Source organism: Vidua chalybeata, chromosome 10 (assembly GCF_026979565.1).
Source record: "Vidua chalybeata isolate OUT-0048 chromosome 10, bVidCha1 merged haplotype, whole genome shotgun sequence".
NCBI classification, from domain to species: Eukaryota; Metazoa; Chordata; class Aves; order Passeriformes; family Viduidae; genus Vidua; species Vidua chalybeata.
This window is the reverse complement of record NC_071539.1, coordinates 10,175,305-10,245,410: the sequence shown is the minus strand read 5'-3', so window position 1 is coordinate 10,245,410 and position 70,106 is coordinate 10,175,305. Positions and strand designations below refer to the sequence as shown.

At 48.7% G+C, this 70,106-nt stretch overlaps 2 protein-coding genes across 5 annotated transcripts; both read left to right on the top strand.

Annotated features, from left to right (window-relative positions):
• Nucleotides 1-27,605: 27,605 nt before the first annotated feature.
• BCL6 (BCL6 transcription repressor) lies at nucleotides 27,606-46,232 on the top strand. 4 transcript variants are annotated; one of them, XM_053951487.1, is made up of 11 exons: nucleotides 35,150-35,206; nucleotides 36,203-36,354; nucleotides 36,477-36,515; nucleotides 37,527-37,694; nucleotides 38,776-38,997; nucleotides 39,149-40,132; nucleotides 40,743-40,924; nucleotides 42,022-42,189; nucleotides 43,281-43,411; nucleotides 43,843-43,980; nucleotides 44,861-46,232. In XM_053951487.1, the coding sequence occupies exons 4-11, from the start codon at nucleotides 37,534-37,536 to the stop codon at nucleotides 45,002-45,004; spliced, it is 2,130 nt and encodes a 709-aa protein (XP_053807462.1). In that variant the 5' UTR covers nucleotides 35,150-35,206; nucleotides 36,203-36,354; nucleotides 36,477-36,515; nucleotides 37,527-37,533; the 3' UTR covers nucleotides 45,005-46,232. The 4 variants fall into 4 exon arrangements, with proteins under 4 accessions (XP_053807459.1, XP_053807460.1, XP_053807462.1 ...); XM_053951484.1 differs by lacking the exons at nucleotides 35,150-35,206; nucleotides 36,203-36,354 and adding an exon at nucleotides 27,606-27,819; XM_053951485.1 differs by lacking the exon at nucleotides 36,203-36,354 and having other exon boundaries at nucleotides 35,139-35,267.
• An 8,859-nt stretch (nucleotides 46,233-55,091) lies between these two features.
• Nucleotides 55,092-56,687, top strand: SST (somatostatin). The gene is made up of 2 exons (XM_053951801.1): nucleotides 55,092-55,326; nucleotides 56,182-56,687. Exons 1-2 carry the CDS (start codon nucleotides 55,189-55,191, stop codon nucleotides 56,392-56,394), a joined length of 351 nt encoding a protein of 116 aa, XP_053807776.1. The 5' UTR covers nucleotides 55,092-55,188; the 3' UTR covers nucleotides 56,395-56,687.
• Nucleotides 56,688-70,106: the final 13,419 nt, after the last annotated feature.

Below are 70,106 nucleotides of genomic sequence, written 5' to 3'. Positions count from 1 at the left end.
GTAACAAATAGAAGGTTCCATTCTGTACAATACGTTTACCATGAATATAATGTGACTATTGTATTAAAGTTAAGGGGCAGACAGTACAGCAAGGAGGAAGTAGCTATGAAGTGTTAAAATGTCTTTGAAGTGAGCATTTCAAGCCTTTGAACTGAGCTCTTTTCCTCCCACCTCTCAGTGCCACAAGCTGCCCGTCCCTGGTGCATGTCAGGTTGCCCAGGGAGCCTCAGTCACTCACAGCAGCACAACACAGTACAGCACAGCAGACACACCTGAAACTGGCACCTGCATATGGGCAAATAAACCCCAGTTCAGCTCTCGTCCATAGTCCAGCTCTGCAAGCTCACACCTCTGTGTTGCAGGGTTTGCAGGGGCAAACCCCTGATCCCTGTCCCCCACTGAGCACTGTCCCCAAAAGACTCACGAGATGTGCATGCCTTGACCATTGAGCAATCTCAGGCTCTGCTCTCTGGACTTTTTGCACTGTAAATCTCACACCCAAGCTCCACTTGGGTCTGGAAGATCTCTGCAGTTCTTTCAGAGCTTCAGTCTTTTTGGGGCTATAATGTTAGCCAAGCTCTTGCTCCTGGAGAGACGGACATATTGGAGAGTATTTTGGCTCTGTCTGCAGGTAGACAACCCATGACCAGCCCTCTGTAAGCTGAAGATGCCTTTCACATGGCACAGCTGCAATTTTGCAGCTCATATCAGCTTTATGCAGAGAAAGCCTGGTGCAAAGGCAGCTGTTCCTGGGCATATCTTTGCTCATAGCAAGGGAGCTCACTATTCCTTCTCTGATCTTCCTGGATAGTTTCTTTTATTGACTGGTACCAGGAGGGACCAATGTCAGAAGAGATCCGTCTTAGGGAGCACTGGACAAAGCTGCTTTGCACATGATCCAGCACATGCTTGCCCCATGCACAAGGCAACTGTTTAGCAGTGTTGCACAGGTGTGGAGTGTTTATACAAGTAATAGAGCTGGTCTCATTGCCACATGCAGATGGCTGAAGCTGCAGTGCAGTGCTGGTGCAAGTGCTGTAAATGCCAATACAACCAGTCATATGTGGCCCATCTTGCCTGGAGCACAGGTGTAGCTGTGCCACTCCAGTGATTTCTCACAGGGAGCAAAGATAAGATTGTCTTCCAGTCACTGTGTTGTCACCTGTTGGAGATTTTCTGGAGGGATATTGTAGAAACAAGCTTTAGGTCAAACAGAAGCACTGAGACCCCTTGGAGTCAGTTGTAAATCCCATGGCCATGGTCGGTGTCACATGCAAAGAGGTGGAACAGATGTTCATAACTGGTAAGACTTGTTCTCGTCTATCTTAAAACCTTGAAAACTGGATATATGGCAAGGCCTCTGCATATAATACTGACCAGAACCCACAGTTCACAGAGCTATTCTCAAAGAGGTTTGCATACAGCTCTATTTATCTCTGGACCCGTTGCAAATCCATGTGTACAGTCACACGTATTTTGCAAAATGCCTGAGAGAACCATGACAGAATCTAAAGGAGTTAGAGATGGAAGTGATCTATCAGATCCATTTGCAATCTCTCACAAGCCAGGCAGCATTTTTCCCTGGGCTACATTCATTGCTTTACCTCATCTTGTTTTTAATCACTCAAGCAAAGAGACTAGAACAGCCAGGCAAAGTTATGTCATATTGCTGCAGCAGGGGCACTGGGGAATCTTGTATCTCTGATCAGAACTGAGTTTCACAGTTGTACAATGTATACTTATCAAGCATGTTTGATGTGGTTAAAAAAATCCTATGCAAAAATGCATTTAATTTCTGCAAGGGTTCATCTTCCAAGAATTGTTAAGACCTTGCAATAAACATAGCCAAAGCCATCATTCAACACATTGAAATCACACTTGTATTAATGTGGTTGCTATTGTATATTCTATACAATTTCACCCGCACGACTTTATCTTGTAATCCAGTAAAGGCTGCAGGTCAACAGAAGTTGTTATCAGAGAGCCGAGTGAGCATTTATTTTCCATCATCTCCTTCACCACTTCCTTGACTTAAGGCACTTCACCCAGAGATCCCTCACTTAGGCAGAGCACATTTCCTAACACATCCCTCCTGGTGTCCACCGAGAACCTCCTTCATATATTAAGTGAATTCAGTGTTGTTTTCTAAGGTCTTCTTACCTTTGGTGATGGTGACTGCTTTCAGAAGAGTGATGTTCCACTCATGCAAACAAAGAGAAACAAACAACTCTGAAAAAAAATGTGATTGTAGAAGTAATTTGTTATCATCCAGGGTCCTAGTTTTCTTCCCTTGAAAGCATAAAAGAGGAAGGTCCCCTCCCAGCAGCCCAAAGAGGTTGCAGCAGAGGCAAGTTGCAATGTGCATGCCATGCTGTTGTAGCTGGGCTGACACAAAGTATAAGGAATCAGTTCTTACAGCCAGAGACACGGGTCTCTGAGAATAAATACCCAGTGTATTTGCTAGCTCAGTTGCATCTAATCAACAGACATGGTTTTTTGTTAAAGTAACCCAGGAGGTTTCTAGGGTCAACAGAGCTAAACAAAACAACCAGCAAAAACACTGTGGTCTAGGAAAGGGCAAGATTTTTTCAAAGCTCAGCTCCCCTTGGTGGTATAGCTCCTGTATGGAGGGATGAAAGTGTTTAAGTCATCAGAAAGAGCAGGCAGTGACCTGCAATAAAATACATGGCCTGGTGAGATATGTCTCATCTTGCTAATGACTTCCAGAGCTGGGTCAGCAGATGCCACTGTGGGGAACACCATCATCTGCAAGGCAGCAGACACAGCTCTGCTGTCTTGGCATGCCTCCATCCTCACTGCAGTCCTAGGCACAGCAACTCCACAGATGCCCAGTGAGGGCAATTCAAATTTTTGGAAATAGCACCTAGCAGTGGGTTATTCACAAAATTTCAAGAGAACACTCTCACTAGAAGTCCAGTCTTTCCTATGAGCTGCAGATCCCTGAAACCAACAACCTCTCTGCAGTCACTTATCCTTTTTTACCAGAACTGCATAAAGGCACCAACGAAAACAGAGTGAAATTATATGGACATCTCAAACTTGCAAAAAAAAAAAAAAACAAACAAAAAAAAAAAAAAAAAAAAAAAAAAAAAAAAAAAAAAAACCACCAACCCTTGGGATTTTGCTTAGTCAAATACTTGAACTAGAAATTTCAGGGCAATTGTAAATTTTAAGCCAGCGAGCTCATCATGTATTTTCCAGGCAAAGCTGGCATTTTTCTCCCCTCAGCACATGGCTCTGCCTAATAAGGATACAGAGCAGGGCAGCCCAGAGCCAGCCTGATGCCTGGCCCAGTAACCATCTTCTGGCATGGAGAAAAATGGGTGAGGATTGATGGGTTGGGAGCATGGTGCCAGACATATCCTGCTGCTCCAACTCATCTCAGATCTATCTGGATACCCTTCCTCCTTGCCCAGCTGGCAGATTGTGTGGACTGCAACAGAGCAAACTGGGGCACAGGGCAGAGCTTGCTCTTTTGTGCAATACAGGAGCTAATCTCATTGCTGCAGAGTGAAATTTGGTTTCATGAAGGCTTTTGAGCTTAGGCCCATATGTCCCAAACAAAAGACTGTTTCCAAGCAGCCCAGAGCCTTCTCCAGGTCTTTTAACACTGGAATATTGGAAGTCTGAGACCCACAGTGCCAGACATAGCCGGGTTCATGGTCCTCAGGTCCTCCCAGGCTGGGGCTTGGCATTGCTGCCACGTGCAGAGAAGCACTCTAGGTATTTCTCCCCCATTAGCATGTCCCTGCAGCACAAGTCTCATTTCGGCACAACACGTATTGCTAAATCTACACACCTTGTAATCCTCACCCTCTCTGGAAAGAGAGAAAACCTGATGCGCAGCAGAGATATGCCACGCACAGCTCTCCCCACCAGCAGTGGCCATCTCAGCTGGAGTGCCTGGAGTGCATCTCAGCACCTAAAGGTACCCCCTCCCCCCAAAAATAAAGAACTTTTAAACTGTGGGCCCTAGATGAGGGGGTGGGGGAGGGTTGGAAATGGCCCCATTTCTTCATGCTGCACATCAGCAACCGAGTTCACTTCACAAACACAAGGTGCGCTGTCAGAATAGCCCGGGGCAAAGTTTGTACTTTGCTTGAATTCTAACTTTTGTTTACCAAGGTAATAAACCGGTCTTCTCTTCCAGGTGTAAATGCTATTATGAAAAGCATATTTGTGTTTCATCTCACCTCAGATGTACAGTATGTGCTCACATCCTACACTGTGTGTACAGCCCACATTGCTCCAGAGCCAGCAGAAGAAAAGACAAGGGGGAAAAAAATAAATAGCCCCACTTTGTCCTCAAAAAACAGTGTGTTGTGGAGAATCTAGGAGTTTAATTGGATCTCTTTGCCTTCAGACCCTGTGTGTAGCCTTTGCTTTACTCTGTGAAGACTAGGCCAGACCTTTCCTGCATCCCTGTGGTCTTCCCCGTTAGTGCATCTGGGCAGACCTGGTGCAGGGAGCTGATGGGAATGAACTGCTCATTTCAGTGCAGACAAGCTGATCTCTAAACGGTGAAGTTTTATTTCCACCAAAATAGTTGGGTTGCCAGTTTGGCTCCCTCCCCCTAAAACTGCCTGCATCTTCATCATGCCACGTGCATTGAGATGTGTTGTGTTCAGTGTAATCTCACTGAAACTGATGGGAGAGGAGAAGAAGGTGGGAGGAAAAAATAGAAAGAAAAAAGCCTGGCATTGTTTTTTTCTTGCACTTCACCTCCTGTTCCTGGTGTCGTGCCCACTTGGCAAGATTTAGAGATAGCAGATGAGCTCTGGATAAAAATGACCTAAATGTTTCCTCATCCCTTCAAACCTGTTCGGTGGCCTTCTGTCTCCACACCACTGGTAGCCTGGCCTGGCCGCTGTGGCTGCCACCTGAATGCTACTGAAAGCCAATGCCACGAGACCTGCAGCTACTGAAACAATCACAGCCCCAGTCCAGAGCGTGGGTCAGCCAGCACAACATGGCATGGCACAGCACGGTGTGGTGGGAATGGGCAAGAGCCCTGCCTGCCAAACCAGTGCACCCACTCCTGGCATCACCTCGCTCCTCTCACACTGAGCATGTAAAATTTCATGAGATGACACCTTGAAAAACTAAGTGTGAAATGCCAGGCTTGGATGGAGCCTTCCCAGAATCTGCCCAGCTGCAGGTCAGCAGTTATTTCCTTCCTTGCCTGTTGTAGTCCTCTATGAGCAAATTTAAGAGGGCAATAACTACACAATAATTTCTTTCTTTTTTTAACACAAACTATTTATTCTATTAAAAACCTGTGCCCATAACTCCACCTGTATTACAGAAGAGCTGTTTCAGAGAGGCAAAGAAAGGCTCTGAAGAAGACCACAGAGTAAGCAGTGCGTGGTGCTGGCCCGCTGTGCCCGGCGCGGGTGCTTTCTCTGAACGCCTTTGCTCCTGAAATCAGCAGCCCCACGGAGGGAGCCGGGCTGCCAGTGCCACACAGGTCTGAGCCTGCCCCGGCCCAGACGCCTTCCCCACCCCGCTGTTTACACCAAAGTGCTTGCTCCAGCACAGGCTGAAACTGAGCCCTGTCTCCTGCACCCAGCAGGGCCCCGGCACACTCTGCTCCCCTCGGGCAGTGACAGGCCCTGGACCCCTTTGGTGCTGCCCCACCTGCCATGGACCTTGCACAGTCCTTCCAGTGCCAGTGCTGGGCTCAAACGATCACAAGGCAAAGAGCTGTGGTGCAAATGGAAGAATGGAGGTCCGCAGATGCATGTGCTCATGTTCCTCTTTGCTTCTCGAGTCACAGAAGCTGGTTTACAGTTAGGGTCTTTTTAATGTCCACAAAACTCATTGAAGGTTCTTAGCAGCTTTTGCACTTTCTCTTTTATTTTTCCACCTCCAATATTCCTTTATGCCTCCACAGCAGGGATAGAAGGAACATTGCTCACAGGAATGCAATCCTTCCCATTTATCAAACCCAAGCACGACCAGCAGCTCTGCTATCCCTTCCCACAAAATGCCATGCAACCACATGAGCTGAGGGAGAACATCCTCAGCAGCAGTGATTTTGAGCATCCTCCTTGCAGCAGTGGAATGAAGAGCCCACATCTGACCCATCATAACCCAGGGGTGGGGAGCTCCTTTCTGCGTCGTAAGGGAAACTGGTGCTACCCAGGGAACTGGTGTTTGCTCAGCTCCTCATAAGGGACTGATTGTAAGCGAGCTACTGGTGGAGGATGGGAGCATCACGGGTTTCCCCACATGATTAATTCCTGCCATGGTGCCTTCTTGGATTCACCCACCCTCCTGAGCTGGGTGGGGCAGAGGAGGACACGTCTGGGTCCACCCATGCGCTCCCAAAGAAGGAGCGACGTGTCACCCCAATTTGGGAACAGGTGTGTTCAGTGGCCAGATCAAGGCGCGTTAGGAGACCTAGAACTAGTTTGACATAGTCTATTATTTCATGGCATCTCAAGTATATTCCACATGTCCTTTAAGTGCTCCAGCAAAGCAATGGCCCAGGCCAGCCTTTCCAATCGTGTTCTTCTAACACGTCAGTTTGGTTCCTCCAGAACAGGGAGGGGGTGGCTTTTTGCCAGCGTTATGTAAGGAGCGCAGGGATTGCGTAAGTTCAGTTGATCGCAAAGGTGTAAAATAGGCTTTATTGGTAATTGCTGCACCTGGAAATTTCTCCAGAGGCATCTGTGCATATTTTACAAGGAACTTGTCCTTATCTAGATTTAGGGTCTTCTGGAATCCTTTCTTCTGGATACTTCTGTTCTCAGAAATGCTTGTGCAAAGGTGAATGTTTGCTTTCATGTGGGATTTGATAGGAGGAGGTTGTATGTCCCTTCACTGATGCTGCATAAAGTGCTTGAGTTGCTCCACTGACCTGTGACTTGTGCACTTGTGAGTGTGTCAGAGGCAGATGCTTCAGATGCTTGTTTTAAATCAGTTCCCAGGTGCAAACCTGGGACACTTGATGGGCCCATCCAGTCCTCCTAAGAGTGACAACAAGACGATATGACTGCAACTAAGAAGAATTGCTCTACTTGAGATCTTTCTAGAGAATTAAATAGCAAGTAACCCCTGTTAAAAACACAATTTATTTGACACAATTTCACAAGCAGGAAAGATCATTGCATCCCACATGTCTGTGTGGGGTAGGACCTTGTATATTTTAGGAAAGGTGAAAAGTGAAATAGCATTTAAAACTGATCAGAATGTGACCCACTATAACTCCAGCAATGCAAAGAGAAATGGCAAGCTTCACCTTGTTCCTCTGTCTTCCATACGTTTAGCATTAAGTGTATGGAAAAGGCTTTACAAAACCAAGGCCTGATCAGTAGCTAATGCATTCCCAGGTTCAATAACAAGTACACTTTGTACATCAGAGGAATGGCAGACTGCCCAGAGCTTTTGGGCAGATGCTGTTTCTAAAGAAATTAAATGCATGAATAGATAATAACCAAAGAAATCCCTGCTGGAATAGAGAAAGGACAACCTCCTTCTGATAAAATCAAGTTCTTGCTCAATCATTCCCCACTTGAACATGAAGACCAAATTGAGTCAGTCATGAAGGTCCTGGAGTCCACAAAATAAATGGTCAGGCTTCTTTTCTCTTCATCATGCTGTACATTATCCTAAGAACTGGCAAACACAGTGACTTCTCTGTCCCTCCCAACAAGAGGGACATTGCAGGAAGCCAGCTAGTTCTGCCAGGCTGAAGGAGTTTCCAAGTTCTTCCTCAACTGGTTACCCCCAGTCCTCTAAGGGCAGAAGGGAAGGAGGAATGTGTTTAACCTATGTCCTCATCATGCAAACAGAGGATTCAGGTGAGGAAGACCTGTGGGACAGCAAGCATGAGCAGGGCACCAGCAGTGAAAGGATGAACATGAGGTTGGCAAGGAGTGGGTGAGCTCTGACATGGGAAGGAATTGAGGTGAGGGTCAAGGTCAGAGGAATGGAGAGAGCTAACCTCAAACCAAGCCACCTGGGTATTTCAATCCTTGATTCCAGTCATGGTGCAACACAAATTCCTCAGCTGCCCCCCTCCCCACCCCGAATCTACTCCCTGTGCTGCTGAAAGACCCTGTCTTCATTGCCTGATCACCGTTGGCTGGTCTCACTGGAAGTCCTGTGGGAGTCAGACAAACACTTGGCTGTGCTGCATCAACTCCCTGGCAGGGAGAGTTTATACATATAGGGCTCAGAGATGGATAAAGCGCACATGGGGAAGCAAGAACCAGCACCTGAGTGTTGGGATGAAGCTGTTGATGTCGATGTTTGTGTGACCAGTGCCAGCTGCTGGTACGGGGAGCTGGTCAGAGGCACCTGTTCTGTGCCTGGGAACCAGGATGCTGGTACCACCTGAAAGGCTTGGGCAGATCAGAGATGTTTGACCAAACCTTTTCCAAGAGACAGAGTCCAAGTCTTGCTTCTCTTCCCTCTTGTTTCCCATGGTCCATGGGAATGGTATAACCTCACAAAATCTCTTCCAAGGCTACAGGCCCTGGATGCAAAGGACAGCAACTGTTCTGCCCAGGGTCTGGCTCAGGAAAGCAAGGGACAGAGCTTAAGATACAGCTCAGAAGTGGGAATCTAAAGCTGAGAGGCAGGTGGAAATGCACTGAGAAAAAGGTGGGACACCTTTGGATGTCAAATAAGCGAGACAGTTGCTCAGCAAGCCCACAGGCTCATCCTTTACTTCCTGGTGAGGATATCCAGGGGAGTAGCTATAGTGTGATTGCCAAGGCAAAACCATGGTATAGGTGACAGCACAAGGCCAGGAATGTTCTGCACACTGGCTTGGTGCTCCATCCAGTGCTGTTCTTGACCATTGGGACCACTGGGGCCACTGGGATGCTTCTGAAATGCCTCACAGGGAGAGGGAAATTCAGTGCAACCAGTCATCAAGGATAGCTGCAATATCTTGTGCTCCTGGATCTCACTCAGTCTCTGAAATACATTTATGGTGTATGTGACAGGTGGTTTATTTTCAATACCTAGAGCGTAGAAGGCATGTGAGATGATGTGCTGTCATCTAGAACACTTTATTCTTGTTTAGTGCCAACTATGTTACAATATCATTTTGATGTCACCATTTCCTCCTGCTGAAATAAAAAAATAAAAAAATAAAAAACAAACAAACAAAAAAAAAACCAAAACCCACCACATTGCTAGAAAACATTTCCTAGCAGGGAGACTTCTGGGTTTGTTTCCACTACACCTGCTTTTTATTATTTCATTGGCCTGTTCAGAAGAGAAGGAGAAAGAAACTAGAAGAAAAATGAATATATTCCTATACTTTTTAATCCCTTTAGTTATAAAATATCTGAACAATGCTTTAAAAAATACCTGATTTCGAAGTGTCAATGCATAGCTGATGTCATAAAGTATTCATAGGGACTGGGATTAATGCTGACATATTTTAAACTGATTAAATTCGAGAACCTGATGACTAGAGTTGGATTTTCATTATTCCCCTGACACGAGCAGAAAGTTTCAGAACTTGAGAGTTTCTAAGTATCCAGCACATGTCTGTGGAGACCAAATAAATGGCCCAGGGAAAGCAATAACAGGTGGTCCCCAACCATGGGGTTTTTTAGCTGCATCTCTCAAACCCAATTACTCACATGCAACACTTTCATCCTGATTTGTTCCACAAATGTGCCATGCTAGGCTCTGCAAGCAGCCATCAGCTCCTTCATTCCTAGGAGTCTCTCAGGGAGCAGCTGCAGGTGCCAAAGCCTTTGCCAGCTGTGGAGGAAGGAAATGATTCCTGGCAGGGCCAGCCAAACCACTGCTAGCCCCCAGCTCTCTGGCTGTAGGAGACACACATTTCTGAACACTCACTCTAGCTATTTGTGCTGATTTTGCTACAGCACTGCACATGGGACTGGATGCAGGCTCCTTCCTGAGAAGCATCATGACACAGATGTGGTAAACCAGAGCCTCCAACACCTTTGGAAGATGCTGCTGCACACAGAAAAGGTCTTCCTCTCAGAGGAAGTTTTTCCATGCAAAATATTGCCCTTGCTGGAGCCTGACAATCCAGCACCAACTCCAGGCCTCTCTCAGGAGATGTGTTCTCAGGAAGAGTTTTGCTCCCAGAAGAGAGAGCTCTGCAGAGGATTACTCTGCACAGTAACCTGTCATGAGGGTTTGCAAATGAGCTCTGCAAGAACCCAGCTCTCCTGGGCAACACTTCAGAGTGCATGGGCTGAAAAAGGCCTGAATTCTGCAGGGAGCCCTGGGGAGACAGGTCAGAGGTTAAGTGTTTGACTGCTGAGCAGCTCCAGCCCCAAAATTCAAGGCCAAGAAGAAGGGATGGGTTCATCTTGGATCATCTTGCTCAGGACCTTCCTCACTCAGTCAAGTTGCTTCAGCACAACCCGGCAAGACAAGACTGAACTTTCCCAAGAAAAAAGGTGTTGATCTGGGCTCCACATGGCAATGACACAAGGGAAATTCCTCCAGCCTTCCTTCTCCCTTCCTCCTCCTCCTCCTTCTTGTCTTCCTCTTCTCCAGCCCTGGCAGCACATCTCTGCAATGGCCATGTAACAACAGCACCCTGGCTCTTGCCCAGCAGGGCTCTCACAGCATCTGGCATTTCTGGGCATGGCCCTCCTGAGTACACCCATCTTAACTGACCCACATCTTTCCACAGGCTGTTCCTGGGGCAGCGTGAGTGTGTTTTGCTACTGCAGCTTGCGTCGCCCCTGCCCTGATAGGGCAGTTTTCCAGGCAGGGCAAACATTTCATCATCATCTCCTTCATGTTTCATTTTCTTTCTCATTTCCCTTTTTTCCACCCCCATGTTTTTTTCCTTCAATATTGCCTAACCTCCACCTGGGTGCAGGCAGTGGGGTGAGCTCACTGTGCGCAGCACTGCCAGCCCCAGGGCCATGCAGAGCCAGCCTCCTCCGCCCTGTGGGAGCTGTGGGGGCTCTGGTGGGAGGCATGGGGTCTGAGAAGCCCACACTGAGCCACTCCACCCAGGGACACAATCCTCAGCTGTCCTGCTGCGCATCCCAGCATGGCATTGGGTGGAGGGAGCTTGGCCGTTTCCATCAGCATCCCTGATGAGGAGACACGGCTCAGCAGAGAGCAGAGAAAAGCATCACCCCCACCGCTGTCCTCCACCTGACTGTGGGAAACCAAACCTTGCACTTTCCTGGGGGTGTGGGAGGCCCACAACTACCAGGGTGAGCTGCTGCCTTCCTGCACCTTCTCAGCCCTTACCTCCCAAGAGACACGGTGGGAGCACTGGTGGCAGAGCTCACCAGGAAACGGTGCTTTCTGCAGGAAAAGCATTTTTTTTTCATTATTTTCTGTTTCTGCTCTTATTATTTTTTGGAGGGGGGAGGGGAATTGAGCTGGGGGATTTCTCTGAAAGTACATATTGCAGGGGAAGAAATATCCATTTTCTGTCTAATCACAAGAATTTTCTTGATACAGACAAATATCACTTCCCAGAGGGCTGAATTGCTACTGCTTCCAGTTGCTAAGAACCACACTTTGTTAGATGGGAGTTTGATGAAAACCTTAAGTGGTGGCAAAAATGGAAATTTTGCAGAGATAGCTGCTGGAACCCTCTGAAAGGTCATGCTTCGGTGATGAAAAAGAATTTTAAAGCCTTTATTTGCACCAGATCTTTCAGCAGGATGGCTTTGCAAGAGGAGAAATGGGTTAGGAAAACAGGATGACACCACTTTCCTAGGAACAGAATGAGGAAAGGTGGGGAAGGAATGAAAGTTGCCCAGTGCTAGACATTGGGAAGAGAGACCTGGGACTGGTAGCTAAGAGCATGGCTGGGGTTTTGCCTGGGGACTTTTACTCTTCTAATTCTAGCTTCTGTACCAGTAAGTTGCATTTTTCCCAAAAAAAAATATTGGTAGAGTAATTCAGGGTGCTACAAAGGTGCTATGCAAATTTCTGGTGGGAAATACAGCTGTCTCAAAACATTGATAGCCTGTGGTTTCATTTATGTGGTGGATGTTAATGTGTCTAATGATTCTGAGGAGAGATGTCTGAAAAAATGAATTTGGAGTTGTTTTGTTTCATGAGCAGTTCTGAAAAGTCAGGAAGGAGGGAATTAGTTCAGATTGCAACTAGGACTATTAATTTAAATTACAGAAAATGTGAAAGGTGAGGAGAAAATGCTGTGCTTTGATTTGGAGCTATTTACAAGTAAAATGGAGGGGAATTTTAAACTGAAATAAACATTGCAAATGTACTTTCTTGGCATTTTTTTTTCTCAGGACAAACAATTTAGTTCAACCAGCACTAATGCTCAAAACTATTTGTCACCAAATTTGCATTTTTCACACAAGGGAAGTTTCAGGTGAAATAATTGCACCCATCCCCAGCTCTGAGCCTGGGAATTGAGGATATCTCCCAGCCCTTTGTCATTGTGCGAACTAACTCAACTGGACATTCATACCAAACCTCTCACTGCTGAGGATGCATCTCCAGACCAGGCTTTCCATATTGTGTTTGGGCAGCTCTGTCCTTTTAACGTTTTGGCAAGGTGTCCCCCCAGTGTGGTGTCACATAGAGAGAGCTCAAGGAGCAAGTGGAGGTCTTCCAGCTTTTGGCTGAGTTCACGTGGGTCACTCTCCTTCCCACAATGGCAGAAGGCCAGTTCCCTAGGGAAGGTCAGGGAACCCACCCCAAGTCATGATCCCACACTGAGACAACCTGTTCCAACCCCACAGCAACCAGGTCATGGGTCCAGAGACAAAAATGTCACTCCCAAACCCATCTCACGTGCATGGCTGCAGAAAACCAACCCTTCAGGCTTTGCACCCTGGTGAAATTCCTTTTCCTGATGGGGAACACAGAGGCCACTTCCCTGCACCAGCACCCAGGGCTGGAGGGGATGAGCATCCTCCCAGGGGATGAAGGCAGCTGGTCACACATCCCAGCCTGGCTGGACCTTGGCCAATTGTGTCTTTCTGAGGACCCGCTGAAAATGGCAGTGGTCAATAAAAGAAGGTAGCCAAGGTTAGGAGCGACATTTTTCTAAGAGGTAAGTTAAATAAGAGGAAATGGTTTTTCATCCAAAATGATCTGAAAATCTGTTTTGTAGCCGTGTATATTAACTCTTTAGTGGCAGCAAGGTTTGGAGACGCCTCTAATGATTTTTATGGACCTTTCAGAAGGGAATGGAACAAAGCAGCTTGGGAAATGGTTCCTATTTTCTGAAATGTCTCAAAAAACATATTAGGGTACCTTGAATTTCCTATGTTCCAGAAGCTAGGCAAAGGAATGTTAATAAATCAGACATTTTTTTAATCCAACCTGCCATTTTTTCCCATCACTTTAATCATTCCCTGTGACCAGCTGCCCAAACAATGAAGCAATGTGCAGGGACCTGAGAATCATTCATTAATGTTTACAGGACACTCAGATAATAGGGGGAGAGAGGCATAGAGATAGCACGTATGAATAAATGATAGCAATAATATGCTCAGTCTCTGAGATGACTCATGCTCTAAAATCTGAGCAAGTTTTTACAGGTTTGGGCCTTGGCTTGGTCCAAAGATACTTTCAGGTCAGCCTGCTAGCTCCATGAATGAAGCACTCCCTGAATCCACTTGGCTGCTGTGGGTAGGAAGAGGGAAGCTGTCAGATATCAGGAATTTGGCACTATCACCATGCTACTTAAGTCATGCTAGTTAACTGGAGGAAGATCATTCACTAAAACACTGTGTTGATAAATACCATGGAAGTGTGGAACTGGGGAGGTCCAGAGGAACAAACATTGTTTAGGTTTTACAGTGCAAATTGCTCTAGGAACAGAAAAATGCCTTTCCATTTTTCCCGATCCCAGACATTCCTTGGAGCATAGGCCATGGCTGCTTTATTTTTAAAATCAACAAGTTCTTCTGAAGGCAAAGCATTTCTTGATCTCGTGACTGCCACAGCAGCAAGATCCGTCCCCTCGCAGTCAGGCGATGCGCTTCCTGCCAGCTGGACTCACTGGCTGCCTAAACCCTGCCCCAGCGAGGCACGAGCTGCCTCTTATCTGCCAGCCTGGGCTGGAGCAATAGCATTGAGACATTGCAAGATCTCATCTGGGAAAGCAAGATAAATCCAGGCGAGTTGATTTGTCAGTCTCTGCAATGCACGCAGCCAGCGCATGGGCCCTGCAGCTCCGTCTGTGCCGAGCCCACCCAACCCTGTGCAGCCTCACCTGGGCACAAGGGGCTGCCCTGCAAGGTCAGGGGGAGCCTTCAGCTTCAGCAAGCTCTCATACTGCACACTCACCACCGTGCCCAGAAAGCACCAAGGCCACCCTTCCTAACAGTGTCATCATTGCATCCTATAAGCAACCCCAAGGGTCTTACACCAACTGGATTAACCATATCAAAGCTGGATTGTGCAAGAAAAGCATCTTATTTCCCCTCATCATGAAGTTGGTTACAATGTGAAGGAAACACCAGTATTACACATTTTACAAGGAAAAGTGTTTCACTCCAGAAAAATGCAAAACTGATACTCCTTCCATTCTCTGGCTGTGCTCTTGTTGTCCCTTATCTCCATAACACATCACGGCATGCTGTGTCTGAGGGCTGTGCCCCATCACCAGGCTGCACCACCACCTCATAGTTTCAACTTTCTCTGCGTTTTCAGTCTAGTTCTGTACTGGCTACTTTGTACCAGTTGAAACACCTTATCTCCTTGGCTGGATCAAGGTCTCCTCTGTCAGTGCTGCAGTTCAGCAGTCTGGCATGTAGAAATGGCAAGTTTCAGCTATCACCAGCTGTTCTGTGCCTCTGTCCAAGACACACCATGCTTCTCTCTAACAGGATTTCTTTACAGACTGGTTTAAACCTCACCTACCTGCAGCAGGGTATAAGCCCTTGCTTCCTGCTAAGGATGTGTTCAAGCTGTTCAAGCCTTTGTCTCCCTGAATAGGCAACCAAGTGGGGAAATTCAGCCTGACACACGGGGCTGGCAGAAGTGATGCTCTGAAAGCCCAAGGAGGCAGGAATAGCCAGAAGAAACTCAAACAGGGATTGTATATGAACATCTGCAAGGCTGATGCTTACACCTGAGGCAGAGATCTGGGTGGTCTGTAAAGGTACTTGCAGGGCACAGCCAGCCTGCCATGGACTGCTCCTTTAGTTGAAGGGACTCTTTGGAGCATCTCTTTTTCTGCACTCGTTACAAAAGCAGCAGAGTTATCCAGCCCCTGTGAAGATGCTCTTACTGATGTACCTGCCCAGGTTCACACTATAGCCCAGTGGCAGGTCCAGAGGAGAAGCACCCCACACCATCCACCTGCCCCCCTCTTTGCAGCCACTCGTCCCCTCACCAGCTCTCAGACAGCAGAGGTTGTCCAAGTCTCCAGACTGAAATTCTCAGTATTATCATTACTGTTACAGCATCTAAAGAGGACCCAACCAAGAACAAAGGACTTGTTTTGCTGGATCCTACACATCTCATGTGCTTGGAGGAAGTTTCTCTGTCTGTGAACACACTCATCGAGTTCCTGGTCTTGCAAACTCTTACATGCATTTCCATAAAACCTCTGAGAAATTACATGGAAAGGAAAATGACCAGGCCCTGCAGAAACTGCCTGTTCCTGTCCTCAAGTTTAATTAATCTGTCCATTGGCTTAAGCTGTTCTGAAACACCTCATGGAAGATGAAGGCAGGACAGGTAGAGTTCAGGAGGTGTTAATGACCCATGGAGAGCACTACTTAGCTGGCATAGGAGCTCTGCGTGTTGCAGTCTTGTGGAGCACATGCTGCTCTGGAGAGTGTCCTCACGTGTGGTTTGTGTTTTCTGTGTATTTGATTGTTCTCAGTCAATGAGAACAGTCAACGAGTCTGAATGTCTCATCTGAGAGACTCCCTGTGAAGGCCGGAGTTTCCTTGTTTTGCATTTCTGCTCATTTCACAAACATATTTACTATTCTTGAGCATTGTTTTCCATGGAACTCCACGCCTGTGTGCAACAGCTGCAGTGCTGACCCCTCCAAAGCCACATCTGCAGAGGGACTTGGAATTCTGTGCACTGCCTCCCTCCAAGGCAGCGCTGGGCTCTGCAGTGACCCGCTGTGAGCCACGACGTCAGTGGTGCTGTGCCAGCTCCTCCTTGCTCTGAGCATTCTCCAGCCAGTTGTCTCTGTCTCAGAGCTAGACCTGATCTGTGTAACAGACCTGCTCCCTCCCGAGGGAAAGCTCTGCACTGTTTTCTTTTTGCCTTACCCAGACAGACAGACCGATGAACCCTTGAGATACTGGGAACGCCGGCTACTAACAAGGTTGGCCAATGCCTGGGATGTCTGGGGGCTTCAGGCATCTTAGCTGAGCTCTTCCTGCTCAAGAGAAGGCTAATTAATCAGCTCTGCTGTTCTGGCATCACCCAAAAGTGAAAATACTTTCTGGCAGGGCAGCAGCCACAAAATTAGCTGCTGCATTAAACTGCCAAATCTCCTTTACTCCTTTATTAGTTGCATTTGGTGATGATGAGGAGTGAGGCATTAACCAGTCCCTGATGGATAAAGAAACTATTACTCTCCTTTCTCTTTGCAGCTGGGAAGAGGAAATAGGTTTTATTACCGAGATTTCCTTGAAGACATTCACTTGACTTTGTGGCATCAGAGACGGAAGAGAAATGAAGAACACAGGAATCTTGGCACAGCAGGAGAGATTGTGCACGGATAATAACAGAGAGAAGCACCAGGTCAATCGGGAGCTGAAAATATACTTAGGTGATTGAATCCTTGTGTCGGGTGGAAGCTTTGATGATCTGCTGGGCTCAACTAATTTCAGCATTACAGCCAGAATATCTGTGCTGGCACTGAGGGCCTAAGCCAGAGAACTTGCTGGGAAGACACATTCGGGATGGGTTAGAATGGAACAGAAGAGAAAATATAGAATAGAAATGATAGATTATTAATTCTTTGTTGTTTGGTTTTGTTTGGTATTTTTACTCAAGATTACATTTAGAACTTACCCATCCTTGTTTTAGGCCTAGATCCCGGCTAACATGACATGACCCTACTAGAGGAAGATGCAGACTGGAAGAGCCTATGCAAATCACAATCCATGCCTTGAAATCTCAGAGGGTTCATTTTGGAATGAGATACTGAATTTCCTAAGGGATAATCCCAAATTCTTGACTTTGCTACTAATTTGTTACCAAGACAAACACAGGACAGATGTCTAAGAGATCTAGAGCAGACCGGAGGAAAAGGGCAGAGCTGGTACAGAGCTGACCTAAGCAATGGTCTGTGAACCAGCATTGGGAGGAAACTGGAAGAAACACCCTAACCATGTGGGGAAAGAGGTCTTGTGACAGGCAGGCAGAGGCAAAAAGCCAACCTGGCCAAAGAGGATGTGGTAACCCAGGCCTATGGGGACAAGGCTCCAAAGCCCAGCAGGTCCCTCCTGTTCTTGGTCACTGAGGGACCCCTCTCATCCCATGGGCACGTGAAGCCTGGTCAGGAGGAGGGCTGGGAAGAGGAACTACATGAAACCATCTTGTCTCATCACTTCTGACAATGAGGAGAGATGACATGGGCAGGTGGGGCAGGTGGCCAAGGGATATCCTCCTGGACAGGGTGTATTTGAACCTCCTAAGAGGAAAAGTTCAGGCTCCTGGCTCAAGAGCTGGCCCAAATATGAGCACAGCATGGTGAGATGAGCTTGTCTCTCAGAACAGGTCAACCAAGAGGCTGGCAGAGGCCTGAGCTTTTCTTCTGGTAGCTCTTGCTGGCTGCTGCTCAGGGCACCGCCCCCCAACTCCGCTGTACCTCAAATCCTCTCACCTCCCTCCACCTCACTTTCTACATCTACAAAGTGGAGCTGAAGCTAATTACAGCCCCTAGAATGGAGCTGCATCCCTTGGCTTTACCAGTGTTTCAAAAGCACCCAGACATGAAAGGTGCTTGAGAAAGCCAGGTATTGTTATTACTAATAATTACAAAAATTAACCAAATATTTGTCTAGCAGCATCCATCCCCACTTCTGCTTCTTACATAAAACACACACATGCTCTGACTGCCAAGCCAAAGCTCCAGAATCACTACATCAGCCCTACGGTATCAAGAAGGGGGGCAAAGTGCCTTGGGTCTAAAAAGGGTTGTCTGTTCCAGCAATTAATTTAATTGTCCTAAATATAACCCAGGTATAGTGCAGATCCAGATTGCTGGCTGACAACAAACCCAAACAGGGCCCAGAGGCTGTGAGGCAGCAGGTTAAATGCTGCCTCTGAAGCTGCTGGGCTGATCCTGGCACACGAGTATATTTTCTCTTGGTATTCGCCACCGCTTGCTGCTGTGGAGTTGAATTCTCGTAAAATGTTTATCAATGCCTGGGCATCTTCCAAACCAAGAAAGGGTGCGTGAGAAGTGTCCCCTTGCAGTCAGCAGAGACTGGATTTCATCACTTGTTTTAATTCCTGTCTTCATAATTTTATTGCTTTTTTTTCTCCTGTTTTCTAATAAGCTCTTCTAACACCTAATGAAATCAGTTCTTTTTTCCTTCTACTTACCTCCCCCTGCTGCCATCGCGATTACCTAGACTAGAAAAATACAGAGCACGGGGTCCTGCAGGCTGAGGTTTTAGTGACTGATTTCAACTGACGTGAGCAGAATCGGCAATGAACTTCAATGTCATGGAATTTTGATTCCTCCCTCTTCCGTACTGCATGAAATATCTGAAGGGGACAAATGCCAAGGAGTGAGAAGAATTCTTTTGGGTTGTACAACCAAAAATGAAACTAAGAAAGGAGCCATTTCCAGAGGGGGAGATGCAGTCAGCTGTGCAATCGTTATCTGTAATAGATGGCATCTCTCACTGACGTGATCTCTGTTATCCTCCTATCTCAGCATCTCACAGGCTTTAATGGATTCTTCCCTCCAGCGTTTCTTCAAGACTCTGCCATTTTACTAACCAGGATCAGAAGTACCAAAAGGCCAAGACCCATCTTCCCTAAACTACGCTGGCACTCAATTTCCTGTTGGTCACTGTCTAAAAACCCATCTGTAATCTGGGCACCACGTTATTTAACAGGAAATTCATTTGCAAAGGTAAAAAATGTGCTCTGTGACCACAGAGAGGCAAACAAATCTCATAAAATCCAAGTTTGTTGTTTCCTGCTCTGCTTTCAAAACAAAACACAATAATTTTAGCAGACAATTAAACTCTCTGATTTCTAAGGGAGGCAGGCACACAAATACTTTTGAGGATCTGAGCCCACATGATTATGTAAGGAATTAGTAGGAGGGAATTAACCCAATCGCTGGAGCATCCTTGGGAAGAGGATGTCATCCACACTCGGGACTGCCATACGGGAACATGTCAGAGCAAAATGTAAAACTCAGAAATACTTAAAATTTAAATCAGCAAAGTGCCAAAAAATGTCACAGCATTGCTCCATGTCAGGACAATATCTAGCCTGATCCCTTTCTACCTCCTGCCTCACCACCGTGCTGTCTGTACTCCAAAAAGCCAGGAAAAAAAAAGCCCAGCATTGCACGTACTCCTTCCAAGCATGTGGGACCTCCATGCAGGGCAGTTGCCCGTGGACTGGTTGTCTGTGCATTACCCTCTGTGCATGGACACAGGCTCTGTGTCAGGGCAAACAGTCCCTGGGCACCCATGAGACATTTGGCAGGAGGGCTAGGGGTGCCCCATGCAGAGCAGACGCAGGGATGTGGGGACAAGGCAGCAGCGGGGCAGGATTTCCACCACCCGGCAAGGATCTCGCATTTCTCCCTCCACCCTGGGGCTGCTCATTAAATATACTGTGATATTAAAACAAAACTACTTTAAAAACATAAAAATAAGTAGGAGCAAGCAGGATTTGGGGAAGTAATGGGGAAGGTTGTGGGCCTGATCCTGCTCTTCCTCAGGACACGGTAATAGGAGCATTGGGTGAAGGCAGTTCTGAGCGGGGCTCCTTGATTCCAGCCTGAGTGGTACATAAAGGAGATTTGGCTCCTTTCCCATATTTTAATGCTGTCACAGTCGAATTTATCATGCTGAAACCAGTGGAGTTGTTTCAGGAGTGAGGACTGGGGCAGCAGCAGACCTGGAATGCAGAATGTGGACACTGGGAACCAAACCTCCCTGCCCGGGATGGACGCAGCTCCCAGCACGGCTCTGACAATAAAAGCAAACCTTCCCGGGCAGGCAAAGGCTGCCTCGACTGTCACTTTAATTGAAACCTTCTGCAGTCGTATACTTCACCTTACGTTTAATGATTCACCTCTTAAGCAGCCCACTTGCACCTTTGTAATCTTTCGGAAGGTTAACTTGTTGATCCTCGAAACTTGTCTGGAGGGAGAGAGGCAACTGCAGGGAGGTTCGGAAGGAAAAAAGTATCAAGTTTTCTGATGAAAAGTGTTTTTATTGAGGGAGAAGGAATGACAAATGAGCTGCAAAATTCAGAAGAGCCGATGAGACTTCGGAAAGAAAAAAGAAAACAAGAAGAGAAAAAAAAAAAAAGAAAAAGAAAAAAAGTCAATAAAAAAATAGGAGGGGTGGGGGGGAGCAGTTGGGTTTAGTTCCCAGTTCCTGGGAGATGGTATACTTCTGCTTTGTAGGAATCAAAAATATATTTGTCATTTACCAAATTAAATAAAAATAATCCTAGCATTAAATTATTTTTAGGACATTAAGAGTTACGTTCTTATGGGTAATAATCTATTCGTAACACTGTAATGGAGTAACTGGCAATTTCATACAGCTTCGGGATCGATTTTTTCCTATTTGCCATGTACCTATGCAAATAAATATCCCATTTGATTCACGTCCATATTGTAGGATCTGCCTGCTTCTTTCTTACTCCTTTAATATTTAATTATTTAAAACAAGGAGAAATCTCACAGGAATTTTTGTCTCAAAAAATAGCTGACTTTTTCTTGTCATTCGAGAATAACAGAAAAAAGACGTGAAAATCTAATTCTTTTTAAGTCCTAAAACTGAAACTCAAATAAGGACAAGGAGAAAAAAAATCCTAAACCCCAGAAACCAAACTTCCTCCCCTCCCTTTTTACATGAATATTCTGAGTTTTTACTGTAGCTATTCATAGTCATACCTAAATGTAGTCTATAAATCTACTAATATATTATTTAACACTCTAACTACTGGTATAAAAAATTGTAAAATATTCTGTTGGCAATACATTTAATTGAATTCTTTTTAGAGACAGCTTGTTACTGCCAGATATGCTTTTAGAGATAGTACGGAGAAATAAAGGAATTCCAGAAGGCAGTAAAACAAATAATCCCCATTTTAACCATTACTTCCAGATACCCTCCTGTCCAGTCACTAAATCCTTTAAGTCTAAATCAAAGAGTTTCCGTGAACAAAATTGCACAGATCATTTCAAAGAATATAAAAATTACGTCGATGTTTTATTTGAAGAGAGAAATTGAAATTCACACAGCACTCTACTGTCTGAGATGTCCGGGGAATTATTAGAGGAAAAACAGAAATAAACCAGGCTAGTTTAGCCTGAACTTTAGAGGCCTGTTTCAAAATGATGAGGGTCAGTGCAAATCCCTCTCTTAATTATAATGTGCTTGTGCCTCTAAAAGTTTGAGGCACTGACCTTCTTCTTAGTCTCTCTGCTGATTTTTAGTATCAGGTATCTGCAAAATTTTCTGAGACACGGAAGTAATAAATAATATTATAAACCATTCAAAGCAAGCACTGCCTTTTTTTCTTTTTATTACTTTTTTCCCCAACAACATTGGGTTTGAAGTACCTCAGCACAACTCCTAATCAGGGAAGTATCTGTAGGGGTTAGTGAGGTTTTGTTCATTGTAACACCTGAACGCTGACAGATCTGCTGGAAAGAAAAGAGGTCAGTAGTGCTGCTCAGCCACAGGCCAGGGATTTTCAGCTTCCACTGGTCACAACTTCAGTTTGGTGGGTGCCAGGATGACAAGATTTGGGGACAAGCAAGGGATTGGGCTGGGCATGCTGATCAGGTGAAGGCTCCCCCACCACGTCCCCTGCCAGGAGGCTTCTTGCCTGGCACAGCCTCACTGAGGCACGGACAGGCTTTGGTCCATAACTGGTTAAAAATCAACTGGGTCCAGGGTGGGGGTAGGAGGTAATTGTCTGCAGCTTGAAAACTTCTCGATGAAGTTTCTCTTTTAAATCTAAGATGGGGCAGAAACCATGTGGGGCTGTGAGTGCTCAGTGGAATGTCCTTACCCACCTTCCGAGAACTGCTGTTTACGCTCAGTCAGTTTGGGAGATCAGACAGGAGACAGGCAGATATCTTGCTCCTATGTGGCAAGAAAGTAATTTTTGACAGGCAAGTCTACACTGTCTCCTGGCATCAAGCACCAAGCAGATATGCCAGTTATTTGGACAATTTTGCCAGAATATTATCCTGGGGTTGACGTGTACACAGCATGGATGTACACCCCTCCATCATCACTGCAGCTCTTCTTGCAGAGTATTCATCCGAGTGCAATTCATTACCCCAAACAGGACGTCTGGACATGGCACGGGGGTTAAAATGTGTTCTCAGGCCGTGTGGGGAGCCATGGCATGGCATGGAGACACTGAGGGCCGGCCAGCCACACACCCCTCCACATATGGGAGCCCCTGGCTGTTCTTCCTTCCATCCATCTCCTCATCCCCCTGGTCCTGTCCTCCAGGACCCTGTGCTTCCCTTCCCAGTACCCATCCAGATGCTGGCAGATGCCAAGTGGTATCTGCAGCCACCTAAAGCCTCTGCACGACACGTGAAGGGAATAACACAGATTGGGCCAGGGGCTTGTGGCTGGTGGGCTCAGCGGGAGCCAGGCCGGGCGAGGGAGAGGTACAGTCAAATGTGCCCAGGGCGCACTGGGACAGCCAGGTTTTACCACAACATTCAAGTTTTTCCACTTCCAGCCCTTTCCCTTGCAGTAAAGACCAAGTTAGATCACAAACACTCAAATTTACAACAAGAAAAAATAAAAAGAAAGCAAGAGAAAGGAGCCCTGATGAGCATTGCAGCACCCCACTCCCTGCCATTCCCATAGGCCCAGCTGCTGCTCTCTCTTCTCCTCCCAGTCGGAGCCCATGCCTCTTCTGATACCCAGGAAAACATTTTGTTCTGCGTTAAAGGCTAAAGCTAACACATGACCAGCAAGAGGCAGCAGTTTGTTTAGCTCTTGGAGTTTATTTTAATTGTGGCCTTGTTTTGTAATGAGGACGGCTGCGGCAGGGGGAGCCTGCTGGGATCCGGGGGGCTGTTCCAGAGGAGTTTCTTTATCAATAAAAAAAAGTCTCACTATTTAAATCAACAACAACTGCATGGCATACGTGCATAGCTGCTTTGTTTTCTGGGAAGTTAAACTGTATACATTTGTTTATTAAGGATTTCAGTGGCTGGCTGGGATCACAAGTCCCCTCCAAGTGCCACCTTTCATATCCCCAACCTCCACCAGGGAGGAATGAAGATGAGAGAAACGGGCCCCATGTTCATGCTGACAGACACAAAACAGCCTCGTAAACCTTAGTAGTTTGTTATGATGATGCATGAAAAAAAAGGAGGAAAAAAGTAAAATCATGTGATTTTTATGCAAATCAGATTAATTGGACGGTTTAAAAAAACCTTAAATGTCAGGTAGATAAGATCACATACACCTAAAGCAGTGTCATGATGTTCTCTGTACATTACATTCATACTGGAAACCAAAACGTGTTACAGAAATCAGACACCCACAAAAAGCTCTGAGATTGCACTGAGAACAGGTTCCTGCAAAGCACCGGCCTGTGACCAAAAAAAAAAAAAAGAAAAAGAAAAAAAGTAGGTTAGATTAGAAAACAAGATAGCTGAATTCAGGCAGGGACTCAGCTGTCCCTGCACAGCCTGGCCTTGCTGCATTCGCATTAATATGCACAAAACTCCTTTAAAGTAACGTTCGTGCGGCGGCACCCAGCTCCAAAACGGGCAGGCTGCTCCTGAAATCCATCCTCGAGGACCATGGGGAAGGGGAGAGGTTCACAGGCTCTCTTCTGTCAGGCTAAACTTTTCTCTTACACACAGTTTTATTTTCCCTTTAAAAGTCTTTAGCAGTTATTTTTGTGTGAGGATAGGGAAGCCTTATGGCCTGAAGGAGTTAATTTCTAAAGAAAAAATTACAGTGGGGTACTGTTTATTTAAGCAGTGTTTTCTAGAAGACAAGGCATTTCTTTCCAGGGGTGCGGTTCACCTGGGAAAAATACGCACGGGCCTCGATATACCATAAAAACCTGCTCTGTGTCCCCTGGGGGGAAACGACCCAAGCCCGGGGACTCCCCACACTGCCAAGTAGCACCTCCAGCTCCCAGGCCCTTCAACATCCAACTGCAGCTCCCAGGGATGGCTGAATAATTTCACGCTGCTCTGTGCCCTGCACGGCAGCACACAGGCAGAGGGGTTGTTTTTCATCCCAGGAGCTTTGCCAGGGGAGGACATGAAGAAGCTGCAGAGGGACAGTCCGTGGGAGGGTGCGAGGCACCTGTGGCAATGCCCAGCACTGCTCCTGCCTCTGCTCCTGCTCCTTGGAGCTGCTCCTGCATGACCAGAAATACCCCTGCCAACTCCAAGGGGAACCATTTCCCAGCAGCATCACCCCTGTTCCAGCAATGCCAACACTTTCAGGGGTGGCACTTGGGGGTTCAAACCCTTGCCTGGGTGAGGAGCTCTCTGCAGCGTAAGAGGGTGTTTTTGAGAGAGGGGTGCGTGAGGCTGACCCCCTAGCAGGATTGCCACAGCCTCCCACACGCAGGGCCGAGCTGCTGCTCCTCCACGTGCCACACACGCACCTCGTGGGTGTGCAGGAGCCACACCGAGCCCGGGGCCGCCGAGAAACATCCCACAGCCGACACGGGACTGCCGGTGGCTTTGCACTCTCCCACCAGCAACCCTCCCCACCATGGGGCCGTCGTTCTCCCCCAAAGAGAAAACACTTGCTGTCAGCTTGTGGAGGCAGGGGAAGCTGTCCCACCGGGACATTGCCGCCCTGGCAGCCACCACCACTGCCAGCAGCTGCCGTGCTCGTCCCCAGAACTGGGACACACAAAGGAAGAGGGTGTCAAGGCCTCACTCAACAAGGATACCTCTGGCCAATGGTGGAAGAGGGCTCCCAGGAAAATTACTTCATCCCCAGCTCCCTGAAGTCCCCAGTGAGGCAGCACAGGGACCGCTGCTGCTTTTGGGGCAGCAGGAAGAGGTGGGGAGCAGAGGCGGGTGGCAAGAGCCTGTGGGTAGCTGCAGCCGGGCCCTGAATGACAGCAAGGGAGTAGGAGAAGGTATGACACTAGAGCAGGAAAGCAAAAAACTCAGTTCCCAGTCCGAAAGGGATACTGCTGGCTGCTCCCTATGTCCCCGCAACGAGGCGGGTTAGGATGGAAACTCTGATGCAAGCCCGGCTTGGCTGTAGCCAGGCAGAGTGAGAAATCTCCCCCGTAAGAGCGCTACTTGAACGGAAGCTGTGCTCGACCTCGGGTCCCCACTAAAAATCCCCCAAGCGGCAGCCCTCTCGCTGCTGCTCCCGAGCGTCCCGCGGGCGCGGGGCTCGCTGGGCTCCGGCTAAAGTGAAAGCGTCACACACTGCGGAGAAATGACACACAGAACAGATCCGTCGCCCCCAACAAGCCCCTTCCTTTGGGTTTCATGGCTGGGGAAAAAAGAAAAAACAAAAAAGACCCAAAATGCCGGAACAGAGTGGCTACTCTTGGGTCCGTTCCTCCTTTGGTCACCTGCAGACCCGGGAGCCCCCTTCCTGCCCGGGGCCGGGATCGGAGTGGCACAAGTCACACAGCTCCAGCTGCACTCACTCCCTGGGAATCCCGTATTGCATTTTAACTACAGGGAAGCCGTCTCTCCAGCATATCTGTACCACCTCAAGTGTCTCGGGAGTACCATCCCTGCCTTGCCACCGGGCTATTTTTAATGACGAGTCATATTAGCAGAAGGGCTTTCTTCCTAATTTATTACCCCCCACCCCCCGCCTCCCCAGTCTCCTTGCTTTAAAATGTTTCGGTTCAAGAGCTCAGCTGAGAAATCAAAATAAAGGCAGCACCCGGGCACTTTGCGTCCAAGGCGGCCGCTCCGCGGGCTCGCCAGTGCTGGAATCAGTAGCTCCGAGCAACTGCACCAGGGGACCGAGGGCACCGTGACCTGCGGTGGTTATTCTCGTAAACAAATTTCTATTAATCACCAGGCCCCGGGAATGCCTTCACAGCCCAGAGCGTGCCTTCCCCCGCTCCCCACCACCCCGACCGGCAGCTCACAGCCCAACAACCCGACCGGGAAAGCAAAATGAGCGACCTGAACCACCCCTAAACCCAAGCCTTGCTGCAGGCCCCCAAGGAATAAACACGCGAGGCTGGGGGACACTCACAGGAATCTCCACGGATTTACATCCGCGGAGCTACATCTCCACAGGGGAGAGGGGAGGTTGGGGTGACAGGTCCCCTCCTCTGCACTCCCTGCGAAACCCACCCGAAACACTGATTGCAAGGCTTTGCACTATTCCCCCCCTCCCAGCTCCCAGCAAAGGCCTTTGCCCAGCAAGACACAAAAAGTGCAGAAATAAAATCCCTCTCCAGAAAAGCCAAAGCGATTTTGCATCCCCAGCACAGTACAACAATTCCATACAAGCAGAATATTTATAGACTTACAGGTTATTTTGCAACAATAACAAAACAGCTACACAGAATTAACCCACCACTTGAGTGTCCTGGAAAGGAAAAGAGAACACAGATGGAAAAAAAAAATAAAAGAAGAAAAAATCATCAAAATGGTTTGTTTTTTTTTTTTTTTTTTTTGGTCTGGAGAATTCTGGCAAAGAAATTAAAAAAAAAAATAAAATAAAACCAAAAATGAATATGTGGAGTTCATGGGGAACTGCCTTGAAGGAAAAAGCTTCTTTCCCCAAGAGTAAATCCCACTGGAGGCCGTGAGCCGAGTGTGGCCGATTGCAAAAAATTATTAAAAAAAAAGCTGAATGAGGAAAAAATAATTAAAGAGAAAAAGTAAAAATCCAGAAAAATGCAGCTGGGTCCTGGCTTTGATCGCTGGGTTGTTTGGTTGGTTTGGGGTATTTTTTAGGGGGGGGAGGGTGTTTTAGAAACGCGAAAGTGACCCCCCGCCCCAAAATAAAGAAATAAAAAAATAAATAAAGATAAATTATAATTAAAAATACATATATATATATATAAAAATATATATATAAATAAAAGGTGCGATTTTTTTTTCCAAGATCTCTTCGCTCGTTTTTGGAGAGGTTTGGAAGGAAAAAAAAAAAAAAAAAAAAAAAAAAAAAAAAAAAAAAAGAAAAAAAAACCAAAACCAGAAGCGGAGGCTGGTGGTGGCAGGGGGGTGTGATGTGTGTTTGCACCGCCCGGAGCTGTGCCCGGGACCCCCCGTTTTCCTCTCCCGCCGCCGCCGCCGCTGCTCGGTCCGCGCCGCGCGCGCTGCTCCGCGCCCGCGCGCCCCCCACGTCACCGGCAGCACCCGCCGCCACGTGACCCGCCAGCCGGGCGCGACCACTGCTGGAAGGGGGGAACGGGGAGGGGGATGAACGGGGGGCGACGCCGTGAGACCCCCGCCGCCGCCGCGGCCCCCCCGGGATATGCGCCCCCCCCTCGCCCACCCTGTTGGCGGCCTTCTCCGGGGGGCGCGCACATCGGGAGGGGCGCGGCGTCGTGGAAGGCGCGGAGGGGGGAGGTCCGTGGCCCTCCCCATGCTGAGCGCGATGGTAGAGTCCGCAGCTCAAATTCCGAGAATTGGGCTCTGTTGATTCTTAGAACTGGGGTTCTTAGAAGTGGTGATGCAAGGAGTTTCTAGGAAAGCCCGGAGACCAGGTGATTGCTGCTTCTATTGCCGCGGCCGATTTTACCCTTTAATTCTCTCGCTCGCTTTTTTTTTTTTTTTTTTTTTTTTTTTTTTTCTCTCCATTTTTTTCCCTCCTCTTTCCCTCCCTGCCCCGCTCCGACGCTTGGCGCGGAGCCGCCTCTATATATTTCTACCCATTTTTTTTCCTCTCCCTCCTCATTCCCCCCCCCCCACTTTCCCGCTGCAGGTGCCCTTTATTTTTTTTTTATACTATTATTATTATAATCTCAATTTAATTTTCCCCTGCCTTGTTTATTTATTTATTTCACATACACATCCCCCTCTTTTCCCTTGCCCGCTGTCAGCCGAGGGAAAAAAATATGGAAATAGGGGTGCCTGCATGTCTTTAACGCTGGGAGCGTGTATAAGGGGAGGGGAGCGGGGTGGGTGGGAGTGTCTCCCCTCGCCGTCCTCTCCCGGGGATTATCGGTTATCTGGGATTATTGGCTTTCCCGCACGCGTGACGGCCGGGTGGGGACGGGGGGGACGGCGGCGGCTCCTCTCTGCACCTGCAGCCGCTCCGCGGGCGCAGGACGGCGGCGAGCGCTGGCGGCCGCCGGGCTTGTGGCGTGACTCGGGGTCCGCTCTCAATGGCTGGATCATTTGGTCGGGGTGTGTGTTATTTTTCTTTGCCCTTTTTTTTTTTTTCCTTTTTTTTTTTTTTTTTTTTTTTTTCTTTTTTTGTCTCTTTTTTTTTTTTTTTTTTTTTGGTGTGTGCGTGTTGTGTCGCTGTTGTCGTTTCGCCGCCGCACGAAGCCGCCGCGGAGCGGGGCTGGCGGCAGCGCGGGGGCTCGGCGGCACCGGGCACCGGCCTTTCCGCGCCAGCCCCCATTTCTCTCTGTTTCAGTTATTAAAGCATTATTATTGTTATTCCGTCCCCGGCGCAACCGCGAAAGGGCTGGTGCGTTTTGCAACCTGTGGCGGGGCTGCGCCGTGATCTGTCAAGCCCCGGGCTAAGAGCGGGCGGTGATGGAGAAGACTTGCGGCATTTCCCTGCCCGGGGAAGGGGGGAGCCCGCGGGGAGGCTCGGCCGCCGCCGGCTGCCGGCTCCGGAGCACCGCGGAGCGCCGGCCCGGGGCGGCGGGGGCCGCGCTCGCCTCGACGGTGCGTGCGGGGCGGCTGCCGGCCGGGAACCCAACCGCGATGCAAAACTCGGGAAGGGGCAAAAGTGTATGAAGCGACTCCGAATATCACGCTTAGGGCTGAAAATAATAATAATAATAACAACAACACCCGTGGGGAAGAGCGGGCGTCCCCCGCCGGGAGGAAGGCGGCGGGCGGGGGAAGCGGAGCGCAGCCATGCGAGGGATGCGAGGGACGGGGTCCGGGGCGCGATGCGTGCGGAGCCCCCCGCTGCCCCCAGCTCGGCCCTTCCCCTGTGTTTACTACCGCGGCGGACTTGGCGCGGGGACAGGCGCTCGTAAATCTGCCGCCGGCAGCCGCGGGGCTGGCCCCCGGCCACACGCTATTCCTGGAGCGAGCGGCCGCGGGGAGCCGCGCAACCCCCGCACCGCTGCGGCCCCGAAACCGCCCGGAGCGGACGGGAAAGAGAGAGCGCTGCTTGTTTTGGTTTCTTGTGGTTTTTTTAATTGTTTTTATTAGGTGCGTGATCTTGTGTGCGTATATATATATTTTAACTCTTTTTTTTTTTTTTTTAAGCTCCCCCTCCCCCCCTTTAAAAATAAAAGGCAAAACAAAACCGAAAAAGCCCAACTTTGTTATGAAAACTTTCGTGGTCGGACGGCAGCGACCTCTCCCGGTCGCCCCCTCCCCCCACCCTCCCCGCCGTTTCCCCCGCCTGTAGTTTGCAAAGTCACAATATGAAATGTTATGAAATCGCCTCTTGGGAAGGAGAGAAACAGAAAGCGTTTGCTTAGAAAAATCCACGGCAGCCTCTCAGATGTGCCTAAAAAGCTGCCTTTGACCCCCCTGTTGCATTTCCAGGGAAGAGGCAAATCTGGGCTTAAAATCATGAGTCAAAATCAACAAAAACAAACCCGTCCCCGGTTAGTTTTTTCCACTGACTTCAGGAGGCGCAGGATCAGTGCGAAGGGAGGCTGGGGACAGATGGATGAGGCTCAGTGAGAAGCTGCTGCATTGGTCCGACACCTCTGTCTTGGGCCAAATTGCTGCTTGTGCCAGTGGAAGTGTCAGCGGGGCCGGATTTGGGATCAGGCCCTTATTCGATCTGGGAATCTTATTGATTCCTCTCCTGAGCATTTAAATGCTTTAAAAATTATTATTTGCCATACTGTTTCAAGAATTTAGAGGATAAAAGCTTTAGGAGCAAATGCAGGCTCTTTCCTCCAGTCCTTGAGTGGGTTACAGTTCAAAAATTGCTCTAAAAATATTTTAGGGAAATCCTCTCTTTATATATGCATGGAGAAGCAGAAACAGAGATTCTGTTATTTTCTCCTGAGAGTAGGATTGTAGGTTTAAAAACTTGCATTATAGATGGCAAGCATTTTGCCCCATGAAACATATCACCAAGCCATTAAAATATTCAAAGGGTATCTAGAAATTTTCCAGAAGAATGGATTATTATATTGTTCCAGTAAGAAAAGAGTTCATCTCTTGGTGTTCAATATTGATTGGCAAAACAGATCAAAGCTCTCTTGAGATGCATTTCAATTCCAATTTCCAATCCCCCTCAGTTCTGACTGTCTGAGTCAATACTGGGAGAGGAAGTGGAGGTTAACTGGTTAGTTATTATTGTGAAGGAAGAAGTTGGAATGAGAAGTGATTCTTACAAATCCCACCCCAAAAACAAAGCAAAAAGAAATTATCTGTCAAAAGGCTTTGTGACATTTTTTAGACATCCCTGTTTGCAGTGCAGGGAGGATTCAGCCGGCTGTTGGATGGTACAAAAATAAACCTAACAGAAACATTAAGTTTTTCAAAACAAGGCTGGGAAAGCTCATAAAAATAATGTTGCTCAGATGCGTTTTAAGAGAAACAGAATTACATCGACAAAATTATATGTTTTCCAGGTTTGGTTGGGGTGTTTTATTTTCCAAGGGGAAAAATTGCTCCTGCAGCAAAGCGAACTGGTGCCATCTAGTGTCACCTCCCGCCGGTCCGCGCGGGGCCGGCAGCCTCGGGAGAGTGGGAACGTGTTTATTAACTGCTCGTTAAAAAAAGAAAAAAAATGCTTGCCAGCTTGGAGGAAGGTGGCAGAGGAAACTCTGGATGCCACTGAACTTACTTAAGGAGCCTAATTGGAAACAACCGAGTGCTTATAAAAGTCACTGACATTTCCATATGGAGTTCTCTCTGGGTCTGGTCATGAAATCACATGTGAAAATCTTTCAGAGTTGTGGTGTTAATCTGCCCTTGAATTTTTGCCTAATTTAGGATGCATTGTAAAGCTATGCTTTTTTTCTGTTTTCTTTTTTTTTTTTTTTTTTTTTTTTTTTTTTCTCCTTGGGCAGGGAAAGCTTTCAGTGTCCAACTGCAGCAGCCCAATAAGAATTTGTAGGAATAGTGTTTGGGTTCGGAGCACATTTTTTTTCCTTAGTAAATAGTAAGGTTATCCTCAAAACCCTATACAAATACAGGTGGTAAAACTTTGTGTGCCAGACCGATGTGGTAGGACTGTCCTCTCACTTTATTTCTCCATGAAAAATAAAACCTTTTTACAAAGTCTGTAGATGAATAAAATGAAGCTCTAATCAGTAGATGCATTTCTCAGTGTGCAACTTATGTACCTTCATATATTTATGGTGTTAAGATTGAAGAACTATTTCATGCCTGGTTTAGTCTGTATGCTGTAATACCTGGGCTGGGTACTTCACTCAAAGACCTTTTACTGGTTCAGCTGGAGCCTGAAATGTTGTTTTCTTTTTTCTGAGAAGTTGGTAAAATCTAAATTTGGTGGAAGGTTGCTTGTGTGCTCATAACCTCTTGCTCCATTTTATAGTAGCATGGGAGTCTATAAACAGGAGCCTTGTATGCCGAGTGCCTGTATTCTTCTCTAGATCTATTTTTAAACCATTCTTCTGTTTGGCAAAAAGTGACACTTGGTTTCCATGTTTACAGCAGGCATTGGCAAACCTCAGGAGTTCACAGTTTGCAGTTTGGTTAGATCAGTATCCAAAAGTCAGCATCTGACCAGTAAGCTCCTTCAGACTGCAAATTTAGGCTGCAAATGTAGTCCTGCTTTTTCTTTTTTTTTTTTTTTTTTTTTTTTTTTTTTCTTTTTAAAATCCAAGCTAGATCTTATGTGTTAGCATCCCTGCAGGATGCTGGCAACCAAAAGACACACACCCCTAAATTGGAGCAAGTGTGTAGTCTTCAGGACTGCTTAAAACACCAGTAATCTCAGTGGAGCTTCCCATCTAAACCAGAGACAGAACTAGGGGCATTTGGGAGAGGGATAGGAAATTTTTGATCTATATTGTTTTTATTGTTTCCCTTTCCCTCTTTCTCCTGGTCAGCTGCTGCCTTCGGGCTGTGTGCTGGGTACCCATGGGGAATGTTGGACCCCTTTTTATGGAGGAGAGAACTTGAAACAAGCACAGTGCAGGACAGGGGGTTCTGAATGCATCCTGAAGGAGGTGTCCTGTAGGACTAGATACCCTTTGAAACTCACCTCCTTAAATCTGTTTGGCTAAATATAGGGACAAGGGGGTGTCTGTCCTGGCCAAGGCACCCCAAGCTGTGCGTGTGTCTCATCCCATCCAGCCGGGATGCCAGAGCAGTTCCTTACTGCCAGAAGGAGCTGTGCCACCCTCAGCCCCAGGAGTACAGAGACAGGGAGGGTCAGGTGCCAGCTGGTAATTTTCTGTCCCACTGCAGGGTAGGGGTGATCAGACACCTCCTTGGAGCCCAGCAGGGCCAGGGATCCAGCTCAGCTGCTGGGGACACCCAGCTCCAGCTGCACCCTGCTCTGGGGTCGGCATCTCAGCACAGGGCTCCGTGTTGGCAGGACACGGAGTCCATCTTCTGTTCTCTGGAGTAGCTCCCTAGATTTCAGCCAGGACACATGGTTCCTGCCTTCCCTTGAAAAATTAATGTGCCAGATTGCTTGGGGTCGTTTGAAATGCTGAGGAAGGCTCGGCTCCTTGCTTCCCAAGGGCACACACTGCCTCTGCCTCACAGCCAGAGCTTGGCTCCATAGAGGGCAGGGGAGTCCTCTTTAGTAAGAAAACATTGGAGGCAGTTTTAGCGTGCTTACCCCCTCCCTCCTCTGCATTTTCTTCTGCAAAGACCAAAACAATGTGAGACTTGAGCTGGGCCAGCTTTCAAGGGCAATCCTTTAAACCCTCTTTTGAAGTATGAACTATAAAGTTCCCTGCGGCGCTCGAGAAAATATGCAGTTTTCCTGGTTCCAAATGCTGATAATAAACCCGTCCAGATAATGCATTGCATTTCCTAGAAACATTTGTTTGCTGGCAGGAAATTGGATCAGATTGAGACCGCTCGATAGAGCGAGTGCGATCCGCTCACGGACGGGTACAGTGGAAAATACGACAGGGCTTGCACTGGTGATGCTGCTTTTGATCTGTGCTGACGCTGTGGACTTCTCTCAGTCTCTTCTGGGTTATTATTAACCCAGCCACGTTTTGGCCTAGACACTAACCAGAAGCTACTAAACTAATAAAACTGCTGTGACAACTAAAGGACACGTAGTGCCCCTGGATTGCATGGTATCAGAAAGCTGAGCTGGGCACTCACACACCCATAGCCAAAAGCATCTTCACCATGGCCTGTAGCACCCATGGCTTTTCTGGGGGAGCCACCCACACCCCACCTCATTTTCTTGGTTGTCCCCCTGCTCCCTGTTCAGGAGAAACCAGGCATTCTTTGGCAGGGTGGAGAGGCAGCTGGCAGCACACCCTGGCAGGCAGCAGGGATGTTCCCATGGGGCTGGGACCCTGCAGGGACTGGGGAGGAGGAGGGCAGGATGGAGCTTCCCCTGGGCAGGCAGTTTCAGAACACTGTGTGGGATGAGGCTGTGGGGAAGGAAGACTTCACCCAGCCACCCCTCTAAGGTGATGTGAGTGAGTCGGCGCTGCAGGCTCTGGAGGGGTAGGAGATTGGGGCCCAGGGAAGGGGAGTGTTTGATGCCCTCCTCCCTGCCTGTGCGATTGGGGGTGGGAGAAGGGTTAAGACCACGGGGTATCACCATGCAAAGAAGGATAGGGGAGCAAGCAGCTCCCCCTGTGCACAGAGTGGGAGGAGGATTAATAAAAAGGGATTCCCTCTAATTGGGAGAGTAGATCAATGGAGAGAGATGGCAGAAAAATGGATTGGAAGTCCCTGGTTCTCCCCTCTGTCCTAGGGAAGTGAACAAAGAGGGTGTCCCCTTTGCATGGGGTTGAGCTGAAAGAGGTTCCTCCACACGAAGGTGCACCCTCCCTGTGCTCACAGAGCTGCAGGGAAGGCAGAGCCAGCTCTGGGCTCCTTTCCAGGAATGGGTTTTCTCGGGGAGGTGCTGGCAGGGAAGGGCTGTTCCCTGAACCGCTGGGGCAGACCCATTGCCTTCCTGGAAGGCAACAGCAGTGACTGCCCCATGTGGCCACCCCCAAAATGGGCGCTGTGCCTATTCCAGACCTTCCTCTATGGGCACAGCCAGCCCTGGCACACAGCCTCGAGCACTGCCAGAGAGCCTCCACCTGCAAGGTACTGGACAGGAAAACTGGAGGGGAGGAGGAGGTGGGGTGTGGGATGATGCTCTGGCCCCAGCTGAGCCTGGAGGAGCCTCATGGGATTGGAGGGAGGTTTAGATGGCAAAGACCATGCTTGGCTGCAGTGTTTTTTTCTGCTGCCATCGCTGGTCTCTGGTCCTTGTTGCCATCCCCTTCTCTCTGGTCTCTCATCTGAGTATCCTCCTGTGCTGGGGTACAGAGCCAGTGCTGTGCGGAAACTGGAAGGGGCAGGGTTAACCCAGCTCAGCACAGTGAGAGGAAGGAAAGTCCCTTTCCCTTTGCATGCCCACATCCTGCAGCCAGGAGCTGCTTGGGATGTACCTGCCCAGCTCTTGGGGCTATGGACATTGCAGCAGCACTGTGCTGGGAGGGATAATTTGGAAGGGTGGGGAAGGGGGCTGTGCTGGGGTGCAGCTCTGGAGGCAAGCTGGGTGTCCCCCTGGCAGTGCTGTGCCCTCACTCTGGATAAGGGGATTTGGCGACAGTAGCAGCTTCTCACACGATGCTCAGGGGTACAGAGTTCATCTGGTTGTTTGTTACTTTGTTGGTTTTCAAGTGGGTCACCTCCTCACCTCTGTGACGCTGAGGTGACTCTCCAGAGCCTGGCAGAGTATATCTGGCACTGTGGCTGAGGTTGAGCTGCCCCAAGCACACACATCTGCTCATGTGGGCACAGGGATGTGCACTGGGCTCCTTGCAGAACGCTGTGAGTCCCTTCGCTTGCAACTGACAGTAGTGAGTGGCTGGCAGTGAGCATGTACAGAAAGGTCAGAGTCTGCAGTATTTGGGAAATGAGTCACTTTTTGTATGTGCATAAAGTTTTAAGCTGGCCAGGCTCAGAGTGGCTCTGAGGATTTGTGTTTGATGGCTGGAATAAAGCTGTAAGACACCCTCTGGGTTTTGTGCATGATACCTTGCCTTAAATCTCATCTCTTCATCCCAGTGGCTCTGGGGATGGCAGGGGATCTTGGGCTCCAGACCTGTATATCTCCTGCAAGGGAGAGGGGAGGAAACACTTGACAATCCCTTGTCTCACAGGGATTATTTGGCTTCCTGCAGTCTTAACAGTGTAGGGGTTGGTCCTCAAAATAGCGTGATGAAGGTCTTGGGGTTTGTTGGCTCACTTATTTATTGTGCTTCTACCTGCTGAGGCAACTCTCTGAGGACCTTCTTCCTGCATTGGTGCCAAGTCAGTTGGGTTTGGTTTAAGTGAATTTTGGAGGATTAGTATGAGTTCTGGAAGGCAATTAACTCCTGGGTTTCCTTGCTGTTCTGTCCCAGCTGAACAAGGTGAAGCTCCAGATGAAGCTAGTGCCTGGAGACACAGCTTGTGGTTTAAGGGAAGGCTTTGGCATCAGCAAGGGGAAGGGATATTTGTTCTGCATCCTTATTGTCTCTACCACTGGTTTCCTATGCAGTCCTGGCCAAGTCACGTTGGTACTTGACACCTATATCCTCCCAAATCTGTTGAGCAATCCCATCCCAGGGCGTTTTCACCAATGGCTGGAGCATGTGGGTTTCTCAGTAGAGTGGCAGCAGATGTTTGTGTGTACGTCATACCTGTTAACAAGGTGCAGGGAGTATGGCATGGGTCTTGAATGTGGCACTGGACAGGAATTCAGTCTTGGCAGGGGAAGAGTTATCTCCAAAAGAAGTGGTGAGAAAATTCTCGCTTGACTTCCCTTCCCCACCTGCCTTTAAGTTCCTGAGTCATGGAAATGAAAATCTCCTTGGCATACGCCCATGGTTTGGGCTAGAGGGTGTGGAAGAAGCCCTGATTGGATTCTCAAAGCCTGTGATTGTGATAAGAACGTACCGGAAGAAACAAATGTTAACCTTACTGGAGAGTAGAAGGTTTGTTATCTCTAGCTTTTATCCAGCTGATACTCGAGCAAAATAGCAGCCTTGTGACCTGCCATGGCCAATTCATAATTACCAGCTAATGTGTTGTTTGTGTTCTTGTGATTTATTTGTAGGTTTGAAAGAAACTTTTGGACTGTGAATTGAGGCATTGGGTATGTAAATTTAAATTTTGTGTTTTCCCTCCTAATCTGTCTCCCCATTTCCTTAATGCAGCATTTCATTAGATCCAGCTGGAATTTGGTTTTGGGAGAGCAGCTGCTCTGCAGAAACTGCTGTATGTTCATGTGCCCCTGGGGAAGGAGGAGTCAGGATTATGGGAGGGTGTTGATCATCAAAGAATTTAACACCAAAGATGCACATTCCAGCCCAAAACTCAGAGAGACATGGGCCATCCTGGGTACTGCTTGGGAGGACACCTCTGAGATGTGTCAACAGGTTGTGTGTTGGGAGAAGGCTTCATATTCCTCGACTAACCCAAACCTTGCTCATGGGCCATGGTGTGGGTAGCAGTCCAGCAGGTTAGATGAGTTCTACTCCTCATCAGTTAATTGGGAAACTGTGGACAGGTCTTCTCCAGAGTGACCACCACTTAGGAGCAGGAAAGTAGTTTCCTGGGTGAGGGCTGGTATTCCACTGTGGGCTGGATTTTCCAGATGTTGAAATCATTCAACTTCAGTTGGGACCTTAAGGCTTGTTTTGATTCCTGTGGCTGGATTTACAGCCAGGCATCACACAGGTGAGGAGGATGGCTCCTGAGGGAGTTTGAAAAGCTAGAAGCTTCTAATGTTGGAAACATTATGGAGGTGAACCTGAGTGGGCGGAGTGGACTGGGGTGGGGCTGCCATGGGTGAGGCAGGGAGAAAGAGGAGGTGGTTGGCTAATCATCAGGAGGGTCTGATTGCCTTCACCCACTAGCTTGATGGGTGGGATGAGACGTGCCAGGTCTCACTATCAGGAGACCAGGGACCTCACTAGGCAGCCTGGCAAAAGCTTGGTGTGGTGCAGGACTGTTTGCCTTGGGACCAAGGAGCTGGTGCTGCCCCTACCAGGAGTAATTGGCCATCTGAGCATGTGCCAGAGCAGCAGCCATCTCTTCCCCAGGTTTAAGGTACTTGCCTGGTTGTTCTCCATTCTCATCTTCCTCTGATGCTTCTGTCTGACAGACTCAAGATGGCCTCGCCGGCAGACAGCTGCATCCAGTTCACCCGCCACGCGAGCGACGTCCTCCTCAATCTCAACCGCCTCAGAAGCCGGGATATCTTGACTGATGTTGTCATCATCGTGAACCGGGAGCAATTTAGAGCCCACAAAACAGTCCTGATGGCCTGCAGGTAAGTACAGGGTCCTTCCCTGCCTCCCTCCTTGCTCCTTCAGCCTTTGACCTCCGGAAGCACTGCTGCAGCCCTGTGGGGGCTGGTGGGATTCACAGGGAATCAGAGGCAGAGAAACAGAACTGAAAGGGGTTGCTAAGAAATTTGTACCTGTAATGGGATTAGAGCTGAGACTGCTTCCCTCCAGTGTGCTGTCCTCACCTCTGTCCTTGTGTACCCGTATCTGCCCACACACAGCCCATGGAGACCAACAGGAGCACAGCAGCTGTGAGGCACATCCCTGAAGGCAAAGCACAAATGTGCCACGGGGACAGGATAGGATAGGAGAGGGAGGGCTGAATGTTCACTAGGGCGAGTGAGTCTTCTGTGACAGAGGTGTCCCCTGCCACTACTAATTTTAGAGCTATTCCTCCCTGGCTCCCAGACTGCTGGCTGCACCCACCTTAGTTTATTAATTTTTTTTTTTTTTTTTTTTAAAGCCTGATGGGGTCTGAAATCCCTTTCCAGCTCTTAAGATTGCTGGAGTTGCTTCCCAATGAATGCTAATTAATATCCCACCACTGCCCAGTTGAATTACAGCAAATGCCTTCCAGATTCTCTTGCTGACATGGTGTAAAGGTTTCAAAAAGCCAAGCTTTGACTATTAAAATGTCTGAAAAATGTTTTGCCAACATTTCTCTTTTTTTTTTTTTTTTCTGTTTTTCTGGTTTAAAACTATGTGGATGCCCCAAGAGGCTTCTGAAAGAAATGAGTCATAGTGGGAGGGACATGGCAGTAAGAACAACAATGAAAAAAAACCAAAAAAGCTGGGAATTACTAAATGGAGACAGTGGGGATTTGTTGAGCAGGTGAGATCTAAAAGCAGGCTGTTCCAGTTGGGAAAAGTGCAGTGCAGAAGATGCTTAGTAAGCTGAGAAAACAAGCTTGATAATAAGGGGGAAGCTCAGGGAATTCTGTAATTGCCTCCTCCTCCCTTCCCATTCAAGAACCCCCTCTGTACTTGGGGATGTCATACAAATTCTCTTTTTTTTCCCTTTGAATTTTCATAACACTTGTCCTCTCTACTGTCTCCCCTCTGCAGTGGCCTCTTCTACAGCATCTTCACTGACCAGCTCAAGTGCAACTTGAATGTTATCAACCTGGATCCTGAAATTAACCCTGAGGGGTTTTGCATCCTCTTGGACTTCATGTACACCTCCCGCCTGAACTTGAGGGAGAACAATATCATGGCTGTGATGGCCACAGCACTCTACCTGCAGATGGAGCACGTGGTTGACACCTGCCGAAGGTTTGTCAAGTCTAGGTGAGTGCAGTTGGTGAGCTTTGAAGAGCCTGGGAATGTGTGTTTGGGTGGGCAGGGGAAGAACTGACAAAGTATCTGCAAATGTATCTTTAACAGCTGAAAATGACTTTGTCTCCCTCCTAAACAATTACTTTATTTTCCCCGATTCCAGTGAAGCAGAGATGGTGTCTGCTGTGAAGACCCCAAGGGAAGATTTTTTGGCTGGGCGGATGCTGGGCCACCCAGAGGTGATGGCTTATCGGAGCAGAGATGTCTCAGAGAATGGCATGCCCCTTCAAAACGGGTCCCTCTGCAATGGGAGGGCCTTTGCACCTGGCTTGATCAACAGTTTGTCTGGATCCCCCATTTCCTACCATGGATACAGCCCTCTCCCTCTAAATAGCTTCCTAGTGGATGATGAGTTGCGGGAGATGAGGATGCCTCTCTCTGAACTTTCAAGGGCAGGTGCCTTCCCCAAGGAGAGGATCCTGCCGTGCGACAGCTCCAGGACAATCCCCACTGAGTACGTGAGAACCATTACCGACATCTCTGCCAACATGTGCCACGCTACCATCTATGCTCCAAAGGAAGGTGCTGCTGAAGAAGCCAGGAGTGACATGCACTACAGCGTGGCTTCTGGGCCCAAACCTGTCATCCCTTCAGTCCGGAACAATCCCTACTTCCCTTGTGATAAAGTGGCCAAAGAAGAGGAGCGGACCTCTTCAGAGGACGAGATCAGCCAGCACTTTGAGCCCACCAACACACCCCTGGACCGCAAGGGACTCATCAGCCCTCAGAGCCCGCAGAAGTCAGACTGCCAGCCCAACTCACCAACTGAGTCCAGCAGCAGCAAGAATGCCCGTATCGGTCAGAACTCCAGCTCCCTCTTCACCAAGAGCCCCACAGACCCCAAAGCCTGCAACTGGAAGAAGTACAAGTTCATTGTCCTCAACTCTCTCAACCAGAACACCAAGCAAGACAGCACTGACCAGAACGAGATGGGAACCCTCTCTCCTCGCACCTATGTGCCCATGTCCACTTGCCAGCAGTCCATGGAGCCGGAGCATCTCAGTGTGCAATCCCCCACAAAGATAAGTGTGAATGGTGAAGACTCTACGATCCCACAAGCGAGCAGACTCAACAATATTGTTAACAGGTGAGAAGATTTCCACCCCCCCATGCCCCCCTCCCTGAGAAACAGGACTTCCTGCATTGTTGGTGAGGGTTTGGAAGCGTGAAATATCTGTAGCATTGGGCTGGGAAGTCCAGTCATGAGCAGATGGAATCCCCTGCATTTGGTGGAGGGCTGCCAGTGACATTGAGTGCCCACCATCCCCACCTGTAGTGGTGCCAGCGTGGACTGGCAAAGGAACTGGGAACGCTGGGTTGTGAATCCCTGGGTAACTTCGGCAGCTCTGGATGATTTCTGGAGCCTGGATTTGCCTAGCCTGTGTTTCCACCAGACTCCCTATGCCTCAAGTTTTTTGCTGGCTGTAAGCATTGGAATGGCCAAAGTATCAGGGAATAATAGGCTATCCTGTGGACCTGGATGCTCCTAAAGACATTTGAAGTCATTTGATGATGGACATCTGAAAGTTTGAAGCTTAAGAATATCTTGTTGATCAGAGCTATGCTGTGCAGCTCACCACAAAGATGTCCCCATAAAACATGTCTGTCCCTTGTGTTGGGAGGGGTGCAAACACCCTTGGTGCCTCGAGCACAGCAAGGGCCTTCTCACAGCTGTGTATGTTCCTCTCCTTCCACAGGTCCCGGGATGGGTCCCCTCGGAGCAGCGAAGGGCAGTCCCCACTGTACATGCATTCATCGAAGTGCAGCTCCTGTGGCTGCCAGTCCCCACAACATACTGAGATGTGCCTTCATACCCCTGGCTCAAACTTTGGAGAAGAGATGGGGGAAACCCAGTCTGAATACTCTGACTCCAGCTGTGGTGAGTCTTGCATCCTTGGTCGTCTTTTTCAACCAGCATTTGGTGGGCTGTGCAATGTAGGGACCCATCACTGACTGCCCTGTGACCAAACACAGTCAGACCTGTCCCAGATGCTGGTGGACCCCACAGTGCTTTACAGCCCCCTCTTAACTGTCTGCCCAGCTGTGTGCATGCATATGAGGGACACATGCACATGGGAATTGCTGCCTTCCTCCCCTTCCCCAGCACCATCCAGATACCTTGTGCAGGGAGATAGTCACCTGCTGCAAACCTGGCAGGTAAGGGCAGGAAACAAGTGCACCCCACCCCACCAGAACCACAGCAGAACAAGCCTGACAGATGTAATGACCCGTAATGGGGATTGGGCAAGCTGGCATGTCTCATGCATCCGTCATTATATCTTTATTATCAGGGAGCCCAGTGTGCACATCTGGGGAAATGCAGATAATGAGGCTTGCAATCTTGTTACAAAACCCCACAAGCCCAAAGACAGGTATCTGTGCACTCATCTGCCTGTAGCTCAGGGAGGGGGAATGCAGAATTGCCACCTGTAGTGTGGGCAGAGATCCAAGAAGGCAACCTCACTGTGGTAACACTCAACACAACATTTAAGAGTTGGGCATCCTCCTGCTGGGGGAGTCTGCCTTGTGATTTGGGTGATGATCATCTTCCCAAGCTCAAGGCAGACCTCTGTACCTGTAAAGGTTAAAAGACCTCTGAAGGTGCAGGAGTTGCTCCAGAGCTGAGCATCCTTTAGAGGATGCCTGGTATCTTGAGTGCTTTCCCTCTCTGGAAGATGTCCAGGTGCCAGCCTGGCTTCTTGGAAGCAGCCTGTGTGTCACTAAAGGAGAGAGAAAGCTCTAAACAAGAGCTCGTGGTGATTTTGCTCTCAAGCCATGCATGTTGTTGCTGTGTGCACAAGGTCAGGAGGTAACAGCACAGTGCAAGCACAACTGAATGTGAACACCTGCACTTAGCTGCTTGTTCCAACACTTGCTCTGGCTGACCCTCTCCTCCATCCCAAATCCATCCCATAGCCTACCAAGAAGGTGACCCATGCACTGTCCATCTGATTGCTCCTCTCTCTGCCCTCCCAGAGAACGGAGCCTTCTTCTGCAATGAGTGTGACTGCCGGTTCTCTGAGGAGGCCTCTCTCAAAAGACATTCTCTGCAAGTCCACAGTGACAAACCCTACAAGTGTGACCGCTGCCAGGCCTCCTTTCGCTACAAGGGGAACCTCGCCAGCCACAAAACTGTCCACACAGGTACAGTGTTGGCTATGATGACAGCTCTGGGGAGGCTGTGGGCTGGTGAGCATGTGGGTGTTTATGGCGCATCATCCTCTACTCTGTCACAAGCTGTCCCTGATGGGAAGAGCAAGGTGCTTTACTAGGCACTGCCAGGGAGCCCTTGGACAGAGCACCATACCTGGGAATGGGGGAAAACCTGCCCTTGCAACAGGGGTGGAGCTCAACCTCCTTTGCTGTAAAGCACTGGGCACCACTGTTTTTAAAGGTGTTGTGCAAAATTCATAACTGGGAGCAAATGCATGGCCTCCAGGTAACTTTGTGGTAGGCTTAAGCAAAAAAAAAAAAAAAAAATTAAAATAATCAAAAGAACATTTAGGGAGAAGTCTGAGATTTATTTTTACATCCAAGAAATCCAGGTCACATCTAGCTTGGCATAAACTCTGCTGATGGTAAAATCCATGAATAGATGGACTCTGTGAATCAGCGCAATGAGAGCTGAGAAAGGAAGAGGATATTAAGGGTTTAGTCATTTGCTGACAAACCTAGGGCTTATTTTATTTCATGCTTTTAATGCTTAACATGTCAATAGCCAGGTCACAAGTTGGGGAAGGGAAGTCTGGGCTGACAGCTCTGTGCTGTTGCACTGAATTAGACCCAAATTCCTACAGCTGAGCTCTCCAAATTCTCAGCTGAGCTCTAGGAGGGCTGTGCAGGGGACTGAGACAACACAAATACCAGGGCACTGTTCAAGGGTGTGCCTACTGACAGCTTGTAGGGAGATGCAGGTGCCAGCTGCTGTCATAGGGTCAGGAGGAATGATGCTGTTAATCCTTGCTGGCAGAGCTGCCTAACATCCTCTCTTGCCCTGAAGGCTGCAGCTCCCAATCCAAAAGAGAAAAACTGCCTCCCAAGCTCACCCTGCCCTGTAGACACCCTGCCCAATGCTGCTTGTCCACAGCCATCTCCAAAAGGGACAGAAGTCAGGGCTCGTGCTTCATGCCATGGGGTCTGGCACCTGAAGGGACTGAACTCTGGGGAGCACCATGGATCCTGGGTGCTGAGCACACCTGTAGCTAATCCCTCACCCTTTCTTTTGGGCTTTGCAGGAGAGAAGCCGTACCGCTGCAACATCTGCGGGGCACAGTTCAACCGACCGGCCAACCTGAAAACCCACACGCGCATCCACTCCGGGGAGAAACCCTACAAGTGTGAGACTTGCGGGGCCAGATTTGTCCAGGTGCGTGTAGCCTCTGGGACCCACAGTGCCTGAGGAGGTGGGATGTGGTTAGATCTTCTGTCCCCAGGACTGGCAGATCTTCACTGCCAAGACTGGTGATGCCTCATGGCAGAGAGGAGGGTGATGATGGGCCAACTTGCTGTCTTGGGCAGCTCTTCCCATGGTGTTGTGGGATAAATATGGACCTTAAGGTCCGAGGGGGACAGTGTGGCTTAGTAAGGAAGCCTGACTGCTGGTTGTGGCTATTCTGCTCCATTTTGTCTTAAGGACTGGAGGTACCAAAGCTCAGACACATGGCCCTGACTCCCAGCTATAACCCAATAGACAGAAAAAGCCGTCTGGGCAGAACCCCATTCCCAAGGATTACCCTTGCTCCCAGTGGGATGCCATCCTCCCTGGGGCTGTTTCTGACCCAGAGCTGCTCTCTGCAGGTGGCCCACCTCCGTGCTCACGTGCTCATTCACACCGGGGAGAAGCCGTACCCCTGTGAGATCTGCGGCACACGCTTCCGGCACCTGCAGACCCTCAAAAGTCACCTTCGAATCCACACAGGAGAGAAACCGTATCATGTGAGTGGCCCTGCTTTTTTTGGTGGTGGGGAATATCAGCTTGGGCTGGGGGACAATGCTGCCAAGCCTGAGGGGCTGTGAAGACAAAAGGGCATTCGCCCAGGTTGGTTGCAGCATCCTAATGCCCTTTGCCAGCCTCATGAGGCCCCGCACCAAGGACACGTCCCTGCTTCTCGTGCCCCATTTCCCTCCCAGGCATTAGCTGATGCTGATGTGGTATTTTTTCAGGCGTGGCTGTGTTGGAAACACTGACATGCAGCCCAAGCTGGGTACATCTTAGTTGCTCTTTTCTTCCACCCCATCTGGAAGAAGGTCACACTTCTTCAAATAGCTGTGGCTTAAATTACAGCTGCCTGTGGTGTGTGGGGATGGGGGAGAGGAGCAGACAGCCTGGCCTGAGCTCCCCTCTGATGGTGATAATCGCACCCAGCAAGCTGTCTACCCTGCCTTGCTTGCAGCCCTGTGGGCTCTCAGCTCTTTGCTGGGGCTTTCCTGGCTTTCACCATCTGCTAGAAAGGGAATCCAAGAAGGGGTTGACATGCAAACATCCTGGAGCCATCCAGCTTGGCAGAGGTCAAAAGCAGCTCCAGAAATAACCCTGTAGCTGGTTTGATCACCTAGATATGGAGCTTTGATGCTATGTCTATCAGAGCCAGAGTCATCTCCTGAGGGACTTTGCCCTTTGTGCATCCCATAAACCAATATATGCTGCTGAAAGCCTGGGATGGGGTGCCCCAGGTGCTGCTCCTCCCACCATGTTCCCACTTTTCCCCTCGTCCACCTGCATAGTGGGTGCAGTGTCCTGGGGCCTCTGGTGGAGTGTGCCCTGAGGGGAGGACACGGCGTTTGACACGCTCCCTCTTTGCCTGTCGCCCCACAGTGTGAGAAGTGCAACCTGCATTTCCGCCACAAAAGCCAGCTGCGGCTCCACCTGCGGCAGAAGCACGGGGCCATCACCAACACCAAGGTGCAGTACCGCATCTCGGCCAGCGAGGTGCCTCCGGAGCTCCCCAAGGCCTGCTGAAGGCACAGGATTTCCCAGGAGGAGGTCGGCTTGGGGGGCATGGCAGGGAGAAGCTGTCCAAAGGATATTTGCAACACTTTAAAAGAGGGGGGAAAAAAAAAAAAAAAAAAAAAAAAAAAGAAGAGAGAAAAAAATATTCATCACATGATGGAGTGCCTCTAAACCCATAGTACAGATAGGTGAAAAAACATTAGAAATTTAAAAAAAAAAATTACAAATACACGGGTTTTATTTTTCCCAGTTATGTGAAACAAAAAGAAAAAATAAAATTATTCAGATCTTACTGTATATAAAACATTAAAAAAATTTAAATAGTCATTTTAAATGTCTGTGCAGTGGAGTGTTGATAAACTCTGGAGTCTAACCTTCACAGCCTTTGCCGTTTGAAGATGAGGAATGTAATGTTGATTTATGGGAACAGATTTTTTTCTTTTGTATGCAAAATGTGTGTTCTTTTAAAGAGAAAGTATGCTATTAAAGAGAGGGCTTTAACTTTTTTAACCAAAGGTGAAGGAATCTATGGCAGAGTTGTAAATATATATAGATATAAATATATAAATATATATATAAAATAAATATATATAGACCTTTAAAAAAGCTATATTAAAAATATATAAAATGCATTAAAGGCTCAGTTGGACTCTGCAGGCAGAAGCCACTCTGAGAATCTTTATTATGATAGAGCACTTAAGGAGATATTTTAAAGTATTGCATCTGTACAAGTAAGAAAATATTTTGTCTAAATGCATCAGTGTATTTGTATTTTTTTGCAAGTGAAGGTTTACAATTTACAAAAAAGTGTGTATTAAACCAACAAAGCTGCAGAAGGAATTTAAAATAATAATAAAGTGTAATTTTTTTGTTCTAGTTCTCAGTCTGTATATATGTAAAATGTGGTTTCGCACGGTGCCTTTCTTTTCAATGGAAGTTTTCAGTGTATGGACTATATTGAGCTCAGTTTCTTCAAGGTACAGCCTGATATTGCAAAAGGAGTTTTGGTGGAAGTCTTAAGTGGGGGGAATGTTGTTTTGTTTTTTTTTTTTGGTTGTGTTTTTTTTGTTTTGTTTTGGTTTTTTTTTTTTTTTTTTTTTTTTTTTGGTCTTATTTTACATGCTTGTGTTATAAACAATCTCGGGAGACAGGGTTTGGGCTGTGTCTAAACTGCATTAATGCATTCTGTAAAATATAGCTGTACAAATAAAAGAATAAAATGAAGAAAAGTGATGTATGATGGAGTGAGAGGTCTATTCTTGCCTGTCCTTCTCCTTAAGCACCTTGAAGCCTGGCTGGTGCCTGGGGAAGGGGCTGAGCATCCTGAGCCCTGGTGTGAGCTCTTGGCTCAGTGTGGCTCTGGCCCTGTATTGAAGGCAGGGTCTCTTTCAGCCTTGAGTGAAGGTGGTCTCTGGCAGGAACAAGACTCAAGTTTGCTCTGGATCCTGGTGGGGGCTGTGCCACTCCCTTGGTACTTTCTGCATTGGCACCGAGTAGCCAGCGGGAACAGGGCAGAGCCTGGGAGAAACCTTTGCTAACCAGCCCAGGGACAGTTCCAGATGGCTGAGTAGTTATTTATATTTCCTGGAATCCAGTGCACTTGCCAGAATTGTTCAGGGAAGATGACTGCCTGCTGCTCTTCTCAGAGCCTGGGATGGGGGGGCCTGTTGTTCTGCCTTGTGGGATGATTCAGGGGAGCAGGGTCTGTAACCCCATCCAGGCCCTCACTGGCCAAGAGCATCTCTGTTTCCAGCCATTGCATGCTGGCTTTGGGCCAGAGCTGAGGGAGTCCCTGGGCTCTGGTGGGAAGAGGATCTGCTTTGCTCTGTTTGGGTGGCTGTGGTATGCTGGGAGAAGCTCTGAGTGCCCGGGCCCTGAGCTCTGTGCAGGCAGCCCAGCAGCCCTGTGCTGCTCCGCTGATTTCAGAAAACCAAAGAGCCTCAGGCAAAAAGTTTCTCTGAATTACACAGACTGGACTGGCTGGAACCAGCACTAGTGTGGAGCCCGGCCACAGCTCAGCACGGCCCGGGGTGGGGTCTGAGTTTCATTTTGAGTTTAGTTAATTCATGGATAACTTTGTCTCAGGGCTTGCCAGATGATTCACAGTAGGGGCACTTGGAAGCACCAGCAGGAAGGGGAGGGCTTGGCTGCTTGCAGGGTCAGGAGGGGCTGAACTTAGGAGGAGCTGGAAATGAAGAGAAGGATGTGTTTTTTAACATGTCCTGGGACAAAGGTGGGTGTGAGATAACCAAAGCAGCCTTGCATGGGAAGAAAATGCCAAGAAGAGGGGGAGCCAGTTTGCTGTTTTGCAGCATCCTTGCTGTTCTGACTTGGCCTTCTGATGGTCACAGCAGGCCAAGACAACTATTACTGACATCATCTGAACGTTTTTAGGACCAGGAGCGATGAAGATGCTTTTGGGCCCCATAAGTGGGATCATGATGACTGATAATAGTAATGCTATTCTTAGAGAAGTTTCTCCCGAGGAATTGCCTGGCTTAGCATAGCCTCTGGATCTGGACAGGCTGCCCACCTGGATAGAGTGGCTGGTCTTCATCTCTGTGAGCTTGCGGCTTTTAGCTCTGCTGTTCTTCCTTACAACATCTTTGAGCTCTTGCTTTTTGTGCTCATCTAAAGGCATTGGAGTTGCCTTTTCCTGCTTGCCTCTAAATAAACACATTGTTTCAGGATGAAAGTTAAAAAGTTTAACTTCTACTTTGGTCTTGCGAGGCCCCTCCCTGGAGTACTGTGTCCAACTCTGTGACCCCCAATGCAAGGAAGACCTGATGGAATGAGTCCAGAGGAGAGCCACTAAGCTGGTTGCAGGGTTGGAACATGTCTTCACTGGGGGCAGGCTGAGAGCACTGGCGCTGTTCAGCTTGGAGAAGGTTCCAGGGAGACCTTAGAGCATTTTACAGTACCTAAAGGGAGCCCACAAGACAGTTGGAGAAGGACTTTTCACCAGGACATGTAGTGGTAGCACAAAGGGGAATGGCCTTAAGCTGAAGGAAGGTAGATTTAGATTAGCTATTACGAAAGCATTCTTACCCATAGTGGTGGTGAGGCTCTGGAACAGGTTGCCCAGAGAAGCTATGGATGTCAAATCCATGAAGTGTTCAAGGCCAGGCTGGATGAGGCCTTGAGTAACTGTAATCAGTGGAAGGTGTCTCAGCCCATGGTGTCTCAGGGGGTTGTAACAAGATGATCTTTAACATCCCATCCAACACAAGCCATTCTATGATTTTGTGACCCACAGCTCCTCTGGCTTGTCCCCCAGCAGCCCCGACCTGCTGGCATGTGAAGAAACCTCACAAAAAGGCAAGAGCTGAGCAACGAGCTGAAGCCAGCCTTTCTCTCCTCCTGTTTGATTTGGCCAGGCAGGATGGCTGCAGCAAGCGCCTGCCTGCTGTGGGGCAGGCATTTCATGAAGTGAGGTCTTCCCAAGCATCCTTCTGGGCAAAAGCCTATTTTTCACCCCAAAGACTGAGGCCAGCATGAGTCCTCACCAACTTACTCGTGTTAGACACAGGATGGTGGAAAAATGACCACAAATGGATCATTGCCTGAGTGTTGATAATAGTGAAATCTTGCTTTCCCACCTTATTCCCTCACTTGCTTTCCCCTTCTACCTTTCTTGAGTAGGTTTTTAATGTTTAGTAAAGCTGGCTGTCCTCACAACAGGGTTTTGACACACTGCTCTCATTTGACACACATATTTAGGTTTCTCCCCTCCCTGTCAGGACCTGCTTGCCTTTGAGCTCACCGCCTCTCCGGTTACTGCAGTTGTCACTTTTGAAAGCAGCTGGGCTGGACTGACAGCTCCACTTGCCCCAGAAAAGCAGCTGTGTAGCCACGACCTCTATTTCCTATTGACTTGCTCAGCTGCACTTGCAAAATAAATACTGTATTTTCCCGGAGCATGGTTTCCTCCTCCTGATGGATTTTTTTTTTTTTTTTAACAGTGATGTCATGGCTTTTCCAGGCAGTTCAGCTGAAGCGATAGCAATCCGCTGTCAAAGGCCTGCATCTGGCACAGACAGTGTTTGGAGAGGCGAGGGAGCCATCACACACATACATGTGCTTTATGCCTGCCTTATACCCACCAACACTGAACTGCTCGGCCCTGCCCACGTCCGTACTGCTGGGTTGTTCACCCTTGGAAAGCCCAGCTTCAGAGACAGGCTGGCATTCGGAGGGAAGGTCACCACCAAGCCTATGGAATGGCTGGTTGCCCGGAGGCCCAGGATCCCCCAGGAAATGGGGATTCAAACTCCAGGGAAGTGAGCAGGACTAGGGGAGGGGATGCTTTGTTTCTTTTGGCAGCGTTGATGGACGACCCCCGGGGCCGGGGCCGGGGCCGGGGCCGGGCCGGGGCCGGGGCCGGGGCCGGGGCGGGGCCGGGGCCGGGGCCGGGCCGGGGCCGGGGCCGGGGCCGGGGCCGGGGCCGGGGCGCTCCTGCATTCTGCCGAGTCTCCACAAGAGGGCAGTGGAAGATGGAGTTTAAGCACGCAGTCCTGGAATTACGGAATCGTTTGGGTTGGAAGGGACTTTAAAGGTCATCCAATTCCAACCGTGGACAGGGATACTTTCCACAAGATCGAGTTGCTCAAAGCCTCATCCAGACTGCTCTTCCAGATGTGGAGCATCCACAGCTTCTCTAGGTTACCCGTTCCTCACCACCTTCACAGTAAATAATTACTTCCTTATATCTAGCCTAAATTGACCCTATTTCATTTTAAAGCCATTCCCCTTTGTCCTGTTCCTGCATATCCTTGTAAAAAGTCCATCGCCGACTTTCTATAATCCTGTTTAGGTACTGGAAGGTGCTGTAAGGTCTCCCCAGAGCCTTTTCCAGGCTGAACAGAGATGGTGTTAATAGAGGAGAGTTATATACAGAGATAAAGCAGAGATAATTATTTATGGATTTTATGTGCTCATCCATCTGCACCATCATCTCTTTCCTTATGCGAATAATTCCTCACAGCTCAGGCCAGCATCTCTCTGTATGGTCCCAAACATGGCCCTGACTCCTGGCAGCCACTGCAGTAGTACAGGTAAATACCCTGGTATTTAACTCTCATACCTGGTATATAACTCTTAGCTCAGCTTGTTCAGCTTTGTTTCTGCAAGTGTTTTTGCTCGTCTTTCCCTTGTCTTTACCATATCTTTCCCTTCCCCTTTCTCTTCCCTCTCCCTTGTCCTTTTCCCTTCTGGGCAGCTGCTATCAGCCCTTTGGATGATATGGCAGTATCCTAGGTGGCTGAGACTGGGAATAAATCTCAGGCAGCAGCATCAGAAATCCTAAACACAGCTCAGGCTCTTAGACAGAGACATTTCAAAAATTAGGTACTAGAATTCCACCTCTGTGAACCTCTGCTGCCTGACTGCCTTCCCTCTTTGGTACTGGAGCAGGAATCCCAGAGGCTTGTAATTGATGGAGAGGCAAATTCTCTTGGATCTGTGCCCAAGTTTTACTATAAAAACAGAAGCCGCTCAGGGCTGTTGTAAGTCCATGTACAACCCCAACACTGCAGCTATCTCTGTGCCCCATTCCAGGGATACATGGTACCATTCAGCCAGAGGCTCTCTCTCTTATTGAGCTCTTGGTTTTTATTATCACTCAGGCATGACTGACTACTCTTTCTCCACTCATCTGGATCTCCCGGGGCAGGAACCTGCTCTATTAGATTTCCAGCAAGCTGCTAGAGCTGTGGGGCTGTAGCAGCTTCCTCACTGCCCCACAGCACCAGCTGCAAGTCCAGAGGCAGTGCGGGGAATGCCACCGCCCTGGCTCCCAGGTCACTGCTCAGCCCTCCCAGCTTGAGGGCTAGAATATAAAGAAAAGAGGTATTCCCTGCTGGCAAGGTAGTGATCCAGGGCAAAACTGTCCTGCTTGTGGAAGCAGAGCTGAGAGTGTGGAGAGTGTTCCGTAGGTGATAGCGAGGGAGATAAAGTGCGATGGGAGCCGGGCTGGCGGCTGCGGTGACAGCAGAGGGCACGCTTCCCTGCCGAGCACACAGCCTGTGCACCCAGACCCGGGCATTGCTGGACTGCTCTGGGTCCCTGGAGCAAGCTGGAAGCGTGGGGGTAAGGAAGCAGTCACAGGAATTCAGTGCAATTCAATCGTCTGCAAAGCCACATGCCTTGCAGCGCTGCGGCAGAAAGAAAGGAATAGAATTGCCTTTGCCAAAGCCGAGAGGATGATGGATTTATCTGGCTGGAGAATGAATGCAAAAAAATTCAGAGCACACTGATCCCATAGAGGAGCTGGGGGAAGGGAAACTGGTAAGTCAATCTGCAGCTCACTCGTTGCTCCATGCCTGCACCAGTCATGAGGACGTCTGGAGGTCTGCCCTTACCCCTTCCCCAGGAGTCCTCTGTGGGAGACAGTCCAGACTTGTATGGAGCAGATGGACATCCTTTCTCCACTCCCTTGTTGTTGGTTTCTCCAGGTCAGCACAAGGTGGTTTTCTGAACCAAAGCACGTGGTCTTTTTCCTTTAGATTTTCCTTGAAAACAAACAAAAATTTTTCAGGAGAACATCAGAGGGATTCTCACAAACATTACCTGAAAACTTTGGTCCATTCAACATTGTATCTGTCAACAAGGCTCAGACCTCATGGGAGTTCAATTTCTCTCCTTTAAACAGGATGAGATATTTCTAGGGGAACAGTCCCATCAAAGTTTTGTCTCTGGTCCTGCTTCACCAACCTCACAACCTCAGCTGAATCCTAAAAAGGTAAAATCCCAAAAAGGTGGATGTCAGAGCCTTTCTGAGGCTGCTCTGGCTCAGGAGCCTCGTCATGTCCTGAGCGTGACCATAGAGAAGAAACTGACCGCACTTTGCTCAGGTGAGCTTCTGAGATTCAGTGGGACAAATCCAAGACACTTCCATGTGGTCAGCATTGCTCTGTTGCTGGGGAACATTTCTGTAATTCCTCCAACCTCCCTCAGGTAGAGGGGGGAACAGAGGCACAGCCACCCAGCTCCAGTGCTCACAGAGATGGAGTCAGAACCAGGCTCATCTTCCAAGCCTTGTCCCCATGTGCCTGGAAAAGTCAGAGTAGCCAGTGAACATCAAAGCCAGGAATTCCCAGTGTGACTGATGGTCTATGCTTGCCCAGAACTGGATTGTAGGGAGTCCAACAACTCCAACAGCATTTCTCCAACCCAAAGTCCCATTGGGCATTATTGCTCATTATTGCTCAGTGGCTGGATGCCCTGCACTTCCAGGTGGCTCGGCTTGGCAGGGCAGGATTGAGTTGGGTAAATGCAAAAATGAAAAACAAGGTGTGGCTGAAGACAGGGAAACAGTTCTGGTCTGAACATCTTTAATAGAGCTGGGCTCATGCACACAGAAGTGCTGTGGGTATCTGGGGAAGAACAAGGTGCTGAGCAGCCTGGGTTTGGGCACGACATCAAGAATGGCCTCTCAGAACCCCTTAGGAATCAAGTCTGGTATCTTCCCCCATTTGATGGCAGCAGGACCATACCAACTTCTTAAAACCCTTCCTGCCAGCCCACCTGGAACCCATCCATCTCTGAGTGAGCCATGCAACTCTGCAAAATCCCATTAGCTGTGTATAAGTCCTGCTGGCCCCACAGGAAGTTATCAGGAAATGAGAAAGAGGGGAACTCATCAATGAGGTTGTTCCTGCACTCTGCCAGCTCCTACAGCTCTCATCTCCATGTTGGTGTCCAGGTGAGTCCAAAGGGTGATGAAATGCAGCACAGCTCTCCATCCTATGCAGCAGTCCAAGGCTGCACTCCAGCCCATTGCCGTGCTCTAAGAAATACAGGTGCTGAACTGATCCCTCTGGCACTTCAGGGCAGATCCATCACTGTAGAAGCTAAAGGAGGATGGTAGCTCTGGAGTGATGGCAGTTCCCAGTGTCCCCATCCCCTTGGGTTGAAATGCTGAATGACAGAAGGGGTGCCAGGCTGGAGAGTTGCCTGCTGTGCAGTGGCAGGGGATGTTAGATAACAGCTTCCAGTAAGCCACAGGGGAGTCTGAAATAACCCAGTGTTGTCTCCCATTTCCATCTCTGCTCCTCTCCAATGTGGAACCCAAGCAGGCTGCACTGCCCTGGGCTGTGGGAGCTGGGATGAGCTGGTGGGGAGCTGGAGCCTTCTGCAAAGCTGGCCCAGGCTTGCACTGCAGAGTGGCACAGCTGGGCTGGGCTGTGCCAAGCAGGAGAACCTGGGGGCTACAAAACAAGTCTATTCTCAGTGCAAGTAGAATGGAAGAGCCCAGCTTGCTGCTGCTGGCACATCTAGAAAAGTGGCAAAATTATTGCTGCTGAGAGAATCCTTTCCTAGGAAGCCTCTCTTGAAGGCAGGCAAGAGGACCAGGATAGGTTTGGTACCCTGGCATCTGCTGCCTTGGCCATTTGCCACACCCAGGACTGGCTCTGCTTCTTTGCCCACAGGAGGAGAGAGATGCTGGTCCAGCTGCTAACACAGGATCTTGGTGGAGAGAAAAGCTCTGACAGTCACAGCCCTTAGGGACAATCTGCTCTTTTGGGTCCAGTCACTTCCCTTGGCCTTGGTAGGAGGCTGTGTCCTGTGCCCAAAGCAAGGGAATTTGTCTAAACCAGAGCAGGGGCTGATTCTTCTCCACCGGTTTCCCCAGAGCAAGACCAGTGCTAGGAGACAGAGCTTGGCCTTGTTCACGTCAGGCAGATGGGGAAAAACTGGCTATAAATGCAGCACAAGTAAACCCAACCCTCAGGGTCTCATGGACTAAAAATGAAGGCTTTTCTCTCATGATTTTTATTAATTTTGCTCCACAGTTTGGGAAAGATGAAGAGGATGAAAGCTATGTGAGGCTGCAGAGCTGCACTGCACAAAAGAAGGGAGGCACCATCCAGGGAGGGCAGTTGCAGTGCAGCCCAAAGTTCTACCTGGTCTGGAACCAGCAAGCAGCACCAATTCATCATGTTGGACTGTGAAACAGAGCAGGAACACTTTGTTTCATGCTTCACACTCCCTGGTCAGCTTCAACAAACCCAGACAGCAGCCCCAGGGTTGAAAGTGGAGCAGGGGATGCACATTAATTCATCATGAAGCAAAATATCATTTTGAAGGTTTCTGGAGACCTTTTTGCAGTACTTGAATTCTTCTCCCCTCAAGTCTTTGACTTTCATCAGCTGGAAACTGAGATAGGAGAGATTCTGATACTCTTTTTTTGACAACAGAGGCCCTTTCCAGCACATCCTGCTCTGCTCCTGCCAGCTGGGAGACAGCTGAGGAGGCTGATCCTTCAGGGCGTTTGAAGCAGCTTTTCCTGTTGTGGGCACCAGCCAGCTCACAGGCGAGGCTGGAGGAGTGGGAGAGACTGTCCCACCATCCCAGTGGGACAGGTGCATGCCAAGGGGCCAGCACGTCCAGCGACCCTGAGATGGAGACAAGGGTCCCCGCAGGCTGAGCCAGGGACCAGCACGCCCCGAGCCGGGCACACATTTGTCACCGCTTCCCGGAGCTGCGGAGCCACGGCAGGAGCCGGGGCACCCTCCCCCGAGGCTTCGGAGCTGCCCGCGGGAGGGAGCCTGGGAACGGACCGGTGCCGGAGAGACCCACATGGGTGGAGGAGGCAAAAGGACCCCCCAAGGGCACCTCAGCACCCCCACCCTCTGCAGGAGCCGGAGGCAATTCCCCTTTAGGGGATCCTTTGCAGCGCCCCGGATCCTGGAGCCGTTTCTCACCCGACGGGGCGGGACCTGGCTCCAGGGCGAGGGGCTTTGGCAGAGCGGCTGCTGGGGGGCTTCACCCTCCGGCACTGGGTCAGAGCCGCGGGTGAGCGGTGACAGCCGGGACCCCCCACCGCCGCTCGGGTGGGCTTGTGGCCGGGGAGGAGGGAGCGGACGGGCAGGGCCGGGAGCTCTGGAAGGGCGGTGATTTGGGGACGGGGGCTGGGGGCGGCCGGGGGGCGGCCGGAGGGGAGGGGAGCTCAGGAGGAACCGTGGAGGCTTGGCCGGCATCGGGCAGAGCGGAGCATCCCCGGTCCCGTTCTCCCCCCGTCCCAGAGACCCACCCCCGGCGGCGTGGGGCGAGGGGGGCGCCCCCGCCTTGACGTCAGGAGAAGGGTTTATAAAGGCGGCGGGCGGCGAGGAGATCCCCAACGCCGGAGCCGAGCCGCAGCGGAGCCGCCAGCGCCTCCCGCCGCCGCCTCCCGCGCCCGACCCGCCGGCGAGATGCTGTCGTGCCGCCTCCAGTGCGCCCTGGCCCTGCTCTCCATCGCCCTGGCCCTCGGCACCGTCTCGGCCGCCCCCTCGGACCCGCGGCTCCGGCAGTTCCTGCAGAAGTCCCTGGCCGCCGCCGCCGGGAAGCAGGTGAGAGCCCCGCGACGGGGCGGACACCGCGGGTACCCCTCGGGCGCCCCGACGGCCGCGCTGCAGGCTCCCGCTTCTACAGAGATCCCGATTCCCCTCTGCACAACCTCCGCTCCCTGTCACAGCCCCTGGCACCCCTGCTGCAGACCCCTCCAGGTCCTCGCCAGACTTCCCCAGTGTCCCTGTTTGAGATGCGCGGTTCCTTGCTGCAGAACCCCCTTTCCCTGCAGATCCACCGGTTCCCCGCCGGGGCTGAGCCATCGACAGGTTGGGCAGCTGGTGCTGGGAGGTGAGAGAGTCCAACTGGGTGCTGGTGGTCAGTAAGGAGCATGCACTGCTGGAGCACAGGGCAGAGCTCTTGGTGAAGCTCCCAAGGGTTTCTCTGGGTCACAGAATGAAGGCAGCTTCCCCAGAGCACAGAACAATGGCCTTATCCATGCTGGGTGACAGCCGAGGCTTGGAGGGACTAGAAGAAAAATAAGTTCCAGTGAGCTGGTGACCAATTCAACCTCCCCTGCCAGTTCCCCCAAAGACCTTTCCCGTGTCATTTTAGCAGCAGGCTCATGGCATCCTTGCTGAGTATGGCGCTGAGTGCTGGAGCTATGGGAAGAGAAGGTAAAGACATGGACAGGACAGCAGTCTGTTCCCCACACCAGGTAGATGCTATAGACACAACTGCTGCATAGCAGCTGTCAGGCTGGGCTCTTCGGAAAGCCAGGGCTCCTCTTCTCCTGCATCCTGAATGTCTCTAATCCAGCCACAGAGAAGTCTTAGAGGAACAGAGTGGTGCTCAAAAATCAAGCAGTAATTGTGGTCTCTCTATCTCTTTTTCCCTTTCTGTCTTTTGTATCCAAGGAATTGGCCAAGTACTTTTTGGCAGAACTGCTTTCAGAGCCAAGTCAGACAGAAAATGAAGCCCTGGAGTCTGAGGACTTGTCCCGAGGGGCTGAGCAGGATGAAGTGAGACTGGAGCTGGAGCGCTCGGCTAACTCAAATCCCGCTCTGGCACCCCGGGAACGCAAAGCAGGCTGCAAGAACTTCTTCTGGAAAACTTTCACATCCTGTTAGCTTTTGAAACCCACCTCTTCTCCCCATCCATCCCTGCCCTGCCCTGAGCAGAACCTTCACCACAAGAGGCGAAGACTGTAAATATACAATCCACAGTTATGGTGAAATTAAACAAACAAGGAAAATTTGAGTTTGATTTCCACTTGTTTTAATAAAACTTTCTGTTCCAATTGTACATGATTTGCTTGAGTTGTGATTTCTGACTAGTTATTTGATGACATGCACTCTGCAACTCTTTCAAATGTACTATTTTTAATTCTCTGTTGCAATAAAATTTATGTTTCAAACGGTGATGCTGAGGCTCGGTGGTCAATGAGAAAACTGAGATTACCTCTCAGGCTGCTCATCTTCAGAACGCTGCCTGTCTGAGGGCAGCCAAGGCCGTCCACATCCACACGTATGCACACACACACGGCGTATTGATACGTATGTGATATTTTTTCTGTGGTCTTACTAAAAGAACTAGAGCCACAGTGATATTTTAGATATCAAATCCCTGCAGTTGTGGCTGAGCTGAATCCACAGCGCTTGGCACTTCAAGTCTGTCTGGAGGATTTACACCCATCACCAGAGGGATCAGTAAAAATTTTATCTGTGTATTTCGAGTGACGAGGATGATAAAAGTAGTACGAGGATGATAAAAGTAGTTCATGGTACAAGTTTACACCACACATCTCATTCCCTCTTCAGCCACAAGCACTAAAAGGTTTTCTTACCTGGCATATTTTACTCCGTGCAGCATTCCTGACAAACACTGCTTCTGGGATTCCTTTGGAAAGTTTTCCTTTGTTCTGCTGTGCAGGAGGCGGTTTCACATCCCTGTAAAGCTGAGATGTCAACCCCATGGCACCAGCCCCTCTCCATCTAATGAACTGGTCACAGCAGTTTTCCTATCCACCTCATCGTCTTGAAAGGCAATATTGAAGGGTTCAGCAGGGTAGGAGATAGTATTGTGAGAAAAACATTCTTTTCTCAATGGAAACAAATTTTTCATGCTTTTGCAGAGTCTCAGCTTTCTGCCATGCTGATTTGTGCCACACACTCACAGGTGAATTGGAGCCGTAGAGCAAACAACCTGCACAGGTGACAGGTGCCACTTTGATGAGAAATTCACCATTCAGGATTAAAAATATGTATTTTGTAGCCACCATATGTGAAAGAAGGGTGAAAAATGGGGGATTTTAGAGATGTTGATGGGTGGCACGACTCCAGTGAGGGTGGATTCCCCAGCTGAAGGCTTGTTAAGTTGCCTCTGCTCTGTGCTGAGCGTAGCTCTCTGTGGGGCATCATTCTTGATGGCTCATGGACCATTGCTTTCATTCTTGGTCTGCTCCTCCTTTCCCTGTAGGCAGGGGGCTGTTGGATAACAGCTGAGGGGAAGGTGAATCCCTTGTCGTTGGGAACTGTAGCAGTGCCAAGTGTGAAATCCCAGCCCTGCTACAGAGCTCGCTGGGCTTCTCCACAAACAAAGGCAACAGGCAGAGGAAGCAGGGACATGCCCAGGGAGGGAACTGCTGGTATCAGCCCCTCTGAGAGGGCCAGAGGCAGGGCTGGATTCTGCCCTCCCTCCCTGGAGCAGGGAAGTCGTGGCTTAGCCTGTGCTGCAGGCAGGGCTAAGGACTGCTGCTGGCCCAGTGGCATCCTGCACCTGCTGGAGAAGCCTTGCTGTGACACGATCCTGTGTCTCCCCAGCTCCTGGGAGCTTCTCTCCTCCTTCCTTGGAAGCGGGATAGGTTTTGTGGTGTGCTCTGGGGAAATGCTTGCTCCACATGCAGTGCCTTGGGGTTAGGTCTGCCCTCTTTACCATTGCTGGGGGCAGTGCAGACTGGGCAGGGCACAGTGATCCTCACAGCACTTTGTGGGGACAGGGGGAGAGCCTTACCCTCTTTGAGCCCTGGATTTCTGCAGCTGGTGCAGCTGTGGAGGGTGCAGGATTAACTCACTCTTGGAGGATGGACAGGGCTGCACTGCAGGGAAAAGCCTCCAAAAAGATATTTGAGAAGTGCAGGTAATATAGATCAGTAATCAGCTGCAAAGAGCAGGCAGGGTAAGAATAGGACCCTGCTTGAAAATGTGGAGAGAGGCTCTGTGAGGAGACAGTAATTGTCTCAGCTCACATCTGATTCCTTCGCTGCTGTGTAGCATCAACAGAATAGATTTTAGGGGATTCAGTAAAGCAGAGACGTCTCCATCCCTGGCTGCTCACTCTTGTGTTGACTGAGGTTCCTCTTAGCTTTCAAGAAGAAGCTAATTTTTCAGTGCTGAGACAGCCTCAAGAGAGCAGCTAGAGGAACAGGAGGGGGGCGGAGGGGCCAGGGGCTTGAATATTCTTATGTACAGAGTCCATCTTTCATGGGATATAAATAGACCACTACTCGCCTGAGGCTTTTCCCCTTGTTCATAATGCTCAACCCATGCTTCTGAAGAGAGTTCAGTCCTGCCAACTGCTGGAGTGAAACTCATCCCAAAAGGGGATGAGGATGATCCTCAGTCACAAGCAGGAATTAAAGACAGTGATTCATAAGCTACACCAGCCTGTTGCAATACAGGTGATGGTTTGCCATGGCAGCTTCTGGGAAGCTTAATGAAGATGTACTGGTGAAGGCATGTTCCCAGTTCAGAGACAGAAAGACAAACTGCTCCTTGTGTCAGCTCAGGAGTTCCTGCAGCCTGGGGAGCTGGCTTCCAAGGCATTAAATGCAGTATCACCACATGTAATTGCACTGTGGCAGCACCAGCAATCCCAGGTGCTGTACAAACACAATGCAGGAGATGGTCTTGCCACGTCAAGCTAAAAAGACTAGAAAGAAAAAGAAATATTTCTTTTTCCCCTTTGATATGTGGGAGTTATGGGCTAAAGAGACAAAATAAGTATATTCAATCCCTAGACATGGAGCCATGGAACAGTGCTCCAGGCTGGGAACACTCCTGCTGGGCAAGGCTGAGTCTGGATGAGCACACAGGTACAGCACACAGGTACAGCACACAGAGCTGCCCAAGAGCAGAGCAATTTCTGGGAGAGGTTCTCAAGCCACATTGTCTGCAGGTCACATTGTCTGCTGTCCGTGGAGGGACAGCCTCAGCATGGGTCTGGGGGAGGTTAGGGGCTGTGGTGATCTATACTCAGATGATTCATCTCCCCTCCTGCACTTGGTGCCACGGGCAGACCTGAGCAATGCCCCTCCAGCAGGTGCCTTCATCAGCAGGTGATTTATCTGAGGCAATGTGGAGAAATGTCTGTAAGGAACAACATAAAAGGGCTTGAAACTGCTGCCTGAAGAGTTGCCCTTAATGAAAACCAGAAAAATTGTATAAGGCCTGGAAACACACATCACCTGTGGGAAGTCAGTGAGGAGCTTCTCAACCATCCCCAAAGGCAAAATCTCCAATGATGCCGGGGGGTGTCTCTTGATCTAGCAAGCAGGCCAAGATTATTTTTTAGGTGCAATTCTAACAGGTAAAAAAGGGAAGTCTTCCTTGGTCCAGAAGGCTTGTTGGGGTCAAATAGCTTGAAGTGATCCTAGCTGTGCTGCAGAGGAAGAACCTGTGGGATCTAGATTTCATATTTCATATTTCATATTCTGAGTCCACTCTGGCACCACCTAACTTCTTTTGGCTCTGCAGAAAAGACCAAGAACCTGGACCCAGGGGCACAAGTTTCCTCCCCCTAGAGGTGCCCATAAGATGCTCTGTGGTGCCTTTGCCTTTACTCTGCCTCTGGGGCTCCTTGCAAGAATTGCACCAGCTGATTGCAGCTACCAGGAGCATCTCTGATTCCCATCCCTGCCTGCACCACAGCAAAGTTCCCTTTCAATCCCACCCAACTCCCAGCATCTCTGAGGAGCACCAGATCTGCCCCCAGCCCCTGCATGGGTGGGCACCAGGTGCTTGGAGAGAAGCACTCACTGCTGCAACAGAGTCCTAATTCTCAGCAAGCAAAGCAGCAGGATGGTTATTGAGCAGGATAAGAGAAGATATACCTAGGCAATAAAAGTTATTATGATAAAGGAACAGACTGTACTCTTTGCTCACTGAACACCTTCTGACTCTTTGTCAGCTTATAACCAGAATAAAACAATAAAAGCTACTTTTATTCCTTTTTCCTTCACCTTTGTCTTTATTTTATTAGGCAATTATTTGTTATTTTTTCCCAAAATCCAATTTTACTCTGAGAATAGCTGTTTGGCCAGATACTGGCTATCTCAGAAAACTTTTTGTATCCCAGTCTTAGAAAACTTATCCCATAAACAACTTGTAGAATACAAGAAAAAAATTAACAAAGTCACAAACCCCCCTCCCCGCCACAAGTTCAGTTTTCTTCATATGTATAGTAAAAATGCCAGTTTGGGCTGTGAACTATTACTTCCAGCATCATCTGATAAAGAAACACACCTGGTCATTCAATTAACAAAATTAATCTAATGAAGATCCCTAGTATTTTCTACAAAGATATTCCCTGAGAAAACATGAAATAATGCAAACCCAGGCTTTGTTTACCACCTAGACTGCCTGCTGGACAAGAGAGAAAGTGATTTGGTCTCACATACAACAACAGAGCATCCCTCCTGATGCTCTTCACTGCTTGCCTCCCCCTCCTTTACAGCTGGCTCTTGCAGGCAGCAGCCTGCTGTGCTCTGTGGTGCAGAAGGATGAAGCACTTCTGGCCTCCAGCCCTGGAAAAGCATTCCCAGGAGGAGTGCTGAGAGATGCTCTGGGCCCTCCATACTCATCCCACAGCCCCTGCTAGGAGATGTCCCAGGCACAGAGCCAAAGTCAGTGATTCCCTCCCAGCCCAGCAATCAGCCTGGTGCTGCTCTGCCCGAGGTAGATCATTTGCTCCCTTACACAGAGCTCTGTACTCTGCCTTCAAGGAAAATCTCTCCTTTTGCTCATGACTGAGGAAGAAAAAAGGATCCCTCTGGAAATCAGCTGTCACATTTGCAAAGCTCTTTCGTAAATCTTTTCTGGCAGCTCTTTTTTCCTGCTTTACTTCTTGTGCCTGGCAGGGTTTGTGATTCTCCCTAGAGGCTCGAGCACAATATTCCTCACCCTGTGTGTCTGGCCCCCACAGCAGCGTGCTCCCCAGAAGGTGCCATTGGGGGGACAGTGCCGAGCACAAGCCCAGGATTGGGGTGCTCTGCAGCCAGCAGAGAGAGCCAAAGAGCACAGAGAGCCCTGCTCAAGGTCCGTGTGTGCCCGAGCAGATGCCGAGGGTCCTCTGAGCCAGGAGCTGTTCCACCTCTGGCTACGACCTCACCACAGGGAGATGGGCTGCAGTCAGAGGTCCTGCAAAGAGGGGCTTTCCATGGAGCAGCACTTTTGGGGGCCAGAGCTGTGTCAGGATGGAGGCAGTGCTGTTGCACTGACAAGTGGGGTTTTTTTCCCAATTAAGTGCCTGCTTCTCATTTCTAAAGGACATTTCTCATGTCACAGTTGCCAGTTTTTAACATGCCAGAATAAAGTTAAATAATGTGATAATAACTTAAAGTGTTCTACCTAGGGTAAAATGCAGTGGGTTTTGTCCTAATGGCAACTTTTAAGAAAGTGCTCCCATGTAAATCCCTTGACATTTTTTGTTTCTCATCCTCTCCTTATTCACTCAGATCTTCTGAAACTTCACAGTCTAAGCAGCAGTGACAGGGGCAGAGGAAGGAATTAGCCTGTTCAAAACAGTTGGGGATCTTCCTGAAGAACATATGAGAATGCTGGGTCATATTGCAAAACAGGAACCTGGCAGGTCAAGAGTTTCTTCAACAACGTGTTTCAATGAGAAACCTCAGCATGGTTCAAGCACAAGATGTGGAATCTCTTGTCAGCATTCAGAGATGCACCCTTGAAGCCAGAGCCCACCTGCTCTCAAGGAGGAAATTTTAATTGTGGATATGGCTCCCCAGACATTGCCTCTACATGCAAGTAAGCAAGTGAGCAGGCTGGTCTGCAGAAAACACAATCTCTTTAGACTGAAAGATATAATCCAGTTAGAGATGAACCCTGAATTCCAAACCCTGCTTATCTCCTCAGACACTGATGACACATGTCATAACGTCACCTCCACCATCAATTCCCTTATTTGTCACATTAGCAGTGGTGATACTGACACCAGCAATAAGGCAAAGAAAAAAATTTAGGAGATCCTGAGACAGAGGAACAAAGTAGAAGCCATATCTGGGCACATTAATGAGTTCCTTGTAGCCAGCTTTCAATCAATCAAGTTTATCAACCAGCAGCAGGAAGAAGATAAGAAATGAGGGAAGGAACAAATCATTCTGTGATGTAATTGTGTCATCCTGTAACTCTCTCTTCCAGGAGAAGAAGCTGGCTCAGGAGGCCTCAGTGGAAATTCTTAAGGATGTAATGAACAACCTCTTTACCTTTCTGCTAGAATTCCTGAATGGAGACATAGAGAAAAATCAGAAACTAACACTTGAAGAGGGTGTTGGAAAAATCTGACCACATGCTGATCTTTTGTGCCCCAAGGCAGCCTGACTGCTGATGGGAAGCCAGATAAGTTTTCTGAACTGATAGTCAAGTGGCTGTGAAAGATCACATGGCTTCTGCCAGGTACCATCAGCAGCAACCTGGATGCAAACCTGCTGGATGTCCACATGCTCATGAAGACTTTCCAAAGGAAACACTGAGGCAGCACACGAACAAACTCCCACTGCAGACCCTGAAAACTGTTGCATAACTTGTGCGAGCTGACAGAAGTGAGGATGCTGGACCACCCCACCCTGAATCAGGATGCAACTGGCTCTGAGGTAGAAGCTTCCCTCCAAAAGACAGACAGCCCTACTGCCAAGCACAGGGCAAGTGAAACAACTGTAGGAGCAGGAGGGGAGGTGATATTTCAGAAATAATTTTCTAGAAAATTTTCTCCAAATAGAGTATGAAGGTCTAGAGGAGTTATATATATGAATGTAAGAAAAAGTGGCCTGGGAGAAGTTGGAGGTTTTCATAGAAAACCTCTCCCTCTTCTTGCAGAGCTGTGTGAAGCAAAGCCTGTCCATCATCCAGACAGAACAGGACACCAGAGAAGCTTCTTCCTCCTCCTCCCTTGGGGAATACCCAGATTCCCTGCCAGTCAGGTCCCCTCAAAGGATGCCAAAATCATGTTTCTCCCTGGGGTGATGTCCCTGGGAACAGGAAGAACCACCAGCAGAAAAAGCACTGGGACCTCAGAATTTCCAGGTCTCCTCTACACACACATCAGTGGGCAGATGGTGAGAACCGCAAACAAATAAAGAATAAACTCCTGCGTGAATAACCATGTGAGTTATCTCTTTTTGCCCTTTAAAAAAAATAAGGTGGGTAACACCAATACCTTGGGTCAAAACTGAGCACAGAGCACACAAATCTGGCCAGGTCAGAGAACCAGCTGTGTGCTGACCCTTCCTGAACAGCCTTCACAGGAGCCCTGCCATGGGATTTTCCAGCATTCTAACATTCATAGTTAGCAAAGTATCAGACACACCGTGCCCTGGTTCCCAGATGAGAGGGAGATCAGGGCATCCAAACAGCATCTCTACCTGCCTGAACACTGACCACCAATTGCCCAGGGAGCCTGCCAAAGACAAAGGTTGCAAGAGGAAATTCATAGGAGAAAGCCATTTGTAAAAGTTGAGGGTTTCTCTTAGGTAAAATCAATACATTGACTTTCAAACCCACTTTCACTTGTCAGACTGAAAGAATTTGAGAGAGCAGAGCTGCTATGGACGACTGCAGAATGCCAATGCCTCACCCTGACCCATCCATCTGCTCCATTTTTCCGAGTACGCTGATATTCTTATGTAAAATCGCCTTAATTCGTCTTTAACACCCCTCTTGTCTCTAAGTTCTTAAGGTGGGAGTCCTTAGCTTTGTGTCAAGTATAACGGTAAGCACTTCAGTGATGCTCACTAAATTACAAGGCTTTTTTACTAATAGACAGTTCAGTCAATTACAAAATGCTGTTAAACATTTGTGCTCAGGCAGAGCAAGCTAGGTGCCTGGTGAACATGGCAAACCAATATTTTTAATTAAAATAAGAAGAAAGGAACACACAAGCTGATTACCAGCCAACAAGAAAATTACCTCCCAGAGATCTCAGTGTAATTACCCTTTCTGAATGACCAAAATGACTGGTTTGCTACAGACTATAATTCTCTCTAATGCTATACAAAATCATGGCCACTCTCTCACCTATCCCATTCATCCAGAGCTGTACCTGCCCAGGGGCTGCTCAAGTACTCATGAAATCATGCTTTGGTGCTCATGTGTGGTTTCTGCCTAATTTTCTGGCTGTGTAGCTGGAGGATTCACAATGAGGACATGGCTGATGCCTGCAGAGGCTCTGTTCTTCCATTCCTTGCTGCTCTGTCCTTGTGACACCCTCTGTTTTTGTGCTAAAGGACATACCTGGAGTTGTGTCACTTACATGCAGCATAATTGTCTGCCCTGTATGTGGCCCTCTAAGAGCAAATTCATATCTGTGTTGAACTCTGAGGTCAGGCAACTGGATGTGCTGTTCCAGGAGGCTTCCTTCAGTGCTGTGCTCCCTTTTTCCTAGTAGCAAGTGCCCCATGAGCATTCGTTCCTGGAAATGCTCTCTACAGATGTCCAAACACCATTCCAGTATAGTTACCTGGTAAGTCTGTCCATCCACTGCCTTGTCACTCAGTCCACACTGAAATTTGCCCAATAAGAATGTTCTCTTTGCAAAAGCCTCCCTGGCCATAGGCTCTCACCAGGCTTCCTCCTGCCCCACACAGCAGCTGCAGTGCTGCATCTGGCTCACTGCTAGAGGAAAAGCCATTAAAAAGCTAACAGAGCTGATACGGTGAGGCTACACACTCTATGTAGCCAGGGGACACATGCAGACTCTTTTTCTACTATGCTGAAGGCCTGATCCATTCCTTAAGGGTTCCAGAGACTGTAGGAAATGAGGGAGTCAAGTGTTTGGAAGCTTTGCAATATTTGCCTGGCAAGCAAACTATGCATTCATGCTCTCAGAGTGTCTTAGAACCCTTGCCAGCCATCAGAAGCCTCCTGCAGAGGGTGCAGAACAAAGAGCAAGTGACATTCCCTGTCCTGCAGATACTGCATGTGATAGGAGATAAATGCATCAGCAGAGATGCCCTGGAGTCCCACAGGAGCAAGCAGCCTCCCAGATATTCTCAACAGCAGTGTTCTCTCAGGTGCCCCACAGCACAGCCCCAGAGCAGCTCTCAGGAGTGCTCTGAGCATCTAGATCATGATCTCTACAAGTCATTCTTGCTTGCAGCTCCTTGCCCCTGGCAGACAACAACATGCAATGGGGTATCATGGTCTAAGTGCTTATTCTGGAACTTACACCACAGGAGCAGGTTCCTGCCTGTGAAGCAATGGTTAAGGAATGGGTCCTAACACAGAGGATGATGCTCTTGCCAGCTCCACAGGCTGAGCTTTGCTGGATAACAATTCAATTTTCCCCTCTCCTGCCTCCCAGTCAGACAGTCCTCCAGGCTGTTCATCTTCCCCCACAGCCCTGGGGAAGAAAAAAAGAGCAGAAGAGCACCTGGGTCATAAGACAAAGAAAGAGAGCTACAAAGATCTCATAAGGGAAAGCTGACCTGATACCTTTTGCTCTTTCCTGGTTCAGTCCTCTTCCATTTGCTGGAATCACAATCAAACTGTGTTCTCAGGAGGTAGCAGGGTCAGGGAGATCAAGGAATTATAAATAAATACAGTATAAACAAATCAATCAGAGGGATAAAAACATTCGACAGAGACACACTAATTAAAAATATAATAATCCAGATAGTGGACATTTATTTAAAATGGTGCAATTACAGCTTTTAATCATCCTGGTATAAATTAACAGCAGCAAAGTGGCTGCGCAAATGTGTTCTCTGTAATGAACTGATATTAGAAAGCCAGCCTGGTGATCTCTCCCTCTCTCAGGCTAATTCTCCCTCCTCTCATTGTAAAATAACCTTTTGGTGTCATTTTCTTGTAGAGTCTTGAAGATGAAGACACAATATTGGAGCTAAATTAAATCCCCTTCACATATTTCTCTTCTTTCAAGCTGTAAAAATTGCTGGTATCAGTCATTCAATCTCTAGTGCTGACGCAACCACACTTGAGGAGAACATCTGGGGGCCCCAAGAGTCATTATAGGGAAAATAAAATCCTATATTACAATCAGTCAGCAATTAAAAGGCAGGATGCAGGAGGGCAAATCCTGCAAGATGCTGAGCAGGCTTGATGGGGAAATCAAATGTTAGACCTGTGATGCTCTGGGGCTCTTTTCTTCTCAACCAAATAATTTGAGAGGAGGTTAGAAAATTTCTACATCTGCTCCTGCCCAGCACAAATGGTCTTGAAAATAGCTTGTGTTAATCTGAGTCAGTACTGATCCAGATGCTACAGGCTTCATACCAACTGGCCCCATCTGCAGGGCTGCAGGGCCAATCTTGCCTTGGCTTGGCAGGTCCCAGCCAGGTTTGGGATTCAAACAGCCATGGTATGATGAAGGCAACACTCAGCTTGCCATGTGAAGCCCACATGGTTACAGTGGGCTCGACTCAGGCACAGGCGAGTCAGAGACAGGAAAGCTCTCTGCCCCTGGTATGGTTCTGACTTAGGAATACAATGGATCTGATCTGCCTGGGCAGCTGTCATGGCCTTTCTCCCACACGTGGATCTCCACTCCCCTGTTACTGCACCTTTCCTACAGAAAGCCCCGTGTCCTCCAGACAAGATGCTGAGGAACTCACTGCAGTGGTGGAAGGGAGCAGAATTACAGACACATGGCAAGTAAAACTGTTGGAGGAGAATCCTTTCAGACATGGCTGTCCTGAGATGGATTCAAACTCGCAGCCAAGGAGAGACAATTCTCCAGTGTCTGCTAAAGCTCTGCTGCTCTGCAACCCCTGCTGCTGCCAGCCAGCAAGAGCAGCTCTGCCCTGGCCCTACCTTTGCTCTGGCCCTGTGTCATCCTCTGCACAGGGAGAGTCACAGCAAGCCAGAAACCAACCCAAAAGTTCCTGAACTCAAGACTCAGCTTCCAGCAGTGTCCCACAACTCGTGTTGGTGACAGCACAGTGCTGGTCCTGCTCACAGCGTTAGGATGCTTCACACCTCAGCTGCATTTGCTTCAAGACTGCAAGAAAAGGGACAAGAATTAAAAAAAAACAATATTACAAAAACAATTTTGGAAGTATGGAAAGATTTCTGTATGGGAAATGACTACCATGTAGGAGAGTAGATGTGTGACTCTGCGTGTGTGGATGACACTTGTACCTCTACGTGTGTAAGTCACAGCTTCTCCCAGAACTGCTCACCCACTCCTGGATTCTGGCCATGGTCACCAACCACAATTACCTACCTGCATCCCTAGTCCTTAGCACATGATTAAAATCAGGAGCCCTTTGGAAAGAGAATTTCATCTCATTAGCACCAAACCTTCCTCTCCTTCCTGTTTACCCGAAGGGTGTGCAAACATACAGCGAGAGAGCAAGAGTCACGCAGCCCTCGCTGCTGTGGTGGGCACTGCAATTACCTGGCATGCACATTAAGATTAATAAATATTAACTTTACTTATGTTTATACTGTCCACTTAAAATGGAAACAACATGCTTTGCTACTTAATCAAATTAGAGCTATAAAATTATTTCCCTTTTAAAAGGTTCATTTCTGTTTGGTTGGCAATTAATGTTGATGATTTGAGTCCCATCTTTAAAGCATTTTGAAATACAGAAAAACGGCAGAAGTGCAACAGGGCTTTAATGGAGTCATAGCACACATCAGGTAATAAAGCATAACAGGCCGTTTACTTTGAGTACTCTAATTATTTGAGAGCTTTTTTAAAAACAGAAAACCAACATGTGAAAACTGTAATTTCCCTTGAATTAATATTTTAAAAGAAGCTGGAAAAACCAAACAAATCAAAAAACAGAGAACCTGTTTTTAAAACATTTCTTTCCAATTCCCTGGAGCCAGGCCAAGTCCCAGGCTGACACTGAGAAGCAAATTTTCCCTTTTGTTTTTCTCTAGCTTTTCTCTCTTCAGGGTGTGCAGGACGGGGATGACCAGTTGCACGCTGGGTCCTCACACAACCCCTCCTGCACCATCACTGAAAACATTTCAAGGAATTAATGTACCTTCTCATAGGTGAAGGTGCATTGTCCCACCCCTCTCTGAGCTGCAGGGGACAAAGTCACTGTCACTGCCTCATCTAAGAGACACAAAAACCCCTTCAAGACATTTAGCACAACCAACAAAGTATTTATCAGCTGAACCTCAGTCTGGGACACAACTCTCTGGTGAGGCAGAATGCATCTCCCACAGCTTTCTTGCCTCTGCAGAACTAGCAAGGTTTAATTCCTCTTCTTTTCAGCACCAAAGTAGCAGCACAACTGAGGCAGGATGGGACCTCTGGAGGTCTCTGGTCTTCCCCTCTCCACAAAGGGTCCAGCTTTACAGTCAGATTGTGTTGCTCTGGTTTCAATGCTGAGTTTTTAGTATCTCCAAGGACACAGATTCTCACAGTCACCATCTGACTACAGCTACAGAGAAGACAAAATTATATGGAAGGCATGGAAAGGCTGGTTCTAGCAAGAGGAAGCAAGGCCACACAAAGAAGAGGGAGGTGCAGAATCTGGCCCCAGATCTGGTGGCCTGGTTTCCTGAAGCACAGCTGTTCCCCCATTGCAGTACATGGGTTGCTTCACAACTAAATCTATTTGCAAGGCAGTACAAGCCAAGACAAATTTGCCCCCAAAGTAATAACTTTTCAATTACCTTCGTTATGCCTTGCTCAACACAACAGCACAGCACCTCTTGAGGGAGCAGCTGAGTATTTCTCTCCAGGGTGCACATTTATTATTTTAAGAATCATTTAATTTTCCATCTGAACAAAAGGGGCAAATGTAGGTCCTGAATGACTCCAGGGCCCCATTCAATACATTGCTGTGTTATCCATCACAGCAATTACATGTGGTAATTCATCTCTGAGAAACTTCAGTGTGCAGATCTGAGAGCATTTGACATATCTGGCATGGCTCAGAAGTCTGGGAGCCCATGGGAAAAAGGGATCATGACTGGGATATGTGCCATTATGCCCAAGAAGCTCAGGCAAAAGTTTCAGTACAGGGACTTCTGGCACACCAGCAGCCTGCAGCCTGGCTCCCAGTACCTTTCCCAAACTCTGGCTTCCCATAGCACACACTCATCCCTGCAAGCCCCATTGCTGGAGCCAATGGGATTTACAGTATTTGTGTGGTGATGTTGGCTCTGACAGTGAGAGAAATGTGACTAAACACCACCACAGCAAATAGTCCTTCAGAGACACCATTTACTCTCTGAGTGTCCATAATTCACTGTCTCTTCATCAGTGACCTGCAGGGCTTCAACCAAAACACATCAAGGGACAAATAGAAAAGTTACCATTTCCATACCTAATGGAATTACCAAGACAGCTCTGATCTTATAGCTGAGACCTCTCCATGCTTCCAACCACCCTCTGCCATTTTTATATGCTTCCCAGTATCCATTTAGAAAAGGCTGCCTGGGACAGAGATGCAGCTGTAGGCTCTGGGCTTGTTTTTGGCACAGATCTCGCCAGGATCAGATATTCAGAATATTCTCCAGCTTCTCCTTACCTGGCTGCCTCTCAGTGGTGTGAGCACAGTCCTGGTCTGTAAGGCTGGGCCCTGAAAACTGCACACAACTTCAGGGTGCTTATTCAGAAACTC

Excerpts from the sequence above, each read along its gene's own strand:
- BCL6 (XM_053951484.1), top strand. The coding sequence starts at position 37,534 with ATGGCCTCGCCGGCAGACAGCTGCATCCAGTTCACCCGCCACGCGAGC. Across the intron at positions 37,695-38,775 it reads ACAGTCCTGATGGCCTGCAG|TGGCCTCTTCTACAGCATCT; the intron begins GTAAGTACAGGG and ends TCCCCTCTGCAG. Across the intron at positions 43,412-43,842 it reads GCGGGGCCAGATTTGTCCAG|GTGGCCCACCTCCGTGCTCA; the intron begins GTGCGTGTAGCC and ends TGCTCTCTGCAG.
- SST (XM_053951801.1), top strand. The coding sequence starts at position 55,189 with ATGCTGTCGTGCCGCCTCCAGTGCGCCCTGGCCCTGCTCTCCATCGCC. Across the intron at positions 55,327-56,181 it reads CCGCCGCCGCCGGGAAGCAG|GAATTGGCCAAGTACTTTTT; the intron begins GTGAGAGCCCCG and ends TTTGTATCCAAG.